The 60,948-nt window shown below is 47.4% G+C and overlaps 1 protein-coding gene, 2 long non-coding RNA genes and 1 pseudogene across 4 annotated transcripts, besides 1 other annotated feature; all 4 read right to left on the reverse strand.

The window, feature by feature from the left end:
* Positions 1-12,847: 12,847 nt before the first annotated feature.
* On the reverse strand, positions 12,848-19,172 carry Nkx2-5 (NK2 homeobox 5). 2 transcript variants are annotated; one of them, XM_006523797.4, is made up of 3 exons: positions 19,043-19,172; positions 15,209-15,792; positions 12,848-13,831 (listed from the first exon to the last, which is right to left on the reverse strand). In XM_006523797.4, exons 2-3 carry the CDS (start codon positions 15,537-15,539, stop codon positions 13,206-13,208), a joined length of 957 nt encoding a protein of 318 aa, XP_006523860.1. In that variant the 5' UTR covers positions 15,540-15,792; positions 19,043-19,172; the 3' UTR covers positions 12,848-13,205. The 2 variants fall into 2 exon arrangements, with proteins under 2 accessions (XP_006523860.1, NP_032726.1); NM_008700.2 differs by lacking the exon at positions 19,043-19,172 and having other exon boundaries at positions 12,849-13,831; positions 15,209-15,749.
* Positions 23,330-26,981: an enhancer, noted in NCBI's record as "VISTA enhancer mm1645". NCBI's record gives its function as "enhancer in: heart[3/7]" and the evidence as "EXISTENCE:transgenic organism evidence [ECO:0001131][PMID:17130149]".
* LOC115488773 lies at positions 25,420-32,533 on the reverse strand. The gene is made up of 3 exons (XR_003952258.1): positions 31,842-32,533; positions 30,008-30,378; positions 25,420-25,557 (listed from the first exon to the last, which is right to left on the reverse strand). It is a non-coding gene; the product is annotated as an uncharacterized LOC115488773 (long non-coding RNA).
* Positions 32,534-34,360: 1,827 nt separating this feature from the next.
* On the reverse strand, positions 34,361-60,430 carry Gm17382 (predicted gene, 17382). The gene is made up of 3 exons (NR_168075.1): positions 60,151-60,430; positions 39,258-39,300; positions 34,361-35,775 (listed from the first exon to the last, which is right to left on the reverse strand). It is a non-coding gene; the product is annotated as a predicted gene, 17382 (long non-coding RNA).
* On the reverse strand, positions 54,398-54,856 carry Gm29819 (predicted gene, 29819; annotated as a pseudogene).
* Positions 60,431-60,948: the final 518 nt, after the last annotated feature.

Genomic DNA, 60,948 nt, shown 5'->3' on the forward strand with positions numbered 1-60,948 from the left:
GAAGGGAGAGGAGGCACAGTGGTAGCTTCTGATAGTTGCTCCCCAGCACCCTGCTTTTCTAACTTTCCTAATCACTCCTCAACTTGTCAAATTCTTTCATTTATATATATATATCATTCCTACTTCTGGGAATTACGAACAACATAAAAGAACTTGGGCTAAGAGTTTTTCTAACACCTGTTATTTTTGTTTTTGTAGTTTTGTGTTTTACTCCTTTTATTTATTTTATTTTATTTTAAGCCCTATTCCTCCCACCTGGAGCAGCCTTTGACTGTGCACAAATTTTCTTAACCCATATTCCTCGTGTCTTAAGGGATTCCTTGTGATCCCGTTAAAAACAATTCGTGTTTACTTAATGCTTGTCCCATAGTCTAGCCACTCTTCCTACCTTTCTCGGATCTGTCTCACAGTTTGGTTGACACTGTGGCGATCTCTGTGCGGATCTTCACTCACTTCCTAATGAAGTGTCGATCCAGTGCGGACCTTCACTCACCCCCTGATGAGGCGGTGGTCCAATGCGAGTCTTCACTCACCTCTTGATGAAGCACCGACTCAGTGAGAGCCTTCACTCACTTCTTGATGAAGCAGCAGCTCAATGCGAAGAGTGGTCTCTCTCAGACCCCAAACCCAGAGCCGCACGCTAGACGCCAGTTCCCTCCCCCCACCCCGACCCTGCAGGGACAATCAGCGGGGACTCAGGCGGGGGGGGGGGGGGGGGGGGGGGAGATAAGAGACACGAAGAACAAGAGCAAGTCAATCATACTGATCAAGCTCTAAAAACTTTGTTCAGGGGCTGGTGAGATAGCTCAGTGGGTAAGAGCACCCTACTGCTCTTCCGAAGGTCCCGAGTTCAAATCCCAGCAACCACATGGTAGCTCACAACCATTCGTAATGAGATCTGACTCCCTCTTCTGGAGTGTCTGAAGACAGCTACAGTGTACTTACATATAAACAAATAAATCTTTAAAAAAAAAAAACAACAAAAAAAAACTTTATTCAGGAGTGGCAATATAAGCATAGGCAAGAGGAGGCTCCAAGGGACGGGGAAGAGCCCGGGGCTCTCTGAAGGTCAGGTGGCAATCTTCAGCTCCTGGAACCAATGGTCACAGTGTCCTCTTTTCCCATAAACATTCTTACTGTTATGGCCACGATTGTTCTCTCAGGTTTGTTTATGTAAGCTAGAAAATATCCACAAGGCCATGGCTGAGGCCATGGCTTCCCGCAGACGAGCCTCTGTCTCACTGTCTGATGCTTGCTATGCTGTCTGTCCTGGAAGCTGCACCATTTCCCTGCATCCTACAGGGATGGGGGAATTTAGCTCTGGCTCTGCCATGTAGCCCCTGACTGATGATGCTGGTCAGACTCCTATGTACATGTCAGCATTCCTGGGGCTTCTTTGGGGAGATGTCTGTTCAATTCACTTGCCATCTTAAAATCGGGGTGCTTATTTCCTGTGGCTATCCAGTTGTGGCAGGCTGTTGAATGTTTTGGATTAAGATTCATAGCAGAGGGCTGGTGAGATGGCTCAGTGGGTAAGAGCACCCAACTGCTCTTCCAAAGGTCTGGAGTTCAAATCCCAGCAACCACGTGGTGGCTCACAACCATCCGTAACGAGATCTGATGCCCTCTTCTGGTGTGTCTGAAGACAGCTACAGAGTACTTACATATAATAAATAAATAAATAAATAAATAAATAAATAAATCTTTAAAAAAAAAAAAGATTCATAGCAGAGAGCCAAACATGATGGCACAGACCTTTAATTCCAGCACTTGGGAGGCAAAGACAGGTGGATCTCTGTGAGTTCAGGGCCAGCCTAGCCTACATACCCACTTGCAGGACAGTGAGACCCTGCCTCAAAAAAGCCAAGATTGGGGTGGGGAGGAATCATAGATGTGTTGTCTGAAGACACGTCTTTCTTCCTCCCCGTGCGGTCTTTGTTTTGTCCATAGTGTTGTTTGATGAGCAAAGCCTTTATCTAGGTTCAGCCAGTCTATTTGCATGTGTGTCATGGTGATGTTGCACCAATTCTTTCTTTACAGGTCTCCATTGTACCTTAATCATATCCATTTTCTTTGCTCCCCAGTGACGTTTCAGGGAACATGTTAATACAGAGTGGGTGCCACAGTCAGCCGGGACCTTGCCTTTGTATATGCTTCATTTCTAGTCCTTTGGAGACTGATGCCCCTGGCTAGCACAACCTGGGGAAGATAGCAGCACAAGATCAGGAGCACAAAGGGAACATGCAGCAGGGCTCAGAGGCTAATTGCTTGCCTCACCTGCCACAGTCCCCGGCTCAACCTGCACTTGACTCCAGACCGCAGGTCCCAGAGGCTGTGGATGAAAGAGCAGAAAATGAATTCCAGGTCTTGATTTCAGCCCACAGCCTGGACAGCTGTGTGGGAAAGGTCCCCCATCTCAGGAGAGAATGAACAGTCCAGCCATCTGGTTGGGGCTCCATCTGCCTTCCCCACGTGTGCTTAAATGATTCTCTGGCTTTGAAAATGATTCCTGCAGGTCCAGCTGCTAATTTTCTGGAGGGTGACTGTCAGGTTTAAAGCCCTCGTTCTCCAGGTGGCTCTGTCCTGTCTGTGAACCCTGCTACTCAGGGGCTCGGTTTCAGTTGCAGCACGATGAGACTCCTTGGAGTTTGCCCTTAATAGGGACAGAGTGGCACAGGGCATGCAGTTGGACCACAGATGGCTCCACATAGTTTGATACCTTGGAACTTCACTGGGAATTTCATTTCCATGGATGCTACTGCTATGCCTGTCTAGCCTTACTTTCCCTATAGAGTGTGTCAAATTCTCAGCCTTAAGACAGAGCCTCGTATTTGTCCTATTTGTCCGGTGTTTGTTAGTGTAATAAAATACCACAGGTTGGGCCGGATGGGATGGCACAAGTCTTTAATCCCAGCACTTGAGAGGCAGAGGCAGACAGATATGTGAGTTCAAGGCCAGTCTGATCTACATAAAAAGTTCCAGGCTAGGGAGGGCTACACAGTAAGACCTTGTCTCAAAACAAATGAACAAACACAGTCAATTTATAAAGAAAACAGGTTTATTTGGCTGATGCGTTTAGAGAACAAAAGGCCAAACCATGTGGTCAGGCTCCTGTGAGGCTCTTCCAGCTGCATCATGTCGTGGCAAATGACAAGAACTTGATCATACAGTGAGACTGGATGCCAGCAGGCAACTGGGGTCCTACATACACTGTGCTGGTCCTTTCCAATGACCCAAAACCTCCCTCTCTGTAGGCTTCATCATTTAAAGGCACCACTGCCTCTTAATATTGCTACATTGGCACCAAGATTGTGGCATTTGGGGACCACACAGACCATCACACACCCAGAGGAAACCTATAGGTCGCATCCCTGCATGTGTTCCATATTTATTGAGCCCAGCACCATGAACACTTAGAGGCCCCATGGGACCATGTGCATTAAGGCGCTGGCTCTGGAGACAGCCCGCTCAGGTGCTTGCTAGGTCTGTTCCTTCCCTTTATCCTGTGGGCTGAGGCTCAAGCCACATCAGTGAAAACTGAAGAGGGTGACAGTGTCTATGTGCTGGGTGACTGTGAGTGCTCACTGCAGCATGGCAGGTGCCGCCTGGTCCTTTGTAACTGCAGATAGCATGAGTCCTGGCTTCATTGTTCCTGCTGTCCTATGCCTGCTGCTGAGCCAGCACGCAGGTGACCGATCTCAGAACTCAGGACCCAGTCAGACACTGCTCTGCTTGTCCATTCTGAGACGTAGCATGTGAACCCTGAAGGCTGAGTAAGAGGAAGGGGTGTTAGGAACAAAAGGACCTCTGAGGGTGGTTAATGTGACCTGAAGAGAGCAATGGAGAGACAGGGTACAAGTGGAGGTAGGGGTGGGGGTGGGGGATGGGCAGATTGAAGCACTCACATCCATGGGATACTGAGTTCTCACCCTTCACCCTCACCCCCAGTTTCTTTGTTTTTGTTTATTTTTTGATAGTGATATATTTCCCTGTCTTGGCTACTGAAACATCATTTTGTACCTGACTGATGCTGGTTTTGAGCAGATCACCCGGGCTACCCTGTAGGGAGTAGACTAGGAGGAGGAGGAAGAGGAAGAAGAAGGAAGAGGAGGAGGAGGAGAAGGAAGAGGAGGAGGAGGAGGAGGACTTGTCTTCCCTTGTGCATGCGTGTGTGTGCATGTGTGCATTTGGTTGTCAGTTGCTATATATGTGCGTGCATGTGCATTTGCTGTCAGTGGCTGCATGTGCTTGCATGTCAGTTTTCTCCATCTTCTGTTTGAAGGCGGGTGTCTCACTTGAACCCAGAGCTTGTCAATTCAGCTAGTCTATCTGCCTGGTTTGCTCTGGAGATCCTGTGTCTGCCTCCCAAGGACTCACTCAGCTATGTCCCCAGCCCAAAGGCTAAGCATCTGCTGTGTCTAGAAGAGGTAAGACTGGAGTTTCTGGAGACAGAAACTGTATCTCAAATATTCTCCTAGACTGCAGTTCATTGACAGTGCTGCCCAGACTCCGCACATCAACAAACAAGCCCTGAGGATTACTCTGAGAATCATGATCCTGTTGGCTGTCTCACAGTGATGGCTACATTCAGGAAGCTAAGGAGGCCAGGAGCTGGGGAGATAGCTCAGTTGGTAAGCATGAGGACCTAGGTTCAATCCCAGGCACATAGGGAAAAATAAAAAGCAACTGTGCATGGTGGCTGAAGTGGAAGTTTCTGGATATGTCATGTGATGCAGACTCATGTGGTGTGTTGCTGAGGCAAGACCCTTGGGAAGACATGTGATGTTTTGAGAGTGTGTATATGGGACTCAACAGACAGTGGTGACATACTTGCATAGCTAGCTTTACAATGCTTCTTTGGTCTTGTGTCTTTGCTGATCTTTGCTTTGTTAAGAAAGGAACTGCAGAGAACTTTTCCTGGTGTCCCGGCTGATTCTGGTCATCCCCATTGACTCATGTTGATATGGTGGAGGCCTAGCTGTTTCTGCTGGATCATGCCACCACTGCTAATTCATGTTTGGTATCCTGACAAATGGAGATTGGAATTGCCTCAAAAAACTACTTCTAAACAGGTCCACACTCCCATGTCCTACTTACCATCTTTTCTCCCCTACCTTTGGACAGTGGGCTGGAAGGGGGGTTGAAGCATTCTTAAAACCCTTATTAAAATTAAGTTTTATAAAACTCTAAGCCTACAGGAGGCCAACACTTGTGATCCAAATAGGAGGTGGAAACAGGCAGGTGGATTCCAGGACTCTCTGGCCAGCCAGTGCAGCCCACTCATCCGAGTTCCAGATCAGTGAGAGGCCCTATCCCAAAGGAGGTTGCTGGTGCTCCTGAGGATGACACCCAGTGTTGTCTCCTGGCCTCCACACACAGATGCAGAAGTGAGTGTTTACTGCATACAGGAATGGGCACATGCTGGAAATGTGACATTTGACATAAAATTGACCCTTAGATGGTATAAAATACTTGTGTGTTCTCTATCTATTCATCCATCCATCCATCCATCAATCTATCCCATCCATCTATCATATCCATTCATCAATCCATCACATCCCCCCACCCATCCATCACATCCATCCATCACATCCATCCATCTCATCCATCCATCACATCCATCCATCCATCCATCCATCCATCCATCCATCACATCCATCCATCACATCCATCACATCCATCCATCACATCCATCACATCCATCCATCACATCCATCCATCACATCCATCCATCACATCTATCCATCCATCCATCCATCACATCCATCACATCCATCACTCCATCACATCCATCACATCCATCCATCACATCCATCCATCCATCCATCACATCCATCCATCCATCACATCCATCCATCCATCACATCCATCCATCACATCCATCCATCACATCCATCACATCCATCCATCCATCCATCACATCCATCACATCCATCCATCCATCTATCCATCACATCCATCCATCCATTATATCCATCCATCCATCCATCCATCCATCACATCCATCCATCCATCCATTATATCCATCTATCCATCACATCCATCCATTACATGCATCCATCACACATATCCTTCCATCCATCACATCCAGACCTTCTTGGTGCTAGGTTACATCACTGAGCAAAGTGATCCTCAGAGAGTGGTGGAGGGACTAGAGCTAAGCTCTGTGGTAAAGCCTCAATCCCCAGCATACAAATATACAGATATCATAAAAGCTAATGGAGAAAAAAATCATAGCAGACAGAGGCCACCAGGACTGTGTATAGATAGCTATCTTAAATGGAATACCCAGAAGGCTGGCACGGTCACATGCACCTTTAATACCAGCACTTGGGAGGCTGAGGCAGGTGGATCTCTGTGAGTTCTATGCCAGCCTAGTCTACCTAGCAAGTTCCAAGGCAGCCAGAGCTACATAATAGACCCAGTCTCAATTAAAGTAAAACAAAACAAAATAAAACAAATGGAATACCCAGAATGGACCTTCTGATAAGGTAACACTGAAGTAAAACTTTGAAGAGAGGAGACATTCACCAGGCAGCTATCTAGGGAAGGGCATTCCTAGTAAAGGAACAGTTAGTGCAAAGCCCTGAGGCAGGAATGTGTGAGGCTCTGCTAACATCAAGGAAGCCAGAGACTAGAGTGCAAGAGTAGTGAGGAGTTGCAGAATCTTAGTATGTGTTCTGGGTGTCAATTCAAACACACACACATTCACACACTCACACACACATATACATGAACATGCACATGTACATACATATGTACACACATGCATACATACATATATCCACATATTATATATATGTATGTGCATATTCATATGCATGTACATATACACGTACATATGCATGGCCACTTTTTCCATTTCCAACTTGCCCTGCTCTGTGTTGCTGTCTTAGGGAGCACTGGTTTAAATCTTTCCCTCTGGCCTTGTGCTCTTTTCCTACCCTAAGGCCTAGGAACATTTTCCAACATTATCCCTAGATGTTGGGGAGACTTATTTTGCACAGGTTTATTTACAAAACAGATGTGATTTGTGAGTGATGTGAGGTAGAGTAATTTCATTGGCTCTGTGTCTTATGGAAACTTACAGCCACATAATTGTCAAGTGCCTGTCTCAGAGGCTTGGTGGGACTGGGGTGGGTTAACTCTGGGATGTGACGATCATTTATAGAAAATCCACGTTTTCCCCACTGATCTTCGGAAACACACTTGTCTCTGCTCTTATGTGGTTCTGATTCTGGGCACTCTTCTTCACTGATAGTCTGTCTCCCTGATGTCACCCTGTGATATTACCTGTTTCTTTGTCTGATAGGGAAAGATCCTCCTGCCTCACTTATTATGAATATCTTGGCTATTCTTAGACCTTCATACTTTCTCTGTATTTTTTCTGTTTTTAAAAACATCATCTTTGCTCTTATTTTATATGTCTGAGTGTTTTGCTCGAATGTATGTCTGTGTACCACATGATGGCAGAGTCTTTGGAGGCATCAGATCCACTGGAACTGGAGATACAAATGGTCATAACTTCACTGGGTGCTGGGAACCAAACCCAGGTCTTCCGCAAAAGCAGCCAGTGCTCTAACCACTGAGCAATCAGCCCAGTTTCCTCTCTCATTTCTAAACCTCTGAAGTTACAGAGAGCATGCTGGTACCCTGAGCACTTCAGGATTACATGGATCCATGAGCCATGCGGGGTCATCTTAAAGCACCAAGCATTCATATGTTATAAACCTCAAGACCTTCCCCAGGAGCGTTTCTAGGTGCTTGTACTAGTCTGTTAGGAAACTGGACGGAGGGGAGGGGTTCAACAAGGGCAAATAAGGTGATATTTGTAATGTTTGATGGATTTGTGGGGAGAAAGGGAAACTTCTATTTTATTTTTTATTTTATGTCTGTGGGTGTCACCACATGCATGCAGTTTTCATCCACAGGAACTGAAGTTACAGATGGCCTTGAACCACCATGTGGGTGCTGGGAACCACGCCTCGGTCCTATGCAAGAGCAACAAGTGCCCTTAACCACAGAACCATCTCCAGCCCCAAACTCCTCTTTCAAATGCAAGGAGGGGTCTACACCAAAGTCACCAGGGAGTCATGCTTCCTATAGGAGGTCATACAAGATGACAAGAGCCCTCTTTACCCCACTGTCAGTGTAGAAGCCTGTAACAGTAGGAACAGCAGAGCCAGCCTGTGCCAAGTGTGGTCCTTACCAAGCTGGAAGTTAGTGGGGCCTGGCTGGAGGCTGGCTGGTCTGTTGGAACGCAGGGAGCTGGTGTCAGCCTCCGCTTAGCTATTTCTTGAGTGTTAGGGACAGGGCAAGATACAAGACTTTTTAAAGCCTTACTTTCCTCCCACTGTACAATGAAGACAAGAAGTGACCTACCAACTGACACAGTCAGCCACTGTGGGCTGGGTCTCCCTCCTTCTTTTCCTGCAGGGTGTCACCAAGGGGAAGTCTGAAATCTGAGCAAAGAAAATGTCTCTAGAAGGAAATGGGTTGCTCAGATCCTTTGACTTCTGGGTCAAAGCAAGGGGCTTGCTTCCTCCTCCCATCCCTGCAGACTCCCAGGTTCCTAAGTGCTGCTAGGCTGTGTGTCTGCCCTGGACCACAGTGAGTACAGAGTCACCAAGGAGCAGGGCCTAGAAACCTCACTCCAGCTTTCTCCCAGGTCAAGAACTGGAGCCCACCTCCAGGGTACCTGGTCATGGATCCAGTCACCCTGACCTAGGGATCCAGTGTGAAGCGGAGCCGGCAGGGGCTTCAGGGGCAATGTGTGTTTTCAGGCAAGTTTGAGTACTACCACTGAGTGCCTAAGGAGTCAGTTCTCCCAGAACCTTCTGGATTCAAACCTGAGTGACCTTAGGTAGGTGATGTCTTTAACTTGTCTGGCTGTCGCTTTCCTCCTGGGAAGATGATAACAGAGATGTAGGGTCAGCAGTTAGTGCTATCACCCCACCCTACTCCCAGCCTGTACCAGAGGCTATAAGGCAAGGAGCCATCCTCACAGCTATCTAAATGGCGCTGGATCTAGCTTACCATCTTGTGTTACTACCTTCACGGCTCACAATGTTCTGGGGGCAGACTCTCCTCTGAAAAGCAGCAAATGGAACCAGAAGGTCACACTGGCAATCCAGCAATCCAAGAGCTGAAGCAGCTAGCATGCTTTCCCATTGAGGAATGACTTAAAAGGTTTGGGGATGGGGGAATAAGGAAATCTTCCACCAACTGGGAGCTAATTTCATCACTGTGTTACTTAACTGACTAAAAGACCTCTTTGGTGTCTGCTCTTTGCAGCACATGGAAAGATGCCAGACTCTGGGGCCTTGGAGCTGGGTTGCTGGAATTTGGGGACAAGCTCTGCCTGTGTGTCCTTGGGTAAACTCCTGCTCCTTTGGGGATGGGGACAAGATGACTTTTTCACCTGTTTTCCCAGCTCTTTCAGAGGGCTCAAAGTCCCAAAGCAGTCAGTTCACTGTTTACCTCTGTCTAAAAGACTGGGGTACCATTCACTGCTGCTCTCCAGCCAAGACCTGCTGGGGGTAGGGAGAGTTGGGAGGAAAGTCTCAAAGACCTGAGGGGCCACATGTGGGTGCTTCTCAGGTCTGGGTCCTAAGATCCCCGCTGTTTGGCTAAATTCTGGTATTTAGATACACAACCTGGTGTTGGCTTCTGGGACAATTTAAGCAAAATGAGAAGGCATGGTCAGCAGGGCAAGGCCCAGGACCTGAGTTGTGTCCCAGGAACCCAGGGTTCCATAGTGTATGGTGACATTTGCATGGCCACCCTCAAACACGTGTGTGTGTGTGTGTGTGTGTGTGTGTGTGTGTGTGTGTGCGCGCGCGCGCGCCCCTTTCCCCCCTCACTCCATCCCCCTTTTAACTCCCCACCCCATACACACACACACACACACACACACACACACACACACACACACACGTTTCCTGGTGTACACACACAAAGCAACAATAATGATGTTACTAAAGAAGGCGGGACTATTCTAATTAAGACAGGAAGTGTTCCAATCTGGCAAACCTTGGGCTGGGTGCAGCAGGGCCTGGCTGGGGAGCGGTGACCTGGCTTCACCTACTGGACCCAGATTCCAGGAGCTCACCTCTTCCACTACCACTATTTTTCTCAGAATAGTTTTAAACTGTGCAAGATCTGTTAGAGAGGTTTTTTTTTTTTTTTAAATAAACATAAAACTAACTCCCTTGTGCTCTCAGAGCGCCCAGACCTGCACCTCCCCACAGCTGAGCTCCGCCTCTTCACCTCTGGACGGGCCCCTCCTTCTTTTGCCTTTGTCATTGTTAGACCTTCTTGTCCTACACAAATCCTTTATGTTACAACTGAAAAACAAAACTAACGGGGACTTGAGTGGGGGAGGGGAGACCGGAGGCGGGCGGGTGCTCAGGGTGTTAGTTTAGGGCTCTCCTGACCCTAGACTACTTTGACTCTGGGACTGAAAACTCCTCCAGGGCTCAGAAAACCGACTTTTGCTGGCCAATGAGAGCCAGCTTGGGATTCACCTGGTTTAGGAGCCTCAAGAGTCATCCAGCTCTTTCTTCAGTAGGTAACAATTCCTCAGACCAGAGCTGAGTGCGGTTGAGAAACTGCATTGAGTGCAGATGCAAATGGATTAAGTTCCAGAAATTCTAGAAAGAATTCTGCTTTAGTTTTAGATGACTCTTTTTATCGGTACCAGGCAGCCACAGCCACAGGCGGCTTGAGTTTCCTGAGTAGAAAGAAATAGGCCTGATCCCAAGTAGCTGGTGGCGCAGGCCTTTAAACCCACCAGAGGAGACCAGAAAGAAATCCCAGCGGTGGATTTCTGAGTTCCAGAACAGCCAGGGCTACACAGAGAAGCCCATCTCCAAAAGCAAGCAAGCAAGCAAGCAAGCAAACAAAAAGTGTCTTTTTTTTTTGGATCCCTGAAAGAGAGGAGTTGCAAAGGAGACATCACAAAAAAAAACCCTTCAAGGCTCTGGATATTAATACACACACACACACACACACACACACACCCAGCCCCCCTCGCCCCCGCACTGAGGGGAGGGAGGAGAGCAGGGGTGATTTATAATATTAAGTGAGAAAAAAACCCTTATTCTGTTGTTATTGGACACAAATATACGATGAAAGAGACAGAGGCAGCCCTGAGCCTCTGCAGGACCCAGAGAGACAAAACCTAACGTTGAGAATGTGGTGGTTTCCAGAGGATTTTCCAGACTCTGAATTAGACCGTCTTGGGCACCTGGGCTGATTGGTAGAGGAGTGCTACCCTACCTGAGCTGTTAGGAGGTGGGACACTGCCTTGCACGCTGTAGCAGCAGCAGCAGCAGCAGCAGCAGCAGCAGCGGCAGCGGCAGCGGCAGCGGCAGTGGTAGTGGCAGCGGCAGCGGCAACGACAGCAGCCAGCGAACCTGACAGAGCACACTGGCCTTTTGACATTGTGACAGGATGTTGTCATCTACAAAGTGCACGAACGTGATAACCTCTGTTATGAGTTGCAAAATGAACAGACAGACAATCATACATTAAGGACATTTACAGCTACCCAGGGATGTAAGCAGGGGCGGCGACAGGCAGGATGCATTAGTTTAGTCCCAGGAAATAGATGGCTAGCAGCTGAGCTGAATACATCCCCTAGTTGTGGTCAGTGCTACCTGCCTCAGGTGCATGAGAGTTGGGGTGAGGCACACTTTTCTCTTTCTTCACACGGCCCAGCCCAAAACCCTGGCATGGGCAACTATTTGCATGCAACTGCATCTTTACCTTCTGCATTTCCCCAAGGACCCTAAATGGCAGCACCTACGGCCTTCTCCTCCACTGTGGGGGTTAGGAGGTGACACTAGCAAGCTGGTTTCCACTGCTGCAAAGTGCTGACCCAGCCTCACTAAGCCGGGCTTCAGGGGCTCACTGCAGAGCTCAGGACCTAAACTCCACAGCAATGTCGTGACTGCTTATAGGGTTGCTGCTGGCCCTACCGACTTTGTGACCTAGCCACTGCTCCAGAGCAGCGAAGAAGACAAAGCCAGTATCCACAAGCGGAGGTTAGTTATCCAGCCCTGAGTACTGGGGTTAGAGACGCTGAAGTAGAAAAACTTGGGACACCCAGTAAGAAATCCCCACAACTACAAGCCCCCATTTTATCAAACCTGTTCTCTCATCTGTAAAACCTGCAGAGCGATTATGTTGGTCAATCGAAGCTGTGTTAACTACAGTCAAATTACTGCCATACCGAGAGATGCCAGTCAGGTTGGAGAATCGCCCCATAACTCACACATGGACTCTCACAGTCCCCCCCACCCCACCCCACCCTACCCTGAGATAAATGTGAGCACCATCTCCCATCCGGTTTAGGTTTGGCCTCTGTGCTTAGCTGAAAACAGGCAAAGGACTCCAGGGGCTTCCAATGAGGGGCAGAGTCTCAGGGAAGCTGGACAAGGGCCCTTGGCTCTTCCGTCGGTAAAAGAGCTGTGGCGTTAAGCAGACGACTTAGGGTGCTGCTCTCCCCTCAACGCCCAGCAACAGTGAATCAAGTTGGCCTGAGGATGGGCGCTCTAGGATCAGCTTTTACTCCTTCTCTGGTGCGAGAAGACGCTGAACTTCCTTCTACACCCATTAGCTCACAAGCAAGTCATAAAACCCCTCACGCCCTCCGCGGGTAACCTTGGAAAAAAAAAAAAGGCCGCCCTCGGGGGGGGGGGGGGGAACGGAGGACTTCAGAAAACACCTAACGAGGGGTGCGGGGTGCCTCAGCTTTTATGAGTGCAGGTTCTATTAATGTGAACTATGCCTGTGACCTGGAGGGGCCTCTGCGCTCGCTCAGAAATCCTAAAAGAAGCCCGCGTGCGTTAGCGCACTCACTTTAATGGGAAGAGGGTTCTCATTTCTTACAACAGGTAAAAACATAAATACGGGTGGGTGGGCGACGGCAAGACAACCAGGGCCCGGGCGCCCGGCCCAGGCTCCCGGTCCTAGTGTGGAATCCGTCGAAAGTGCCCGTGACCCTGGAAGGGCTCTGCCAGGTCCGAGACACCAGGCTACGTCAATAAAGTGGGATGGATCGGAGAAAGGTCCCAGGCCTGCGCGAGGGTGGGTGTGAAATCTGAGGGACAGGGCATAGTGGGAGCTTTCCCATCCCCGGAGTCATCGCCCTTCTCCTAAAGGTGGGAGTCGTTCCGGGGCGCCCCAAACGGGCTCTTTCCCTACCAGGCTCGGATGCCGTGCAGCGTGGAGACGCCCGAATTGCCCTGCGGCATCCCGGGACTCTGCACGGTGTTCAAGTCCCCGACGCCAAAGTTCACGAAGTTGCTGTTGGCGGAGGCGGCGGGGGGCTGCGCGGCGGGGGGCGCAGCGGGGTAGGCGGCGCAGCTGTAGCCGGGACTGCAGGCCGCGCCGCCGTAGCTGGGGTAGGGGTAGGCGTTGTAGCCATAGGCATTGAGACCCACGCCGTAGGCGGGAGCGTAGGCCGCGGGGTCCCCCAGGCAGGGCTTCCCGTCGCGCACCAGCACGGGCACCGCGATCCTGCGCGCGGGCGGCGGCGGCGGCCCCAGAAGCTCCAGAGTCTGGTCCTGCCGCTGTCGCTTGCACTTGTAGCGACGGTTCTGGAACCAGATCTTGACCTGCGTGGACGTGAGCTTCAGCACGCTGGCCAGCTGGTCGCGCTCTGGCGCCGACAGGTACCGCTGTTGCTTGAAGCGCCGCTCCAGCTCGTAGACCTGCGCCTGCGAGAAGAGCACGCGTGGCTTCCGTCGCCGCCGTGCGCGTGGTCTCTCGGCGCCATCCGTCTCGGCTTTGTCCAGCTCCACTGCCTTCTGCAGCGCGCACAGCTCTGAAGGGGAAGAGAGGCAGAGAGGTGGCGGGTTAGAGCGGCGGGCCGGGGACCTCAGGGCCCTTGTAGGGGTGGCAGGGAGTATCACTCTGGTCCTATGCCGGACACCCAGCTCCGCTTAAGCTAATCGCCGAGTGCACGGGCTCGCTCGGTTCGATGTTGGCGCAATTGCGCATCTGGGAAATGCCTAAGTGGCTTGGACAAAACAAAACAAGAGAAATCTCGGGCGCCCTATCCCAGACCTCTTCCCCGGATAGTTAGCGTTCTCTTAACAGTCTGGGATTTAGCTTTAGCTTTTCTGGCTGCAAAGAAAATAAAGTCATGAGGATGCTCGGAGTGAATTACATTAGGAATACTCCGGTTTGTCCCTCGGGTGGTCAGCTGATGTTGGCATGGCTTCTGGACTTCCCAGTACCCGGAGGAGGACAGAGGCCTCTACACCAGCCCTGCGGGATTCCGGTTGGTAGCAATAAGTTCTAATCCTCCTCCAGTCCTTCTCCAATGTTCCTGGACCTTCTCTCTGCTCCCAGGGAAAACCTAGGAACGTCCTCTAACTCGCAGAAACCATTGGGCCTCTCTGGCTTTACTCAGCACAGGATCTGGGCCTGGGACTTCCCTGCTCCTTCTGTGAGCTGGCCAGGAGCCCCTCTCCCTACTCTGAGATATTTGGTATTCGGCCACCTTCGGAAGCCTGCTCTTCACTTCTCAGTGTCTTTATTCGTTCCGTATTTCCCAACAGTTCCCAGAAAGGAATTTCTGCCTGATCCTGCCTGGAGATTGTACTAGAAAAACAAAGCCAACCCCAGCTCCTGGGATCCGCAGCATCGCATCTCAAAATCACAACCCGGTCCCCAGACTCCTCTCTTTTGGCACAAAGGAGGCAAGGCCCAGAAAGGCAGGGTGGGCTACACAAGGCCCAGGATACACGGGGCTAAGCTTTCGGTTTAGCAGTTCTCAGTGTCTCAAAGTACCCCCAAATCTGGAAGAGATTTTAACTCTCCAGTACGAAGATTTGTTCTAACGCGGATTGTTAGATAGCTTAACTTTGTAACAGATCCAAGAACAAGGCCCTAACCTACTGGGGTTTTGTAGGCCGAAAACAACATTTTAATCTTCTCTCTCTCTCTCTCTCTCTCTCTCACTCTCACTCTCTCACTCTCTCCCTCTCTCTCTCTCCCTTCTTTTTTCCTGACCCTCTAAATTCGGCGTTCCCTCTAAACTTCGGACTGACTGCGGGACAGCCTGGAATCTTATACTCCAAACTCCCCGCGCCCAGCCTTCACCCCGGACTGAGCTACTGTCAGGCCTGGGTTTCTTGGCTCAGGGTTTTGGACATGAAAGCGATTCCAGAAGGGAAGAGCTTGAGGTTCTCCTTACCTTTTTTATCCGCCCGAGGGTCTTTGGCTGGGTCAGGGTCACCGTAGGCTCCCGGGTAAAATGTGGGGGCGGCTGGGAAAGCAGGAGAGCACTTGGGGGGCGAAGGCGCGGGGCCCATCTCCGCGCGCAGCTCTGCCAGGCCGGACGCTGCCGCCTCGGGGCCAGAGTAGGCCTCGGGCTTGAAGGCGGCCAGCATGCAGGAGGCAGGGGCCAGGGTGGCCTCGAGGCGCGCAGACAGGTCCCCAGACGCCAGGCTACGCTGCTGCTGCTCCAGGTTCAGGATGTCTTTGACTGAGAAAGGCGTGGGTGTGAGCGCAGGGCTGGGGAACATGGTGGCGACGCAGGTTTCACAGCGCCAGGTGGGTAGCAGAGAGTGGTGCTGCCCACCCCTGGGGACAGCCTCCCCGCATGGTGCCCGCCGCCCGCCCGCGCACCCGCCTCTCTGCCCTGGATGTGGCGCGCGGCAGCAGGTAGCGCGGAGCACCAGGGGCAGAAGAGGCGGGAGCAGGCTGGAGTAGGGGGGATTCAGCCTGCCATTGGGCCAGGGGCCTGGATGACAGGAGCGACGGGCAGTTCTGCGTCACCTAATATAGACATAGGGATGGGAAAAAAAAATCCTGCTCAGCTTTTTTTAAAGGGGCCGCGACACATTTGGGATAGTCTCCCACTCCTGCAAGGAGATTGCTCCTCGTTAGCCTGAAAATCCCAGCCAGACACACTCAAAGAAAATACCTGATTCTGTTATGCTGAGTCTAAACGCAGGGTTGGGGGTGGGTCGAGGATTTGAATAAATATTCTTTGCACTGTGTCCTGTATCACTAAATGGGCTGGTGAGGATGGATTGAAAGCCAGAAGAGGGGGGTTATTTTCAGGGATCAAGACTATGACTACAATATTGTTTACTGAAGTCTGCCTAAGAGTAGCCTGCATAGAAAGAGAATCACAGAGAAGACAGTTGTTCTGGGACGAACACTGAGTTTAACACATGAGTTTAAGAATTGGATTGGGGAGCGGTAGTTAATTTGACCTACAGGACCAAATTCAACCCAGGAACCCAGAGGGGCCCCAAGGGGTTCTGAGCTGAATGGAAAGGTGAAGTGGCTAATTGTGGGGTGGGAGTGGCCACCTGCTTCAGACTAAGCGGTGGGGCCAGGCACCTCTCCAGAGAGAAGGAAGCATTGTTGGGGAATTGACTCTTCCTGGAGGAGAGCTGCCTTCTGGGTTGTCTGCCTGGATTCTCCTGAAGCCCAAGCTGCTTCATTTTTCACCCTCCTAGGCCACCACAAAAGTCCCAGACCCTTTCTAGCCCGATCCTCCAGGGCCTTCCTGGGCTTCTACTCCACGGGGCAGAGGACAGATCAGGCAGGTGGAGGGACATTTTCAGTCCAGTGCTGCTTCTGTCTGAAAACTGTCAGGGTTTAAGGAACCCAGGTTCTGTACTAAGACAACTGTCTGGATCTAAGGAACACTTGGGCCCTCCCAGACCCAACAGAGTGGGACTTTTTCCTGCTGTAATCTCAAAAAGAGAAGGCACATCGATTCCAGGCAAAACCTCCCCCACCGAAGGTATATGGTAAGGCTAACCTCTGGGAGAGCTTGGGCTCACCACACCGATTTGCAAAGGGGATGTGCCCTTGAAAATTCATGTGGTGAGGGTCCATCACCTGTTTTCGGATATAAGGATTCCCAGAGTGAACAGATCTGTGAGTCAGAAGGCACACAGATATGAAGGACGAGTTGGCCACCAGAGGAGAGGCTTTTGGAATAGAAACGGAGTGTGAGTGTAGGGTCAAAGGTTAGCTAAACAAGTCACTCTTAAGTCATGAACCCAAAGTCCAGAGATCAAAACTTTTGTGAGTGCAGAGTGTGAACTGTCCCTCCTGGCAGGGCAGTGTGGGCCATTGGGCGCTGGCAACCATCTGGGCCATAGTGAAGCCAGCAAAGGCCTGATTTGTGTTCCTTCCTGCTTTTCCTCAAACCCAAACTCCCAAGGCCTTGGGTTGTCTTCAACTAAGGGAGAAGGAGACCCAGCTCCAGGCAGACTGTGAAGCCCAATTCCAGGCTCCAGTGGTCAGCACCAGACTTGGGAGCCATAGTGAGATCTCAACCCAGGGACCACAGAGCATCCTAAAGCTGGTGCTCTTTGTCTTCCGCTGTGTCCCTCTCCAAGCAGTCCAAAGCCTTTGCCTTTTTTCGCTTTTGTTGTTTTGTTTTGTTTTGTTTTGTTTTGTTTTGTTTTCCTCCCTTGCCACAATTTCTGGTTACATTACAGTTACTGTTCTGAGCCAACCTAGCTTGGGACCCTCCCGAGATTGAAGATTGGTTTGTGTGGGTTGGACGGATGTCTATCACCCAGGCGGTGACGTCTGGCAAACGAGCCACATCCGATTCAATTAAATGTCTTGCTGAAAACAGCTTCGGGCGAGGGTCCTGGGAGTCCTGTTAAGTGAATCGGCTGGCCCTGCGGATCGCGATGACAGTTTGAAAGATTAGTGTGAGCTGACGCCTGAAATATTACCGTTTAATTGGGGGAGCTATATTGGGGGCCGCATCCGGGATCCCTGTTTTAAGTCTTTTTTAAAAAATAGTTTTGAGAGGGGACGTTTCCTTTGCAAATCAATGTGGTGAGGATTTATCACTTTTTTCGGATATAAGGGCTTCCAGAGTTGACAAATCTGTGGGTCAGGTGTCAAGAAAAAGGAAGAAAACTCTTCTAATTTGAACAAAATCAGTGACTTTCCCACCCCTACAACCTTGGTGAAAAGGCCCTGGCCTTTCTCTTCGGGGAGGAAACAGGACAGAGTGAGACAAATAGGCAGAACAGAATTGGGGTGACCTGTGGGGGTTTCTTTAGAGAGCTGTCCAAAGCACTTTCCAACGTGGCTTCTGTCCTGGCTGTCTTCAAATCAATACCAAAGGACATATATATTGCAGTGTGTGTCTGTGTGTGTCTGTGTGTTTGTGTCTGTGTTACAATGGCTGGGAAGGGGCGCATCTTTCTCCCCAAGGGTTTTTGGCTCAACCTGCCTTGTGCTCTGAAAGGCACAACCTTCAGTTGAAAGGGACAGAGACAAAGGAGACTGGTGGAGACAGAGAAAACTCTGTGGAGTGATTTCTTTGCCTTTTAAAGACTTGGTGCTTTAGGATTAGTCAAATTCCGGGGTAGCTCCAGCGCATCCTGCGTAAATAAATTATTATTGATTGAAAAGCGATCAGCCCGGCCCGAGCGCCCCCCCTTTCCTGCAATCAGCCGCGAAAAGTATATATGATTAATTGAAAGATAAGCTGCAACTATCACCCGGAATGTCATTAATGCGCCGGGGAGACGTCCATTGGAGACAGGCAGCGTTATCCGTAGCTTTATCTTCAACAACGCCTCGCTCTCTTGGCCCGCGCCAGGGAAACAGATGGGGGTTTCTGTCTGGGACGCTCGCCCCATGTTTATATTTTGGGAAGAATCGCAACTCTAGGGAGTCCCCGGCGGGCCCCCTGATAAATGAACATTAGCACTTTTTCGGACTACTGTATCAACAAAGGGGCCGCTGTGCAGCAATAATTGGCGAGAAAGCAAACAGAGGGCCGAGAGCGCGACTCTGCTCTTCGTCTGGCTGATGGATGAGCAGCGCGGCCGCCCCTTGGCCTGGCCCGTGCTTCCTTCCCGCGGGTAGCGCAGGGCCGGCCAGCTCTGCAACGAGGTACACCTACGGCTTCAGGTACTCAGCCATCCGGAGCCGGCGGCGCCCTCGGAGGTGGTGCGTCTTGGGTCCTCTTGCCAGACCACCTGGCTAAGAGAAGAAGGTCGCAGGGGAGAGTGACTCGCTCAAGGCTACTTACCCAGTCTAGAAGCGGTGATCGCCATTTCCTGTTTGTCTGTGGAAGAAAGCAAGATGCCTGCTGCCAAAGAGAACCTGGGAGTCTCCCTACACTGTCATTCAGAAGGAGAATTCTTCACAAGGGAGGAGGCGGTGGGGGACGGAGATAGACAGAGACACAGAGAGATACACAGAGAGAGACAGACGAATTCGATATGTAATCACCCCGCCCCCCCCCCTTTTTTTTTTTTTGCTAAGACCTTATTGAGAAAGATTTCATTCACCATACTCCACAATCAATTTGAGGTCACCCACGCCCAAGAAACTTTCAACCTTCAACCTCCATGCACCCTTCTCAGCCCCAGTCACCACGAATCTACTTCCTGCCTCTATGGATTCGCATCTCCTGAGTGGGTCATACAAACAAGCTCATACAATAAGTGGCCCTTTGTGTCTGGTAGCTCTCAATTATCATAGTCTTTATCACTTCAGGTTGTGACATTATCTGTATAGCGAAATACTATCCAGTTGTGCGAATATGCTATCTTTGTTGACTAGTTCATTAGTTGATTGCTATTTGGGTGTTTGCGCTTTTTGCTATTCTGAATAATCTACCTTCGCAGACTGAGAAAACTTTCCTCTGTTCCCCTATTAGCATCAGAGTTTCCTGTGATAGTCTGTTCTTGCACTATCCTGATTACACACACACACACACACACACACACACACACACATAAAACAAGTTTCCAGATTTTCGTTTTGGGCTGACCTCACCTTATCCGCCAACAATCCTGCTTTCTAGATCATCAGGCAGAGCACTAGAATACTAACTCCAAATATTTGAGGTCCTGGTCACAAGCCTAGCTAGGACTTTTGGCTCTGCTCCACGGTATAAGGACTGAGCCAGGCACAGAGCAGCCCCTAAGGTGCTGTTTTCAAGGCAAAGCTATCCTGGTCACAGAAAGAATTGAAACCCACAGAGGAGAGAAGAGGAACAACTGGGAAAGGAGTGTGTGTCTGTCTTTCTGTCTGGAGAAGTCGGGACTTCCACTTGTTTCTTGAGGACTCCAGACTTAACTCCCTTTGGGGCATTTGGCCTGGTTTTCTCCACCCCTTCATCTGCGCTGACCAGGTGGGTAAATGCTTGCCAAACCAGCCGTACCTGAGTGTGATTCTCAGGAATCTTACCTCCACAAGTACACCAGGGCACGCATCCACCCAGATTCACATACAACATACGTACTATGATCTTTAAGTGTTAGTCATGGTAAGGATAATAATTTGGAATGTTTGCTTATTTTTGAGGGAGAGTGAATAGGCGAAAAGGTTGAGAAACCATAGGCGATTGCTTTAACATGTTGCCAAAGACACCATAAATAGAACTGAAGAAAAAATAACCGAGAGAGAACAATAGTAGGAATACATAATGAAATTATGAATTTTAATAATATACCTAGAACATGTTCTAGTAAATCAATAAGGAAATTACTCAACAGAACAATTGTAATATTGGCTAATATTGGCCAAGACTAGTAGAACCTTTCTGGGAAAAAAAAAGGGGGGGGGTGGAGAAGAAAGTAAATAAGAAAGAAATAAAAGTTAAGAAGTGTCAACTAGACCAGAGAGGTAGATGGTATATATCAGATATAACAAAAGTAAAAATAAAAAAAATCGACACCCCTAGCTTTCCAATAAATAATAAAGTTGAGCAAAACTAGGGGGAAAAATCTTCACATCCATTTATGCTGTGGCTGTAATCAAATGGAGGAGGGCTTTGCCTCGCATTCCCGAGGCCTGAGCTTGATGCCGGGTCTGCTGGTTTCTGTGTGGTTCAATGGAGGAATAAATCGAAAATCCTCTCTGGAACAGTGTGCTTCTGTCAACATGTAAAATGCACAAACCACACAATGGGATGTTTTCGCGTCCAGTATCTTTTTGCAGATACACGTGCATATGCAAATAAAATACTTCCTCTGTGCTTTAACTTTTTTTAAGAATGAAAATATTTTTTAAAAATCCAATCCAGTGTATTTATTTTGGAGACAAGTTAAAAATCATGTTGTACCAAGTGAAATTGCAAATGTAGGAAGAGAAAGAGTTCCATTTATATTTATATTTATATTTATATTTATATTTATATTTATCAGTATGACTACATTTTATGATACATTAAGTATTAAACATGATACAGGCTCTTTCCTCTCTGGTACACTGTGTATGTAAGCAAGCTCTCTATCACTGAGCTTGGTTTTACTTGTTTAACATTGTGTGTGTGTGTGTGTGTGTGTGTGTGTGTGTGTGTGTGTGTGAGAGAGAGCACAACTTGCTGGAGTTAACTCTCTTGTATGAATTCAGATCCCCAAGCTTACTAGCAACTACCCTTTACCAATTGCCAGCATCTGTCTGTCTGTCTGTCTGTCTGTCTGTCTGTCTGCCTGTCTATCTATCTATCTATCTATCTATCTATCTATCTATCTATCTACCTACCTATCTACCTATCTACCTACCTATCTATCTATCTATCTATCTATCTATCTATCTATCTATGGTCTCAAGGTTAGTCTTGAGCTCCCAAGACTGCACTGTCCATTTTTATTTTTGTTGCTATTTGGTGTTCTGTAGCCAAACCTGGCCTCAAGCTCCAATCCTTCAGCCTCAGCTTCCTAAATATTGGGATAAGAGGTGTAAGCCCCTATAACTGCTTGTACTTTATTGGGAAGCTAGTTTGTTTTTTTTTTTTTTTAAATTGAGGATTAACAAAATGTTAAAGGAAGCTTTGAAGGATGAATTTGGGGGAGAAGATCTATAATTAAACATAGTATATTATAGTAATCTTGAACCAACAGAATTTTGTTTGCTTTCTTTTGTTTTTGCTTTTGAAGTTATGGAAGTATCTGAACCAGAATTCTGGGGGCAAAGGTTAAAATTGTAGCTTTGTATGCCTTTCCTCTCATTTTGGAATTTTAAAAATCAAAGTTTGTGACAGAGAGCCCAAGTGGCAGGCAAGTAAACTCACCACACCACGGTGGGTCAGAAAAGATCCCAGCCTCTCTCCAGCAACATTGCCCTCTGGCTTTTCTCTGAAGTGGTTCTTGGTCTCAGAGCACCCACCTGAAGGCATACTGGAACAGGCTCACGGGAGACAGCTCCCACACCTCTCAAAGCACCAAGGGGGAGTGGGAGAAGGAGGCTGGCCAAAAGGTGTTGTTAAAGACCCCCCCCCCCCCGTACTGGCTCAGATGGGGGAGGAGATCAGCAGCCTAGCCTAGCTTCCTTCCCTGCACGAGTGGGGAGCTCTAAGCGCCTTTCTAATGAACCCCCACTAGATCTAGAGTCTTACTAACCAGATTGAGGTGACTCTTTCCTATCTTGGGGTACAGGAATTTGTACAAATATTTCCTACATGGTTCACTTATATACACTGGAAACTTTCGTGATCCTAGAATCTTTCACTTCTCACGGGGCTACCTTGGACCTCTTGACCTCATAGGGACACCACTTTCAGATTCCACTTTCTCACAAGGAAAGGTTTCCAGGTAGAAGTGTGCCAACCCAGCCTTCCCCAGAATGACCAGGTCAGTCCCTCTTTGCCTAGAGCGGGAAGTGAGCTGCAGCTTGCAGGAGCCAGAGGGACGCATTCCCAAGCCTTCCAGAGCTCAGTCCAATTGCCCTAGGCTACTGGAGGAAATATGCACGCCACACCTAACCACCAGAAAACGTCTGGGTCCTCCTTTCTCCTCAGAGTTAAATATATTAAAAACAAAACAAAACAAACACACAAACAAACAAACAAACAAAAAACAGAGTTGAATGTTAACAGTATTCCCCTTTGCAAAGAACTTTGTGAACTTGATCAAGCCAGACTGCTTCCTGTCCCTGCTGAGAAGCTGTGATTGGTTTCCTTAGCAATAGATAAAGCAGTTGGAACAATGACTACTTTTATTTAAAAAATAGATTCCACATCACAAAACCAAACAACAAATGTGGAAAGGGGAGATTTATACAGCAAGTCCCTTAGCCTCCAGTTGCCGTAACCAAGACATATATACATACATGTGTGTGTATGATGTATACCCACATGTATGTAATACAATACTATATATATATATATATATATATATATATATACTATATATATATATATATATAATCTACTTGTTTCTATATATATTCTATATATAATATAAATTATATTATATATATTCTACTTGTATATATATTATGTAATACATATATATACAAGTAGAATATATATATAGAATAATATATAGATAGATATATAGAATTATATATATATGTATATTCTACTTGTTTCTGGGGACTGGACTCGGGGAGCCTCATATGCTGGTCAAGTGCTGAGTCACTTTATTGAGACATAGTAAGTCTGAACTACAATTAACAGGGTCATAAGCATACTGTCCCATGAGTCTGGACATGTGGAAAAGCTCGTTGAAAGTTCGGTGAAATATAGGAACCGCTGACATTTTAAATGAGCGCGTCCCCGTTAGTCAGTCCAGGGTCTGTCACAGACTTGAAGAAGTACATCTTCCGCAGGTTTTATTTGTATGTTTATGGAAAACTCAAATAGCAGAATGTGCGGGTTTTTTTTTTCAAATTCTGTGTGCTTCTTTATATTTTTGCACCTAAAATTTATTGTTAGTTTCTTGCTGCTCACACTTTCCTCGTGCTTTTGGTGGTGGGGATATTTCCAAAACGCAAAATTTCTCTTTGGTCACTTGGGGCTGTGATTGATTTGATGGATCCGATGGGAGCTGCTTTCCGACCTCTGCAGCCCTTTTCCTTATCTCCGTTTTCTTTCCCCTCAGCTCCGGGCTCCGCAGTGCCAGTAACAAGGTCCTCCACCTGCCCTGACTGCTGCAAACCGCTACAGCGCTACAGCATAAACGGCGGCGCTCAAAGGTGGGGGCTCTGCCGGTTCCGAAGGATCGCGTCTCAGAAGGTGATAATTTGAAAAATCAGGTGACATTGAAGTGGGTCGAGGCTTCAAGGTGCCTTCAGAGCTCTGCTAGCGGTGGCTTGGAGCTCTGGGAAGCGGCTCTGCAGACGCTTTGGGCTTGAGAGCTCAGATTGAGCGACGCGCAGCTGCGGGCCATTCGCTCCTAGCTTCGCGGACGAGCCGGGTCTCCGAGTGTGCCGCGGGACGTGGTCAGAGTCCAAGAGTCACTGCCCGAACCTGGTGGCTGAAACCCAACCGGAAGCCTCGGAGCCTCCGCCTCCCTCCAGGACCGCTGGGGTCTCCGGTGGGCATGAATCAGGTTGTAAGTGGTCGCTGCACAGTCCCAGGATCATCGCTGCCCCTTCTCCCGCTCCTCCCCGCCGCACCATCTTTTTCTTTCAGACCGTGCTTTACAGCCCTTAATGTGCATAAAATAAACTGTGTCCCACGGAACATGCCGCCTTCTCTCACGCGGGCCGAGAGGATTGTGAACCGGTAGGCGGCAAAGTGTCACACGGGGAAAGCCCAGACTACGGACTGCTGGGAATCTGGGTGTACCCGGAGCCTCCCTGGGTGGCCCGGGACTTCGAGGGGCCACCTCTGCTCCCACGGGATTCGGCCAGGGCACGAATTGGTGAAAAGCGGGATGGAGACGCTAGAGGAACACAATGTCACACGCCAAGCTTTCAAGGTGCACATGACGGCTGCAGACACTCAAGCCCTTAAAAGGAGCATTTAAACTTGGGGGGGGGGGAGTACGGATGGAACTCAGAGGCACACCAATTAGTGTGAACACAACACTCGCGGGGACTTTGCGGGAGCGTTCACAATTCCGGAGTGCACGGGGACCGGGAGGTGGCTCCGCCCCGCCTCGCTCCAGTCAAACTTCAGTCTCTGCCGGTAGAAAGGCGTCTCTGCGCTCCCAGGGATCTACTCGCGCGTCGCCTGTACAAACCCTCTGCTGTGTGGCCTTGTATCTTTAGGTAGGGGGACATCTTTTGTCTCTCGGCAAGAAGTTTTCCTCCGGGGAAGATAAAGTAATCGATAGGGCCTTTTTAAATAGCTCCGAGTTTCCTGTCGGGCCAGGAGTATCAGCGCGCACACCAAATCTGCTCTGGTATGTCATCTTATCTCCCTTCCCCGCTGTTGTCCCCAAACGCTGCCTGTCAAGAGAGACGCCACCCGCATTAGGACCCAGACTGGGGCCCTTCCGCTCGGGGTCACGCGCTGCCCCCTCGGCTCCGCTGTCCTTCGCGTTCCTGGAGGGTGGGAAGGAGATGCTGCAGCCCGCATGAAGATTCTGGGACATGGAGCGGGTCACTGGGGCACACTGTCACTCAGAACGGGTGTGTGTGGACCGCTTTTCAACCACAAACACAAGGAACAGCCAAACAGCGCATTGACTGCTTGTCTGTGTGAAGAAAAACCAGGCTCATTCTTCGAAGGGGCCATTGGATCTCAGAGCGCTCCAGGCTGGCCCCAGCTTTCCCTAACTCCAGGATGACTTTGGAAGGGGAGAGGAGAGGGTCTGGCCTCAGAATCCTGCCGTTTTCCTTTGCTTCAACTGCTCCACTTCCAACCTGCAGGGAACCGGAGTGGGGTTGCTTAGCCAACACAGAAAGGCCAAGGTAGTGGTGACAAGTGACCACCGCTTGGGCAGTTCTTTCTTTCTTTCTCTCTTTCTTTCTTTCTTTCTTTCTTTCTTTCTTTCTTTCTTTCTTTCTTTCTTTCTTTCTTTCTTTCTTTCTTTCTTTCTTTCTTTCTTTCTTTGTTTTTTCCGAGACAGGGTTTCTCTGTGTATCCCTGGCTGTCCTGGAACTCACTCTGTAGATCAGGGTAGCCTCGAACTCAGAAATCTGCCTGCCTCTGCCTCCCAAGTGCTAGGATTAAAGGCATGCACCATCACTGCCTGGCCACTTTTTTTCTTAAGGTAGTGAGTGATTCCTGGGGAAATCTTTGGGCCAGGACTTTGCAGCCTGTGCCCCCCTGGTTCTAAGACAACCTGATCAGAGAGGTAGGCCCAGATACTCTTTGAGTGTCTACGCATCATTATGTGCCTGCCCTTCATTTTTTTTCTATATTCAGCCAGCTGTGTCTTCCTTTTTAAACAAAGGAAAAGAAACCCTCTCAGATGCCCTCCATCCCCAGGTCCCCAGTCCCCACTGGGTGCATATCCAGCCTCCTTTCTGTCACACTGACACACACTGCAGGGGCAGTGGGGAGTTGGGGGGAATCACTTCTTGGCTGCAATACAGGCTTGCTCCCTTCCAATTGCCCAGGATCATTCTGGATTACTCAAACTGCTGAGAGAGGACCACCCACCAAAACACAGCCCCAGGATAATCTAGGCCTTGAGAAAATCTCCCTTGTCATTTATCAGGGTTTATTTACCTAAGATAGCAGTTTCTGTACGGAAACAAAGTAGGGGCAAGCATCACCCTCCCCTCCTGCTAAGGAAAAGGCATCTCTGACTCTTTAGATCAGCCTTCTCCCAATGGGCCTGTCCGTATTATCCCAGCCCTAACTGAAGCTGATTCTTGGCAATAGCAAAAGGTTGATATAGGAACCAGTAGTGTTCTCATAGGATGGATTCTGAACTTTCTGTGCTGTGGGGAAACCCACAGACCGCAAACCGAACAACTCAGTGGTTTGGGAGTCATGGCTCTGGTCTCTTGTGTTATTCTGACAACTAGTCCTTCCCTTCAGGGCAGACCTGGAGATGGCCACTTCCCCCACTTAGGCAGAGTGTTCAGTTAGAGCTCTGTTTGAAGAAACATTTGAAGGGTGTCTTTCCCTCTAACAAAAAATGGGAGACTAGAGAGTGACAGGAATGGCTCTCTTCCTGTCCTATGGATGTCACCGCCAGGGACACTTAGACCTTTTCTTGAGGGGAAGCTATAGTGCCTGGTTGGTAAAGGCAATGGAAAAAGAGGTGGAGCAGCTGGTCCTGCTCTATCTCTGTGACCCACCCTTCCACTCTGCAGGAGACACAGGGGCAGTAGTTCCTAGTTCTCAGGACTTTTGATTCCAATACAAAAGTGCATAGAATAAAAGTGAAATTCATTTTCCCAAACTGAACGAAAGAACACCCAGCCTGGGCTTCCTCAGATAACTAAAATTCTCTCTCTCTCTCTCTCTCTCTCTCTCTCTCTCTCTCTCTCTCTCTCTCTCTCTCTCTCTCTCTCTCTCTCTCCCCGTCTCCCTCTCCCTCTCTCTCTCTCTCTCTCTCTCTCTGTCTCTCCCTCTCTCTCTCCCTCTCTCTCTCTCTCTCTCTCTCTCTCTCTCTCTCTCTCTCTCCCTCCCTCTCTCTCTCTGCCTTAGGGATGTGCTGGAATTATAGATGTGTGCCACCACACAGCACTCTTGACCCGAAAACTAGATTACTCTCACCTACTTTTGAGCATGAAGGAGCGTGACTTTGTGGCTGACAATATTTATGCAATGTGGGTTCATGAGGTCCTGCCAGGTTGGAGCTGTCAAGTCTTTTTGCTCTCATTGTATTAATATACTCCAGGTTGAGCATTCTTGACTAAAATTCCAAATGCCTACAGTCTGAAACAACCCCTGTACCTGCACACTGGGGCTCTGTCTGCCTATCAAATGGAAAGGGCAAGAACACTGTGCAAAAAATGACTTCCAGGTTGTACATATATTAAGCAGATGGATTCTGCATTGACAATGGAGTTCTGTCCCTGAGATGTCTCTCACTATAAACAAATATGTAGGCAAGTATCCCCAACTCAAAATCCAAAGGGATAGAACCCTGGTAGGTGATGCTTCAGATAAGGGGTGCCTCATGCTGTTTTCCATTCCTGGTCTGCCAGGGTCTCTTTCATGTCACATTTCCTGTTTTTGTTTGTTTTTTGTTGTTGTTGTTTTTGTTTTTGTTTTGTTTTTTTGCATGTCACAGAATAGTGAGTGTTCATTCTGAGGACTCTAGTACCTGCCTTTCACACACACTTTTCTATTGTGTAAACACCCCTGAGTAGCATTGCTGTGACATAGGATATTCACAGACTCAGTTTTAGTTGGCTCTCAACAGTTTTCCACACTGCTGACCTGCACTCTATCCATTCTGGATGGGTATGAGGCTTGCAGCTTCTCAAGAGCCAGCCAATGCTATGGATTTTAAAGTTTAAGCCATTCTGGCAGGGATGCGTTATCTGGACACCTAGAGAATCGAGCTATCTCCAATGGCTTATTGGCTTTTTTAATATATTTGCCAAGGTGCCTGTCTATCTCTTTTGTCTTTTATTCTCATTAATATGCTTTTATTCAATTCTTAAAATTGCTCATTTTAACTTTATTTTTTTCTGGTACAATAATTGTAACTATTGCATATATTGTGTAATGTTTTGATAAATATATAGTTTGCCAAATGCTTAAACCGAGTTAAACATACAAATTTTCTCAAATACCATTCTTCCTGGCTTTCTGTACTCTGGGTTGCTAAGATGCACAATGTCTCCCACTCTGACCCAGCACCTTTCTACACAGTTGCTTGCTCCCTGCTGAGCGCTGGCTTCTCTCTACTGCCCACTCACCCCACTAGTTGCCTTTTGTTGTTTGTATTTGAGACAAGGTTCGCTATGCCCTGACTGGCATGGAACTCGTTATATAGACCACACTTGCCTCAAAGTTATAGGTATGTGCCACCCCCGGCTTGCCTCTTGTTGTTGTTGTTTGTTTGTTTGCTTTGTCTTTTAACTCTCCTAGGAACAAACCTTGTGTGAGTGTGTGAGTGTGTGTGTGTGTGTGTGTGTGTGTGTGTGTGTGTGTGTGTGTGTATGTGTGTGTGTGTGTGTGTGTGTATAACCCTCTGGGCCAGTGACCATGGTTCTTCTGGCCTTGAGGTTGTGTTAGTACTAGCACATGTATCTGGGGTGTCTGCAGCTGAGCAATCTTCTCGTCTGAACAACAATGACCTTCAACCAAGGAAAGTCTTGAAGACAGAACTCTGGACTAGTTCTGTTTGCTTTTCTCCAAGTTGCTAAAACATCTCTGTCTGTCTTAATGATCCATCGAATGGAACCATCTGCTCCATTTATTACCCTGTGTCCTCTTTGGATGGGTCAGATCCTACCACGCAGTCTAAGCGATTTTTAATCCCATGGCTGTTGTTTTGGGTCTTGTACTTGGTGGTAAGAACTAGATCTAAGGCCTCTCCAACAGTCCACCTAGCCACGTCTCTCAATCCTAAACTCCATGTTCTTACATTTTTAAAATTAAAATGCATTTATTTTGTGTGTCTATGCCATGACAGCTGGCACAAGGGACTCAGGGGACAAGTTTCAGGAATCATTTCCTTCCCTGTTTGTGGCCCGGGAATCAAATGCAGGTTGCCAGCTGGTGGCAAGTGCCTTTACCCCATGAACCCTGAACTGTTTCAGCTGTCTTCATGCTTCTAAAAAATCAAACTAAGGTGACTGCAGGTCAGAAACAAAACCACAAAAAACCTGAAACCTTCCTCTTGGAATATGAGTGAAATATAAGCATCATTTAATACAGTCCCTCTGCAATTTGGTAGTTCTAAAACACTTTTTTTTTCATATTAGATGGAGACAGCATATGCTTTTTCTAAATTATTTTGATTGATTGCTTGATTTTATTGAGACAGGGTTTCTCTGTGTAGCCTTGGCTGTCCTGGAAATCACACTGTAGACCAGGCTGGCCTCAGACTCACAGAGAAGCCGGAGTTCTGGGATTAAAGGGATCCACCACCAAGGCAGGCTTATTTTGATCATTTAAAAGTGTCTGTAACCCACTGATATTTTTCTTTGCATGTTCTAACTATTGGGCTTTTCACTTCTTTTCTTACTGATGTTTGAAGTCTCTTTTTCAATTAGCTAGTGACTCCTTGTCAGGTTATTTTATGTGATATTTTATTGTTAATTAATTAATATTGTTATTACTATTTTACCATTTTCCTGATTGTCTTCTTAAAAGTTTTATTTAGGTTGTAGGATGCTTGGTAATTTTTAAAAGGGATATTCATACACAGTAGGGCTTTGGTTTCTAGTTAGAACTCACCATGGGCCATGGTAGGGCAGGGCAGCCCGGTGTTAAGTCCACAGGACAAAGGCCATAAGCTGTTTTACCTTGAGCACCAGGAACCGTGATAGGCTAGCCCATCGAGGCATTTCCATCCTGGACATCAAGCCTGAGGAAGTGTTAGTGAGCGCTCCAAGGTCAGAAAGAAACTTCTGGCAAAGCAAGCAGAGCAGAGGGAGGAAAGCTTGTGAAGTCAGGCTTGGGGAAGGGAAGAGCCCAAGAAGAGTTTCAGGGGAAAGACCTCGGGGAATGACACACAGGAAACTCTTGTGGGCAGACTCAGGCTCTGGATTATGGCTGCATCCTACTTTGGGACAATGTTTGCCCTTCTCGAACCTTGATGTTCTCATCTGAAAAATAAGACAATAGTCAAGGTTTCTTAAAAGACTTTGAGCATTAACATAAGAGAGCATCCTCAATAGCAGGGTGTTCCAATGTATTCTCTCCGATAGGAGAAAAGCATGAGGTCTTGCTACAGGGTGACAACAACAGATTTTTCCCAATCCCAGTGACTTCTGCACAGATTGGAAGGTGGTCCCAGACTCTCAGACTCCTGGGAGTGGGGCCTGGTCCTAGCCTGAGTTCTTTTACCTGGGCCTTAGCCTGCTGGTTAAGGGTCACTCACCCAAGGCCCTATGCTCAGTCACTGCCTGGGGTTGCTAGTCCCAGAGCACCAGGAGAGAGGGGGAAGGGGAGGGAATGAGATGGAGAAACAGAGAGTAGAAAGAGAAAGAGAGAGGTAATTGAGTGGGAAAAGAGGGTGGAGAGGAGAGGTGAGGAGAGGAGAGGAGACTGGAGGAGGAACTTCTAGGGAACCTAACTTTTGTAAATTTGAAAGAAGGTTCCAAGCATGCAAGATCCTTGCTTCCCACCTCCCCAATCCCCAGCCCTGTTTCCTTGACCCTTGCTTTAGGTCTGCACGGGACTAAAGCGCCTGGAGGAGCCCTGGAGGAGCCTGTCCCATGAGCCGCATGCACAGCCACCAGGTCTCTTCCTGGTAACTCGGGCACAGAAAACTGTTTTTCTGGGGTACAGTTTCAGAGAGAAAGGGGGGGCCTGTGTGGGTCCCGCCTGGTTGTGTTTGGAAGGGAGAAGAGAAGGATACATTTTGAGATCTGCTGCGCAGCAGTGAGAACGTGGCACAATAGATAACAATAATCACTAGAGTATTGTGGGCTATATAGTAATGCATAATTTTTACACAAGTCAAGTGTTATAATTAAGGAGAAATGTATTAAAATTTTCATAGTAAGAGTCAATCTAAAATGTCTCAATATAAGAAATCAGAGTTAGGCAAGCTGGTCGACATGTTAATTAGCTTAATTTAATCATTTTATAATCATTTTATAATGTACACACATCAAGAAGCATCACATGGTGCCATTATATCCAATGCATATATGTAATTATGATATATCGATTAAAATAATACACAAAAATGAGGAAGGTATGGGCACCCCTTGTCAATGGCTGGAAAAATTACCTGTGATGCTCTGGAGGACCAAACAGGTCAGGATAAATGTGAATTTATCCTCCTAACTCTCTTTGCTTGATCCTCCTCCTACTCCATTGGAGGGATCAGTGAGCATGGAATAAGATATGCACCATGCAAAAGAAAAACCAAACAACCAAACAACAACGTCTCATTGCTGGGAACGCACTTTTGAGTTAACTGTTTCCTTACTTCATGGTGGTGCTGGGGATGGAGGTCCTGCCTTGCCCAAGCTAGGAGAGTGCTTTGTCACACAGCATGCAGCCCCTCCTACTCCTTAAAACTGGTTCAGTTGGCAGATTTGGGCGGGTTCTGACTCACCCAGTGTCCTCAGTGTTGGCGAGTGGGCTGAAGCTGAGCCCAGGTCCTTGGTGGTCCAGCTGTGTTTAAGAACCCCCTGGAATCCTAGGTCACTGCAGATTCTTGGTCTCCCATTCAGGAAGTGAGTGAAGCCCGGAATCTGTTAGTAAAATCGCAGCAGGCAGGCTGCTTCCCTGCTAGCAGGCTCTGATAAAGCTGCAGCCTGTATATTCTCCAGCTCTTCTCTTTTCTCTTTCTGAGACTCCTCCTGGGGGTCATCCAGACCTCCTCATTTCTAGAAAGGCAACAAGGCTGCCCTCAGAAAGCTTTCCCCTGCAGTCCCCAGGACTGGTGGGGCTCAGACTCTATAAGACCCCATCAGGGCTGGGATTCAATCCTCACCCACAAAGGACATCAACTGAAGGGAAAAAGGTAATGCATGGGCATTGAAGGGATAGCCTGTGCTCAGAAGCCGCGTAAATATGCCCTGGCCATGGTGGTGCAGGGAAGGTCCAGTCAGGAGGATCCCTGGTGTCTCTGGGTAGACAGTCTAGCCTAATAGGTGGTCTCCAGGCCAAGGAGAAATGTTCTCTCAGTGAAGGTGACAGGATTCCCAAGGATGACAGCAGAGGTAGTCCTTGGCCTGCACACACACAAACACACACACAAACACGGATACACACACAAACACACACACGAACATGCATACACACACAAACACACACACGAACACAGATACACACACAAACACACACACGAACACGGATACACACACAAACACACACACGAACAAGAATACACACACAAACATGCATACACACACAAACACACACATGAACATGCATACACACATACACACAAGCACACAGAACATGCATTACACACACACACAAACGTTCACACATACGTGTGAACATGAATATATACATATATGAATAAAATAAAAATAACCCCTTAGAGAGGAAAATAATAAACACTTACTTTCTTATCTCAAATTCATGCTCCTTAACTTTCAACATTCAAGATTCCTTTCCTTTCCTTTCCTTTCCTTTCCTTTCCTTTCCTTTCCTTTCCTTTCCTTTCCTTTCCTTTCCTTTCCTTTCCTTTCCTTTCCTTTCTTTTGTTTTTTTGTTTTTTGTTTGTGTTTTTTTGAGTCAGGGTTTCTCTGTGTAGCCCTGACTGTGGAATTCCATATGTAGACCAAGCTGGCCTTGACCTCAGAGTTCTATCTGCCTATGCCTCCCAAGTGCTGGGATTAAAGGCAAGTACCGCCATCACACAGCCAAGATTCCTATTATGTTAAAATTATATATGTCATGAATATATTCACTCCTGCCTCTCTGTGTGACCCTAACTGGTCCAGAACTAAGTAGACCAGACTGGTCTCAAACTCACTCACAGAAATCCACCTGCCTCTGCCCCCAATGAAAGCATGTGTCACCATGCCCAGCTATGAATATGCTCTTAAAATTTACTTACTCATTTATTTTATGTGCATTGGTGTTTTGCCTCCATGTATGCCTAAGTGAGGATATAGGATTCTCTAGAACCGGACTTACAGACCGTTCTGAGCTGCTGTGTGGGTGCTGGGAGTTAACCCCTGTGGAGGAGCAGCCAGTGCTTGTAACCACTGAGCCATCTCTACAGCTCCATTTTCACTGATTGTTTCTTATTTTTCCTCTGATTTTAAATTTATTTTATCTTTAAAAAGATTTGTTTATGTTTATTTTATATGTATTGGTGTGTTGACTGAGTGCATATCTGCATGAGGGTGTTGAATCCCCTGGAACTGGGGTTACTGACAGTTGTGAGCAGCCATGTGGCTGGTGGAAGTTGAACTCAGGACCTCTGGAAGAGCAGCCAGTACTCTTTAATCCCTGAGCCATCTCTCCAGCCCCTTATTTTTAGTTGAAATAGAATGACATCACTTTCTCCTCTCCGTTTCCTCCCTCTGCTCCCAGATACCTTCTCGTGAATCATTCCTATGTCTTCCTCGAGCCTGATAGCCTTTTTTTCTTTAATCAGTATTGATAAGCCTGTTTTTCTTTGATTATTATTGCTACTCACATATGCTTGTGTGTATGTAATACGTGTATGCACAAATATATAAATAAAAGCACAACCTGCTGAGTCTTGGTGTGTATCAAGGCTACCATTTTACGCTGGACAACCAATAAGGGGCTCGTCTCTTGAAGGGGAAAATGCTTCTCCCAGCAGGCATTAGGTGCCTATAGTTCTTTGTCTAAGGATAAGACCCTGTGGAATTTCCCCTTCCCTGTTAACGTGCTCACTGGTATTGACATTGTTCAGGTCTTCTTCATGCAGCCATCTCTAGGGCAGACTGCTCCACAGCAGGCTTCCTCATATTCTGGCTTTTACCCTCTCTGCCCCCTCTCCCATAATGCTCCCCTAAGCACAGACTCGGGAGCTGTGATATAATGTATCCACTGGGGCATGGCTCCCACAATCTGCTGATTTCTGCAGTGTCCAGTTGTGGTTGTCTGCTGGTTTCCATTTGCTATGAAGAAAGGCTTCTTTGATGAGGGGTGACTGCTACATTTATTGAGCATACATCAATTTTTTAAAAATGGATGCATGGTATTCCCTATCCATAAACCAGAACTTATTAAACTATTTTGTTTTTTTTTAAGATATATTTATTATATGTAACTACACTGTAACTGTTTTCAGATACTCCAGAAGAGGGCATCAGATCTCCTTATAGAGGGTTGTGAGCTACCATGTGGTGACTGGGATTTGAACTTGGGACCTTTGGAAAAGCAGTCAGTGCTCTTAACTGCTGAGCTATCTCACCAGCCCTAAACTATTTTCTGTTGGTAGATATTTAGTGTGTGTCTCTGATCTATCTATTTATCTGTCTGTCTATCTATCTATCATCTATCTATCTATCTATCTATCTATCTATCTATCTATCTATCTATCATCTTTCTCTCCATATAGAGGATTGAACCCAGTGCCTTCTGCCTCTACCACCCCACAACTTTTCCATACCTTCAGAATGATTATCATTTACTGTCTGTCCACATGAGATGTCTGTGAGTGACAATTCTGGGATGTCTGAGAGTACTCTGAGATGCAACAGTGTTCATTCATGAGGGGAGGGCTGGAAGTCAGGTCAAGACTTTGTTTCAGATACATGCTGGGTTCTGGGCTCCAGTCAACCCCTTGTTGTCTCTCAGAGTTGAGAGTATTAGGACAGACATTTGAGATACGGGAGAGAGCAGTCAGTGAGGGGACGACTGCCTGGCTATAGGTTCCATCTCCCCAAAGCTCTTGCTGCTGGCAGAAGCCTTGGGAAGGCCGGTTCCATCCTTGACCACTCATCTCTACCTTGGGGACAGTCTAAGCTTCTGTGACCTGGGGTGAAAGATCCCAGATCCTGTTACTGGCTCCTCTTGGAAGCCTCCACTCTCGGCCTCCCTGCTTCCTGTGACTAATTTCTGAAATCCCTGTGACTGAGAAGGTATAGGATGAAGTTTCCCACTCCTGGAGGGCTCTGGGTCCCAGACTGGGGCTAGGGGGTTTGACGGTGGGTGACAGCTAGGACTTCTGTGTGGTCACATACAATAAATACTTCAAGAGCAGAAGCGGGAACCTTCAGATTGGGTGGCAGCAGCTGTGGGGTACAGGGATAACCTCACTGATGGCTGGTTAGATAGGGCTCTCTCTCTCTCTCCCTCTCTCCCTCTCCCTCTCCCTCTCCCTCTCCTTCTCTCTCTCTCTCTCTCTCTCTCTCTCTCTCTCTCTCTCTCTCTCTCTCTCTCTCTCTCTCTCTCTCATGTTAGACCATTTCAGAAGGCAGTGTGCTCGCTGATGAAAAGGCCATGGTCATTCTCTTAGGAAATCTGCTGGGTCTGGCTCTGACAGTCCTCAGCTGCTCCATAAATCTTCCATCAGTTCCATCCAGCCAAAAAGATGTCATCACCGTTTTCTCCTAGCAACAAGGAATAAAAGGTCAGTAACTCCCCCAGCCCCGCCCAAGACTAAGGAGACAAATGGAAAGTTTTCATCGGGAGGTGCTGGGCTGTTTATGCAGGAAACGATTTGTGCTAGGAAGCCAGCTTAAGTGTGAGAATGGTGATTGCTTTAGGCGCCAGTAGTGCCCTGGACTCTCCCACACTTAACAGACAGAACCTAAGAAGCTTAAAGTTAGAAGAACTATTAGCTGTCATCCAGTACACTCAGATTCAATTCTCAAGACAACAGAATCTGTACTGTAAATAATATGTTTATGCAGCCTCTTGATACATTCAAACAGAAGTACCAAGAGTGGAAAAGGCTCTGGATCCCTCTGACTTCTGCTATCCTGTGTTTAAACTCTCTGTCTGGTGTCTCGGCCAGGGTGTCCCCAACACTGGCTGCTGCTCACAAACTCTTGCCTGGGGAAGCATCAGTATACATTACCATAGTGTTGCTGATTGGTGCCTGACCTGGAGATGGTGAATATTTAAAGTTGCTGAGCCACTTTGGTTGGTCTGTGTGGCTTTGTTGGAGGTAGAATTCGAGGTCGAATTCATCTTGCTTGCACGGATTGTACACACTGAGGGGCTGGCACCCCTTCTGCCTTGGAGCTTGGGAGCCAGTTGTCATTCTTCAGTCTGGTGCCTCAGTGAAGCTCAGGGGCAGCCTGGGGCTTTCAGGCTCTTTGTTGGGGCAGCAGCGGGGAGAGGGTGGCTCCACTGTGTGTGAGCTACCAGATCCTTTGGAACTGGAGTTACAGATGGTTGTGAGCTGCGATATGGGTGCTGGGAATTGAACCAGGGTCCTCTGTAAGAACAACCAGTGCTCTTAACCTCTGAGCCATCTCCATCCCCTTGTCTATTGTTTTAGTTAAGGTTTCTATTGCTGTGAGAAAACATCATAACCTAAAGCAACTTGGAAAAGGAAAGGTTTATTACAACTTACAGTTCCACATCATAGTCTTTTGAGGGCAGGAGCTCAAACAGGGCAGAACCCTGGAGGCAGGAGCTGATGCAGAGGCCATGGAGGGATGCTGCTTACTTGATTGCTCTCTGTGGCTTGCTCAGCCTCTTTCTTATGGAACCCAGGATCACCAGCCCAGGTGTGGCCCCGCCCACAATGGGCTGGGCCCTCCCACATCAGTCACTACATAACAAAATGCCCTACAGGCTTGTCTACAGGTCTGGCATTTTCTTAATTGAAAGTCCCTCTTCCCAAATGACTCTAGCGAATATAAAGTTGACATAAGCTAACCTGGACATGTACAACAAAGGAGGCCTTTGATGAGTGACAGTTGTCAGTGACCCTGTCATAGATTGTATGCCTTATTCCTTCCTCAGTCATCTTTTTTCTATGGTTTTAGACTTTTCTTCAGCATAGTTATTTGACTTCATTCGTGGTTATTTTGGTTCACTTTTGACCCATAGTGGTAGCCAGTTCCAAAATGGTGCCTACTAGCTTCAGTTCCTTGCTTTTCTGAAAGGATCAAAACCACTGGAGAAGAACTGTGCTCTCAATGCCATCCCACAATGCATAGGGCTGACCTGGCAGCCAATGGACGTTGTAGAACGTCTATAAAAAATGACATCAGAGCCCAAGGAATGAAGACACTGTGGCTTCCACTTTGCCCTCTTTTGATGGCTCACTGGGAACAACTGGCTGTCACCTTCTAGGGTACCCAAGCAATCCTGTGGGAAGGACCCCATGTCATAAACTAGACTGATCTTTTTTCATGTGGACCATATTGGAAGTGAACCTTCCAGTTTTGGTTTAGCAAGCCTTCATATGACTGACACATGTTGACAACCTGATCCTAAGCCATATGGTGGTGCAGCTTAGCCGGGTTTCTCTCTCTCTCTCTCTCTCTCTCTCTCTCTCTCTCTCTCTCTCTCTTTCACACACACACACACACACACACACACACACACACACACACACACACACACACACACACCCCTCTTGGGGACATTTGTGGTGCTAGCCGATACATAACTTTCATGTTTACCCCACATTGGCTAACTACTACTTTGCTTGTGGAAGAGCAGAAGCTGGCTTTGCAAGTGAGAACTTCCTGTTTGCCCAACATTTTGCACACAGAATAAATGACAGAAAACATGATCATCTGGCCATTACTGCTAGATGTTTTGAAAATTCCTGGCATTAAGTGATTTACCTCTAATCTGACCTGTTACATCACACAGCCCATCTTCTGACCATATGAACTATGACTATGGTATATCAAGATTAATAAAACAATATGCCACTTATTACATATTCATATCACTGTCAAGGACTCACTGAAGAAGATCCTAGTATCAGCTCTATAGTGTTCAGGTCAGGATGAGTCTGCATATCCCCACCAAATTTCATGTTGAAATTTGAAATTTAATACTCTGAGGTACTACGAGGTGGGACCTTGAAGAAGCAATTAGGTCCTAAGAGCTCTGCCCCCATAAGTGGATTAATCCACTTGTGGATTAATGGATTACTGGGCTAATGGGTTATCTTGAGAGCAGGTCTGTCATGTAAGCCAATTTGGCTCTATTTCTTACCTAGTCACCTCTTACCGTGTGGGTCCATGTTACCTCTGCAGAGTGCCTGCCAGCAAGAAGGGTCTCACCAGATGTGGCTTTTAGACTCTGGGCACCCACCATTAGAGATGAATAGAACTTAATTCTGTATAAACTAGTCACAAGAATTCTGTTGCAGCGCTAGAAAACATCTAAGATGCGTCTTTGAGATGGATTAGACTTAGAGTCTGAGTAACTCAACGTAAATGTGGTTGAAGTTGAGGTCCTAGCATCCCAGACACTCTGCTCTTTAGAGACCCACACTGCCTTTGTACTGTTTCCTCCCAGTGTTCTCTGCCCCCTTCAGCAGCAGGGGAAGGGAACTCCCCTTTCTATTTCAGGACCCTGCTCAACTGTCACCTCCATTGTGCCACCTTCTCTTGACATTCTCAGCCACTTAACAAATATTTATCTAGGGACCAGCCATTGACAAGTTCAGTTTCGAAGTCTGAGGGCTCACCAGGAAAAATAAAACAAACAAAGAGACCAAAAGGAAAACAAGGTTCTTGCGTTTAGGAAGGCGTTCCTGTGGAAGAAAATAAACAAATAGACACCGAGATCATTTGCAAGCCTACTGCCATGGTAGTTGAGTGTTTCCAAGGGGGCAAAGGAAGGAGAGGAGTGAGGGAAAGACCCCAGTGTCTAAGTATATGGCTCAGGCACACAGACTTCCTGGAGGGGAGGGCTTGAAGAAAACCCATGGGTGTGAAGTGGGCTGGGCACGAGGCAAGAAAGCAATGGCTGTCTTACAGGGGGTTAAATGTTAGGCTGTTTGTATAAACATCTAAGTTTCTCTGTCTTTCATCTGTGTTGGGGAGCAAATCCAGGACTTTGTATATGCGAGGCAAGGGCTTTGCACCAAGTCAGACTCAAGTCAGACACTCACCTCTGGACAATTGTCTCCTGAGTCTGCACCTAGGTGGATGGACCTAGAAAGAAGACAGGAAGTTGAAAACCAGTATACAGATGTTTAAAGCCAGAGGGAATGAGTGAAATTAGGCAGAAAGACTGTAGGGGGAGGAGTGAGCCCAGGAACGTAAGCAGGGGGGTTGTGGAGGAGGATGAGGTGGCTCAGGAATGGTCCTATCTTGGCTCAAGTTATTTTTTCCCCTCCTAACTCTGCCATGCTCTATTTTTTGCCCTTGTTGAAAGGGTATGTTCCTCAGCAAGGCTGGGAGTGTCTTGGGTGCAGATCCCACGTCTAATGTTGGTGGTTGCTATGTGCAGTGTGATGCCTGGTCACAGTGGGTGGTCTTAGATAGTAGCTGGTGTCACAGGATCATACAGTTGAATGAAGAGCTGGCGTCAGCCGGAGGTCAGGAATTGTCATCGTGGAGTCCACGCTTCCAGCCCAGTGTGTGTCCCCCATCGGTGGCTATTGGCTCTTGGGTGTTGTATTCCAGACTAGGACCTATGAGAGCCTACAATGGGGAATCCAATTAAGACAGTGGGGTGATGGCTGGAGAGATGGCTCAGTGGTTAAGAGCACTGAACGCTCTTCCAGAGGTCCTGAGTTCAATTCCCAGCAGCCACATGGTGGCTCACAACCATCTGTAATGGGATACGATGCCCTCTTCTGGTGTGTCTGAAGACAGCTACAATGTACTCATATACATAAAAAAAGGCAGTGGGGTGATGTCAAACAGAACCTTTTGACAGAAAATTGAATCTGTGTAATGTGGCAGTTGGTTGAGCCTTAGAATTTGAGCTTTTCAAGACATTAAGGAGCAACTGGGTGAACAGAGCATCAGTGATGGTTATCTGAGGGAAAGTCAGAGCCTCAGCAAGGAGAAAGAAAAACGAGGGACCAGGGATTCCGTTTTATTCAGAAGCAATAAATACCACATCGTATATCTGCTCTAAGTTTTACACATTTTAATTTTTATTTATCTTTTATTATTTTTAAAAAATTTTATTTTTTACATGCACTGGTGTTTTGCCTGTATAATATCCGTCTGAGTGAGAGCACCGCATCCTTTGGAAGCTGAGTTACAGACAGTTGTGAGCTGCCATGTGGGTGCTGGGAATTGAACCTAGGTCCTTTGGGAAAGCAGCCATTGCTCTTAACCACTGAGACATCTTTTTTTTAAATTCTTTAAAATTATTAAATTATCGTTGCTGCTGCTGTATGTCTTCGTGCACATGTACTGTGGCACACGTGTGGAGTCAGCTCTCTTTCCTCCTTTGTGTAGTTTCCGTTACCCACTGAGCCCCACCTCTGGCCCCTGCCTGCATTTTAAACAGAGACTTGTTCTCAACCATGGAGGAGGTGAGGGTTGTGGTGAGCCTTCAGACAGAAGTAGGTCTTCTCTTGCTAGGGAAGGAAAAGGGACTCTGGGAAGAGGGGAAAGGGTGGGGAGATAGCAAGGCATGGGCAGCTTCACAGCCATGTTATCCTCAGGATTTGCATGGGGGGAGACAGAGCAGTAGAAAGACAGAGAGCCACACAACCCTTCTGCCTCTGCTTTTGTTGCTGCTGCTGGACTGTCAACCCTGGTCTAATCCTAGTCTTTTATTTAATTATCTGCCTATCTATCTATCTATCTATCTATCAATCTATCTATCTAATCTATCTTTGTGAAAGGGCCTCTCTATGTAGCACTTGATGTCCTGGAACTCACAGAGATCCTCCTGCCTCTGGCTCCCAAATGGTGGGATTAAAGGCCTGCAGCACCATGTCTGGCTCTGATCCTTGTCTTTTAAACGATATTTTATTACCTACAAATATCTTGTCAGCTTTGCTTTCAGTAGGCTGTTAAAACCACTGCCATTGCTCAGAGTCCTTTTTCTTTTTTTCCTGCTTGGGATGTGTATGGCTTCTCAGATCTGCGCACAATGATGTCTCTGTAGGAAACCTCTCATCACGCCCTGTTTCTATTGCTTGTTGATTGTCTGTCTGCCTCTTTCCTCCCCCCCTCCCCCGACACAGGGTTTCTCTGTGTAGCCCTGGCTGTCCTGGAACTCACTTTGTAGACCAGGCTGGCCTTGAACTCAGAAATCCTCCTGCCTCTGCCTTCAGAGTACTAGGATTAAACACATGTGCCACCACGCTGGGCTGCCTCTTTCCTTAAATGCTCATTTGTATCCGTTGAGACATTTTATTTTCTATTGTGGTTTGAGCATTGTATTTGCAAATGCATAGAATTAATTTGAGGCTCACATAATATGTAAAAGCAAGCAAACAAACAAACAAATCAAAATACACATAAAAAAAAAACAAAAAAATCCAACAACAACAACAAAACAAAACAAAAAAACCCTCTTGATGATTTTTCCTTATTTATACCCTCCAAGGAATTCCCTCAACTCCTATTCGCCCTGTGGCCTCCACTCTTGTCCCACTGCCTCCGCTCTGGTGGGCGAGGCTGCTCTGAGCCACCTAGCTTGCACATAGCAGGTTCCAAGCCTACTGCCGAGTACATGCAGGACCTTGGGTTTTGTCTCCTTATTTGTCAAATGAGAATAAAAATTCTGGCTTCCTTGCCTCCTAGATGATAACAGAGACGGGTGGGATAGTCTGTGTGGAACACGGGACCAACATAAACATAAGGTGCCGCAGCCATTTCCTCTTGATCCTCATCCCAGGACTTTCAGACTCATCCAAACGCTCTTGGAAGGAGGGGGTTGATGTGGGCTCACGGCCTAGGGGTGCAGTGCCCAGAATAGCTGCATCGAGAACACTGAGCTTGTCCCCCCTTCTTCTTTTTTATTGGTTGAGACAAGCCCTTTGCCATGTAGCCTTGGTTAATACATAGCTCACTGTATAGACCAGGCTGACCTTGAGAATCCACATAGATGGCCGTGCTTCTGCCTACGGAGTGCCGGGATTACAGGCTCATGCCACTGCCTCTGGCTTGGAGGTCTCTTGTTCCACTTTCTGTGCAAGCTTGTTGAGAAGTCCAGAGCTCATTGTGTTGAGAAGATCCACCTCACCCCCAAATGCTGGAGATCAAAACTACACCCTTGATATAGATCCTCAGACTTAATTGCTTGGTGTTACTATTTTATTTATTTATGTACTTAGTGATGGTGGCATAGAACCCAGGGCTCTCTGTACTCTGGGCACAAGTAACAACAATGGGCTTTATCCTAGCCCAGCAGTAGTCAGCTCTCTCTCTCTCTCTCTCTCTCTCTCTCTCTCTCTCTCTCTCTCTCTCCCTCCCTCCCTCCCTCCCTCCCTCCCTCCCTCCCTCCCTCTCTCTCTCTCTCTCTCTTACATACACACACACACACTTTTATTTATTTATATTTATGTGTATAGGTGTTTTGCCTGCATGTATGTCTGTGCACCACATTCATGCCTGGTTCCCACAGAGGACAGAAGAACGTGATGGATCCCCTAGGGCCGGAGTTGTGGGTGCTGAGAATTGAAGCCAGCTCCTCTGGAAGAGTAACCAGCATTCTCGACATCTCTCCAGCCCGTTAGTTGCCTCTGAACTCTTCTTACTTCTTTATCCACCTGCTCTTGTTTCAGGAAGGTTCGAGTCATTTCTTTTCACTCAGCGTCTGTGTCTGTAACAGACTCTTGGGAGCATCAGGAAGAAACCTGGGTTAGCCTCCGAGCAAGCTTCCCGAGCCTGGCCTCTCTGCAGCTGGGGCCCCTTCACAGAGGCTTATTTTGGCCTCTGTGAACTGTGCAGAACCAAGGCTGACCCCACTGATCTGTGGATGTGTGGCCAAGACAGGTCCCAGTGCCCTGCCTGGGCTGGGTGTGTGAGGAGAGCCAGTGTTGCAATGTGATGGCATTGTGACAGGGTGAGGGAACGATTGCTGCCTGGGACTTCTAGAGGTGATTAGATTACAACAAAGCTGCCTATAGGGCACAAGAGGAGGGAGCCTCAGCTCTGTGTCCCCCGTCTGCAGTGGAACCCACAGTCACCTGCTGGCCTGAGGCGCTGATTTAGCAACACTGGGTGTGGCCAAAGGGTGCCAAGCCAAGCAGCTCAGTCCACAGTACTCTTGAACGTTTTACATTTCTTTCCTTGTTGTTTTGTTTTTTTTTTGTTTGTTTATTTTGAGACAGTTTTTCTCTGTGTAGCTCTGGCTCTGGAACTCACTCTGTAGACCAGGCTGGCCTCAAACTCAGAGGCCCACCTGTCTGCCTCCCAAATGCTGGGATTAAAGGTGTGTGCCATCACTGCCTAGCTTTCTTTCTTTTTTTAAAGATTGATTGATTGATTGATTGATTGATTGATGTGAGTTTACTGTAGCTGTACAGATGGTTATGAGCCTTCATATGGTTGTTGGGAATTGAATTTTAGGACCTCTGCTTACTCCGGTTAATCCTGCTCACTCTGGTTGGCCTAGCTCGCTTCCCTCAGTTCCTCCTTGCTCCGGCCCAAAGATTTATTTATTATTATACATAAATACACTGTAGCTGTCTTCAGATGCACCAGAAGAGGGCATCAGATCTCATTATGGGTGGTGTGAGCCATCATGTGGTTGCTTGGATTTGAACTCAGGACCTTCAGAAGAGCAGTCTGTGCTCTTACCCGCTGAGCCATCTCGCCATCCTGAAGCTTTTCTTTCTTTCTTTCTTTCTTTCTTTCTTTCTTTCTTTCTTTCTTTCTTTCTTTCTTTCTTTCTTTCTTCCTTCCTCCTTCCTTCCTTCCTTCCTTCCTTCCTTCCTTCCTTCCTTCCTTTCTTTCTTTCTTTCTTTCTTTCTTTCTTTCTTTCTTTCTTTCTTTCTTTCGTTTCTCTAGCCTGGTTGGTTGGTTATTTATTTTTTATTTATTATTTATTATTTATTTATTTATTTATTTATTTATTTATTTATTTATTTGGTGGGGGTGAACTCTGGTGTTTTGCAATACCAGTCCATCTGGTGAGGATTGTCCATCACCTGGCTCTCGGGCTCCTGCTCCTGTGCCCTTCTCATGGGCTCTGTGGAAGCTCAGGCATTCTGAGGCAGGGGCAGTGAGGTTTGGAGCAAGGATCTCAGGTTTCACTTGACTTTTTGCTAGGAGACCTTGAGTCTCTTATTTAGTGTCTGGTTGCTTTTCTCCTTAGACTTGCTATGATCTACATCTCTCAGTTATGAGGACCATGTGGATTGGGTTGCCTGACGCTTCTAGACTAATGTTGGCGCACTTTGAGCACACCCGTGGGTTATTAGCCTTCTCTTCTTATCCTGTTGCTACTGGTCTGTTCTTTTCCTGCTAAATAGTTTGGGGGAAACTCGGTCATCACAAGTAGTTGTGCCTTCACCTCAGGCTTCTGGGGCCCTTGCTGAGGACCTGGAGTGAGGCACTTCCAGCTGAGGTTGAGGAGGGAAGCAGGGTCAGGGGGAGCTCCGGTTAACCAGGGGAGACAGGAGCTGCATCTGAGCCTGCTTCCCTCCACTGCCCCTCTGATATTTCCTGCCCAGGCTCCTTTGGAATAAAAAAATTACCTTACTTTTAATTGCATGTGTATGAGTGTGCTTTTGTGTGTGCTTGTGTGTGTGCGTGTGTGTGTGTGTGTGTGTGTGTGTGTGTGTGTGTGTGTGTGTGTGCACGTGAGTGTAGGTGCCCTTGGAGATCAGAAGTATAAGTTCTCCTGGAGCTGGCGTTACAGGCACCTGACATGGAAACCAAACTTGGATCCTCTCAACCTGAGACATGGCTCTAGTAATCTTTCGTTTGTTTGCTTGCTTTTTGTTTTACGAGGCAGGATCTCTCTACATAACCTGGATGTCCTAGAATTATGTGGACCTGGCTGGCCTCAATCTCACAGAAACAGGCTTGCCTCTGCCTCCTGAGTGCTGGGATTAAAGGTGTCCACTACCACACTTGGCTCTCTAACAATCTCAAAAATAGAGTTTCATTTCTTCTTCCAATACAGAATATACATACATACATACATACATACATACATACATACATACACACACACACATATACATGCATACAATATAACTTTAAAAAAAGATTTATTTATTTAACTTATATGCGTACACTGTAGCTGTCTTCAGACACAATGGAAGAAGGCATTAGCTCCCATTACAGATGGTTGTGAGCCACCACGCGGTTGCTGGGAATTAAACTCAGGACCTCTGGAAGAGCAGTCAATGCTCCTAACTGCTGAGCCACCTCTCCAGCCCTAATGTAAGTCTTAATATTTAATTAAATTTTTATTTTCTGGGGGCTGGTGAAATGGCTCAGTGGGTAAGAGCACCCGACTGCTCTTCCGAAGGTCCAGAGTTCAAATCCCAGCAACCACATAGTGGCTCACAACCACCCGAAATGAGATCTGATGCCCTCGTCTGGTGTGTCTGAGGACAGCTACGGTGTACTTACATATAATAAATAAATAAATATTTTTAAAATTATATTTTCTATTCATATTTTATATAAACATCATATTTCTATTTACAAATATTTTATAAATATATAAACATGTATTTTATATAATGTAGTTTTATATGTAATTAATATATAAAATATTTATTTAAAACATGCTTTATTTTGTTATTATTGATTTTTAAAAAAGATTTTCACTATGTAGTCCAGGCTGTCCAGAAACCTGCAATCCTCCTGCCTCATCTTCTGAGTGCTGAGTTTCCCTGCCTGTATCGTGTGTGTGTGTGTGTGTGTGTGTATGGTGTTTTGCTTAGATGTGCCTGTGCACCCACTGGGCCAGAAGAAGGCATCAGATCTCCCTGATATTAGATTTCCAGATGGTTCCAAGCCTCTCTGTGAGTGCTAGGAATTGAACCTAGATCCTCTGGAGGAGCCGCAAGTGCTCTTTACCGGGTAATCTCTCCAGTCCTGAAAATTCGGTTGAAAATATCCAAACCCTAGTGTAGCTTTTCTTAGCTCTAGGCTGTTTATTTTTATCTAACATATTTTTTCTTTATAATATGTCAATTGCATGGAGTCAGGCTTTTCTTTTTGATTTGATATTTTTAAAAAATATTTTACCCAGAAGGCAGAGGTAGGTGCGTTTCTGAGTTCAAGACTGTTGAAGTTTCCAAAGCGAGTTCGAGGCCAGCCTGGTCTACAGAGTGAGTTCCAGGACAGCCAGGGCCACACAGAGAAACCCTGTCTCAAAAAAAAACAACCACCACCACCACCAAACAACAAAGCAAAACCAACAAAACAAAACAAAAAGCCAAACAAAATGAAAAACTGAAAAAGAAAAACAACCAAAAAATGTATGTATGTATGTATGTATGTATATACTCATTGTGTATGTGAATGTATGGGTGTGAGTGTGTTGCCATGGCTTGTGTATAGAGGTCAGAGGACAACTGGTGGAGACTGGTTCTTAGTCTTTCCTTGTTGGGACAGGTCTCTGCTCTCTGTGCACTTCAGGCTAGCTGGGCATAAACTTCTGGGCAATTCTCGTGACTCCACCTGCCATATGACTGTCAGGATCCTGGGATTACAGCTCCTCACTGCCACATTTGGCTTTTTATGTTGGTTCCGGGAATTGAACTTGGGTTAACAGCCTGGGGTCTGTAGTGTCAGCCACCGAGCCATCTCCCTGGCCCTTTACTGGAAATTTTATTCTAGCCTTGACCCACACAGTTATAGCTGAGCAGTTATAGTCAAGGCAGAAGTGACTGGCCAGGTTCCTCTGAAGAACTCATGTAATGGGGACTTCATGTCAGTGACTATAGACTTAGCAACTAGTAGAAAGCATAAGTCATGTTTATCTGAGCGAGATGCCCATTGCTCTCTGTAATCTTTCTTTAAGTCTGTTTAACTTCATCGAGGTCATATAAGCAGTTTTGTCCTGAGTTTTAAAATAGAATGTAATAATTTGGATATAATGTCATAAACATTTGTTCCATGTCATTAAATGCTTCTTTCAAATTTGACCTTGAGGGTTGAGCTTGCTCTGGTGACCTATGGTGACACACAATGTCATGGACCCTCTTTGGACACAGCCTCTATCTTCAGAGGGCTGATGGGATTCTGAGACTGGCCAGCTGTCTGCTCATTTGCAGCTTGCAACTTGGGGCCCTGAGCTTTGTGCAGCTCGTGTTTGCTTTGCACTGGGTACTTATAGTCTCATTAGAGAAAGAGGGCATGGTGGCTCTCCTTTATGCATGGTTAGGAAACGTGTGTGATAAAATTATATGAAATGTCATGAGCACCCCAAATCCAGTGTTGTGTATAGTTAGTATGCTCCCCTCAGAATCAGAAAGTGGCTTGTCAGAAACACATCAGGGGTCTTGTTCCATGACACTCCTAGACTTCATGAGGGTGACAAATGTTTCCTGATCACGTTCCTTCTGGTTTGTACTGGGCTGTTCCTCTCACTTTCCCCAGACCTCCAGAGGCTTCTAACAGATTCTGTAAGAGATCAAGTATCTTGGGTGTTCCCAGGAGAAATAATTCCGTGACCCGGATCCCACCCTGCTTCTGCACTCCTTGTGGGTGTGCCTCATGACATTTTCATGCTGCAGCTCTGGCCAAGCTGCTCCATGGCCAGCCATGATGTCTGCCCTCCTTGTCTGAAAGCGTGTGGCTCAGGAGGGACTTGAGTGCTCAGAATGCTTTTGGGAGCACAGCTGGGCCGTCAGGATGAAGCTCAGAGTGTGTGAGGAAAGACACGAGCCTCAGCTGGACATGGCTTGTCCGTCACCGGCAGCTAAAGAGCTAAAGGGTGCACGAGCAGAGCAGAAGCTCCTGAGCATCTGTGCCAGCCTGTGAGCCCTCATTATTGGTTTGAACAAGATGGCTGAGCACAGCCAAGCCTGTTGGCTTCTTCCAGAGGGCCACAAGCCATCTTTGGAATGCCATGGGTTAGCACTTTGAGTAGGCGGGACACTAAAACTGAGCCCATACGCTTGGTATTGGCAGCCACAGATGGACCATCCCTGTCCTCAGTGCCATAATGAGACCTGGTTGGCCCAAAGCTGGAAGCCAATGATGTGCCAAGTGACTATTAATATCCAGAAGCAAGAGGCACAGGTAAACTCCATGGGCAGGACTTTTTGCTGCTCAAGCACGAGGACCTGTGATCGGATCTTCGATATCCACCTAATCAGGCACATATGCCTATGACCCCAGCACTGGGGTTTAGAGACGGGAGGATTGTTGTGGCTTGCTATTGTTGTGGCTTGCTAGCCAGCCAGCCTAGACAAAAACCATGAGACCCTCTCTCAGGGGACTAAGGAGACACTTCCTCTGGTCTCTATACACAGAGTTAAAAAAAAAACAAGCCAACCAGCCTCCAAACTTGGATCAATGTGTACTGTATCCTCACTTGTCAACACTAAGAGCAGGAAGATCCAGTTCTCGATGGAAGCTCAGATTTTTCATAGAGCTTCTAGAAAAATCATCTTTCTCCCAGAAGAGTGGTGATTAGAGGTGTTTTTCATCAGGTCCCTTTCTTCCAGTTGCTCTTTCTCCTCCTGCTTTATTCTGGCTTAGATTCTCAGCCCAGGCCACCCAGGGGCAGTGGGCCACGGATGGGGGCAGCCCCGCAGCTGCTTCCTCCAAATTCTCTGGGATTCCATGCCGGGCGGGCGCTGGGTGATTACACCACTGTTAACTAGGATTAGCTATTTTCGCTCCCTGTATTTATATCATGGAAGCTGCTGTGTGATGCTGCCAGATGCCAGCGTGGGCAAAATGCCCTTCCTCCTGCACGCACCTGCTGCTCTGCTAATGCCCAGCAAGGTGGCAGTTGGTCAGGAACAGACCTGCCAAACTCATATCCCCCTTCCCAAATGTCCGGAGTGGTGACCTGAGCCACGGGCCTAGTCCCAGCTTGGTAGTGACAGACAAAGGCTGCAACGGACTTGGGGGAGGTAAGGGTGGAGGGCTGGCAGCAGTCCCTGTTAGAAGATGCCTGTCACCTCCCTAATCCCCTGAAGTCTTCAAGTCTAGGAGCCCTCTTGCCGGTCTCACCCCTGCTCTACCCTGACACACTCTTTGTGTGTCTTCCAGTTTGCCTGTGAAGCCTGGAAAGGCCAAGTGCCTCGGAGTCCTGAATGGAAATCTTCCGAGACCATCCTGCCTCTGCTTGCCTAACCTTTGTTAGGTGGAGATCTCTCCCTTCTACCCTGCTTGTCAGCTCAGCTTGCAGGACATGGAAAAGCTTTCTGGAAGGGAGAGCTTGCTGTGTGAGGACTGCATGGCACGGCCCAGGGAAGGATAAGCCAGAGAGTGAGTGGCCTAGAGAGCAGGGCACTGTTTCAGTGAATCTGAAGCCGGCCCCACCACACCAAGCCAGGTGTCTTCTTTGTGCCCGAGAAGGCTGCTTGCTGATTCTTTTTCTTCCTGGCAAAAATGGATAATGCTGAGCCTTACTACATCAGCAACCCACTGCAGATGAGTCTCAGGAATGCCGCAGATCCACTCGGCCCCAGACCCAGAAAACCTGCTGAGGGCTTGGGGTGGGTTTCTGCAGTGGCCTGCCAAACCTCTGTGCTCAGTGGACTCTGTCTCTCCCAGAGTCCTTCTCTGTTGTCATCTCTCTAATTTATTTCCATATGTGTGTAATGGTCACACATATGGGAATAAATTAGCCTTCCTAGGTATATTTAAAAATGAAAAATTTTAGGGGTCAGTGAGGCTAATAACCAGAGCTCTAGTTCCAAGGTGGCAGGGAAGGCCCAACTTCGAAAAGTTGTACACACACGCGCACACACACACACACACACACACACACACACACATTAAGACATTGTAATTTAAAAAGTTAGGGCTTAAGACAGGAACAGCGCCCTCATGCAAAGTGTTTGAGGCCAGAAGCACTGCAGACATTTTTGGTGTGGTGATGGTGGATTTTGGAATACTCACATGGACTTTCCTGGATGGACATTCTTACGATAGAAAATGCCCTCAAATCTGAAACTATTAAAATTTAAGTTTTGGATTTTGAGGCATTTTTAGAATGAATAATTTTGTATTAGGAACACTTAGCTTCTTGTATTTAGAGACATATAAAAGTAATAAAGATAAACATTAAATAAACACACTTATTGAAACACGATTTTTTTTAACCCCAAATGTTTATTTTCCTTGTCCCATTGAAGATAATCTAAGAAATCATGGATTTGAGGTTTAGATTAATATAATGGACTTAATATAATTCTTCAAATGCAGCAGAAAACATCTCATGGTTCATCATGGTGGAAGGCAGGGAGGTGCCACACACCGTCCCATTCCTTCCTACCATGAACAGTTTAAAAGAGCCTGTTAATCCCTGCACCCAGGAGGCAGAGGCAGGAGGATCTCTGTGAGTTCCAGGACAGCCAGGGCTGCCCAAGGAAACCCTGTCTCATGAAACAGAAACAAAAACAAACAAAAATGTGAAAGACTGACAGATTCTGGTCTGAGTGAAAGAAAGCCAAGCTTGGGGTGTAGCTCAGTGATTGTGTGTGTGCCCAGTGTGTGCAAGGCTCTAGCTTCTGCCTCAATACAGGAAAAGAAAAGGCAATTTAGGAAAATGTGGGGAGTCAGGTTTAGTGGGAGGTGGGGCGGGGGTGAAGAGGCTTTGCTACTGTGGTCGTCGGCGTGGATCGACCCCAAAGCCTTGAGCATTCTAGCAAACATTTTCTACCACTGCATATCCTGAGTCCCAAAGAAGCTTCTTGGTGGATAGAAAGGAGGGCAGCGTTATACATTTGGGAAAATTCAATTCTTAGAGAGAGGGTTGGGGAGGGAGAGAGGGAGAGAGAGAGAGGGAGAGAGGGAGAGGGGGAGAGGGAGAGGGAGAGAGGGAGAGGGGGAGAGGGGGAGAGGAAGAGGGAGAGAGGGAGAGGGGGAGGGGGAGAGAGAGGGGGAGAGGGAGAGGGGGAGAGGGGGAGAGGGAGAGGGGGAGAGGGAGAGAGAGAACTAGAATCTCCTCTCTTAGTCAGTTTTCTCTTGCACAACATCATAGTCTGGGTAAATATTTAAAGAAAAGAGGTTTTCTTGGGCTTGGTTTCCGGAGATCCAAACTTGAGGAGCTGCAGGCAGTTATGGTGGACTCTGGGTTCATCATGGTGGAAGGCAGGGAGGTGCCACACATGGTCCCATTCCTCTCCTCTGGTACTCGGTTATGCTTCCTTCCCACCATGAGCTTTTACGACCCCAATCCACCCACAAAGGAAACCTCTGAACACCACAGTGCAATTACATTTCTGCCTTGGTATCTCACAGGGCTGGGGCAGGGGACATTTGACTCTGGCTTGCTTTACGAGAGGAGCTATGTCTAAACCACAGCACCTCTGTCCATGAAGACAAAGACCGTGCCTTTGACAAGTCACCTTAAGTCACAAACATGACTTCCTGGCCCTTTCTGTATGAAGGGGGAATTGGGGAGGAGTAGGCTGAGCAGAGAGGCCACCTGGTCACCTTTGTAGCCTCCCCTGGCATGCTGGGAGCCTTTGCACTGCCATGTGTGCACCAGAGGGTAGCGAGGCCTGAGCTGCAGTTGTGGGTTCCCACACAGACGGAGGAGAGCTATTGGACCGAAGGGCTCATGTTGCCTGGTAGTGCAGCATGCAGGGGCCACAGCTGAGTCAGAGCATCTATGACAGTTCTTCTCTCGAAGCTTTTTGACACAGCATGAACACTTTTATAACTTGGAGTTTTTAAAACTACATTATTTCTTTGTATGTCTAGACACACGTGCTGTAGTATGCACGTGAAGAATGACACCCCACACACACACCACGTATGTCCTAGGGATTGAACCCAGGCTGCCAACCTTGGCAGCAAGTGGGCCAGCCCTCTGAGCCATCTTGCTGGCTGGTGGAGCATGTCACACAGCTGAGAACATTCCTGGGCTGCATATACCATGCCCGCCCTCCTGGGATGGTTAGCACTGTTGATGAGATTGAGAACCGCCATGGAAACATGTCTCTGGGGATGAAGGGGTTAACCGAGCAGCAGAACCCCATCCTGGATGTGTCCAGATCCACTGGGGTCTTGAACCAAATAAAGAGGAGAGACCAATGGAGCTCCAGTGTGATCCGTATGGCCAGCCGCCTCCCATCCCTGACGCCATGACAGACTGCACTTCAGGCTGTGGGCAGGGCTACACTCTCCCTCCAGGAGACTGGAGTTTGGTCAGAGCAAGGAGAAGAGCAACCAAGTCCCCCCATCCCAAACTCTTTTTAGAAAATTAATCAAGATTGCCAAGTTCCCCGTCTTGATGCATTAAGAGTTCTTCTTTATTGCTAAAAATAACGTTGTTTTTAATATCTTAGTCCATACAGAAAAATGTTTTCTAAATATAGATTCTCAGAAGTAGGAACACTGGGGTGACGTGTCAGAGATGGAATGCTGGAGACTGCCTTTTGTGTAACTGGCAACATCTGCGTACACGCACACACACACACACACACATGTATGTATGTATGTATGTATGTATGTATATTAACTCAGGCAGAGTATTCTTTACCTGAAAAAGACTCTTTTTGTTATTAAAGGGTATTTGTTTTATTTTTACATTTTTCTTTTATGTGTATGGGTATTTTACCTTCATGTGTATCTGTGCACAGTGTGTGTGTGTGTGTGTGTGTGTGTGTATGCATGCACACATGCATGCATTGCCCGTGGAGGCCAAAAGAGGGCACTTGATCTCCAGCGCTAGAGGAGCTAGAGCTGTAATTATTTGTGAGCTGCCGACATGTGGGTCCTGGGAACTGAACCCAAGTCCTCTGGAAGAGCAGCCGGGGCTCCTAACTGCTGAGCCATTTTGCCAGTAGTATTTTATTTTCGAGCAGGCTGTCCTCAAAGTCACAAAGATACGACTGCTCCTGGAGTGCTGGGATTAAAGGTGTGTGCCACCATCCCAGCTTTTTCTTGGTCTTTCTGTTTGTGGGGTGTTTTGTTTTGTTTTGGACTGCTGTGACAGCCCTTTTCCTTTCCCTATCCTTGCCATTCTGAAATTCAGAGTCATGTTTCTTTCATTTAAACTTTGAGGATTATAAAGTCTGGAAACACACTGTGCACAGCTTCATGGCATTTTCTTGTGTTGTCTACTCTCATTTCCCTTAGACCTTCTTATCCATCCTCAAATGAGAACTTCTGGGACTCCCAGTGCTTGGCTTTTCCATTCAGTTTCCCAAACTGACAATCTCACTTCTTTGCAACCGTTCTTCACTCGTGGTCATTTCTGTGACTTTTTATTCTTTAATCCTTTGAAACACCCTGTGTCCATTTTTATATTGAAAGATTTGTTTACTCTAGGGACAATTAAACAAGAACGTTTGCTGGGGTGACGGTTAAGAGCGCTGGGTGCCATTCCCAACACCCACGGAGCAGCTCACAACCATCTATAACTCTAGCCCCATGGGATCCAATGCCCTCTTCTGGCCTCTGTGGGCACTGCATGCACACGGTGCACAGACATGCACAGAGCAGAACAGCCGCACACATAGAATGAAAATAAATAAATAATATTAGAAGGTTTTTCTTTTCTGAGTAAATTCTTGTTCATGGCTGCTTTGCTTGTGTTATGATGTGTGACCCTGGTTCAGTGGGAGCAATACTGTTCCTTCCTGCTCACACATCAGTGGCTGTAACTCAGCATTTTCCAGTGAGCCCTGCATTGTGTCTATCTGCTTGGGTCTCATTATCCAGGAGACCTGTTCTGGTCTCTTTCATGGTGTCTAAAGGGGCCAGCAGCCACTGACTTTAGGTTCTAACTGGGAGCACAGGAAGTAGATTGGAAGCTCTATTTATTTTTAAATAGTAGATAATTCTCATTCCATTAGGGCCACCCTCTCTAAGGCACACACAGTTAGGTGACTTTCAGTGGACTTTCAAAGTTGTATGACCACTGCTGCTGCCTAATGTGGCACATTTTCACTGTCCCAGAGACAAACCCGTACCATTAGGCACCCCTCCTTACTCCACCCCCGGCCGCTGGCATCCACTTATCTACTCTTGGATTTGACTATCTTGGAATTCATATAAATAGCGTCATATGATACGTGCCTTTGTGTTTGGCCTTTCTCTTGGCACATTTTCAGAGCCCATCTCTGTTGTGGCACATGGTCAGTGCTTGGCTTTTTAATTACTTCATAATATTCCATTTTAAGTATAGATCAAATTTGGTTCATCCATTTAAGTTAGTTTTTGGGGGGGTGGGCGGGGAAATACTTTTAACCTTCACTGTGTGGGGAATTACAAGAATAATAAATTAAGTCATATATTGAACCAAAATTTCCTTTGTACAAAGTATTAAAATACAATTGCATTTCTAAAATGAAATCATAGCTGTACAGTTGCAGTCATTAAGGAAGCTAAAAGCTACACAGTAAAGAGAAACATCAGTGGAGCAAATGAGCGAATGAAGGCACCCCTGAATTCCCCAGTTCTGTTGAGCATCAAACCCACCAATCTTTTAGTTCCTTTCTTGTACGTTATTCTGTATCCACTTTCTCTGCATCTGATTAAATCGCTGATTAGGTTCTCTTTAATTTTTGGTATGACATCACCACAAATATATATCATTGGCTGATGCTTTGGGAGTTGAATGTCTTTCTGGGTGCTCACTGTTAGTGCCTCTGCAGTTCAAAGAAGCATCCCCTTTCCGTGCACACAAACATTTCTCTAAGTTAGTTATTTTTTATCACTGTTGTAACAAAATACTCAACAAAAAAAAACACTCCAGGAAGGAAGAGTATTGAAAGATATTTGATCACACTTTGAACCCCAAGATTGCATTATTTATCCAAAAACCCTGTCTAGTTGTGGTGTCATTCAGTCCTTAGCACACACCTCTAATCCCAAACAATGAAGGTAAGGTTAGTTTAACCATGTTTAAAAGTGATATCTAATTGAGTGTCAGACAAAGTGATGAATCAGTGAAAGATTTGACAGCATAGGATACCCCCAACCCTCAGAGAAGAGAGGGGAAAGGGAAGCTACTTGAGAAAGCAGTGCAGAGAGAGAGAGAAAGGAAGGAGGCAGTTTTAAGGAGAGAGTTTTACAGAGTCAGATTGAAGAGAGAAGAAGCTAGACACAGCTAAAGACAGAACAAGCCAGAGAATGGGTAGGAGCTAGAAGATTAGAATAGATTGCCAGAGTTAGTTTGTTGGGAAGGCCTGGTAGCAGGCATGGGAGGCACCTGCACACACTGAGTCCACAGCTGGGGAGTGGCAGGAGATGAAGGCTGACCCTCTGTTTGCTATTTTCTTTTCATCCAATCCAGGGGCTCAGCCAAGGAATGGAACCACCCCCATTCAGGGTGTGTCTTCCATGCTTAACTAAACCGTTTCTCATGGAATTGTTACTATGGTGACTCTAAATCCAGTCTGGTGGCACATGCCTTTAATCCCAGCACTCAGGAGGCAGAGGCAGGCAGATTTCTGAGTTCGAGGCCAGCCTGGTCTACAAAGTGAGTTCCAGGACAGCCAGGACTACACAGAGAAACCCTGTCTTGAAAAAGAAAAATCAAATCCATGGTCAATATTAGCCATGATAACCCTACCCCTCCACACTTAAACATCACTTCATGTCATGATCTTCTGCCACTTTCGGTTCTGAGAGTCTTGTTTTCATCTCAAAATGCATATGCATTTAGTTTGTCTCTAAAAGTTCTTGGAATCTTTGACAGTCTCACACTGTTGAGAAGTCCAAAACTGAAGGCATCTTCTGAGCCACAAGGCAATCTCTTAGCTGGCCGTGAAGCCTATAGAAAGCAGTTATACACGCCTAAAGATCGTGGTGAGGCGTGCACATGGCACATGTGCATCCCAAAGGCGTTTGCTCAGCAAATATTCCCCTGCTACCTTGTCTGGGTGCTGCGTTATGCACTGGGGGATCCTGTGGTATAAAGGCACCCACTCTAGGGATCTTACCCATTAGTTAAACTTCACTCGTTACTACTGAAGCTAGTCCTGGGCACTGTTCTCCACTGGCTTGTGGGAGAGAGGGAGGGAAAGAGGGAAGGAGGGAGGGAGGGAGGGACTGTTCTGGAACAGCCCTCTGGTTCCTTATTAGTTACTCTGGGACAATGTTCCTGACAGAAAGAACTTCAGGGGCAAAGGCTCATGTGGGCTTTTGGTGGAGAGACATCTTGGTTTATCACAGGAAGGAGGAATGACACTGGGCACCCATAGCAGGGACTTTTCGGTGACTCCTTTTCTCATGATGGCAGGCAGGAGGCAGAGAGCCTGGGTGGGAACCAGAAGTAGGTCTGCCCCTCAGGGGTTAGTTCCTATTGATCCACCTCACCAATCAGGTCTTATCTGCAAAGGCTCATGGTCTTCAATGGAGGAAACCTGGTGTTATAAATTGTGATTTAAACTTTTTCCAGCAGATATTCATACCCATGGCATAAAATGGAAGGTTTTCAAACAATCCACACACTCTCCACTGCATTCTACGCCATCTCTGTGTTGCTTGGAAAGTCTGGGTAAATACTTGTTGCTTTGTGTTGTTCAGCCTTGTACATACTTAGTGCAGACCCAATTTCCCCAATGTCCTTGGTCCCCGCTTGTGAATATGCAGATATTGGTTTGATGTGCAGACCTGGGACCTCTGGCACAAAAGGTTGCCTGAGATTGAGACCTGGGGAATAGGGAGCTGACAGGGTGGGGGTGGGGGCACTTAGCTCAGACTTGGAAGAGGGCTGAGTTCTCCAGAGACCTCCCCACATGGTCCCAGACCACTAAGTTCAGAGAGAAAGGTGACCTCACATTTTTAATAATCTCTGGCATGGAGCTGGTTCCCTAGGGCCCGTGAGAGATGGATTGTAAATCTTTGGGCCATTGTCCCAATGCCTGGCTTTGTCTGAGTCATGGACACTATTCTGTGATAACCACTGGTATGGGAAGCCATGGTACTGGGCTAAGGCTTCAAGACAGGCTCACATGGGAGTGTAGTGACTCAGACTTGTTTTCTGGGTAATTCTTAGTTCCAGAATGTACTGGGAAAAAGTCTGTTTGGCCCAGGAACCCTGAGGACAGAAACCAGGACCAGACATAGGAAAGGCTAGGCTAATGAATCTAGGGGAGAGATATATGAAATGTCACCAGTTCATCACATTACAAAAGGTTACAAACTCAACTTGTTTGTTTGAGAAGGATTATGCTATAAGGCCCAAGGTGATCTTGAACTTGGCGTCCTCCTGCCTCTAGTCTCGTGTGCTATGGGACTCCAGGCTATACCACCACAATTGGTTTTCAACATACACTTTTATATCTTTTCTTCCTGTCCCATGTTCTGTCACCGTAAGATGATAGAGGTCCAACCAAGTCAGGGAAGTGGCCTGACCCAGCTGGGTGCCTGTGTCCTCTCTGGACTCTTGGGATATGCTGAGTGGTATAGAGACACAGGGGCCAGGAAAGGGAGGATGGAACGCCTTGGGGATGTTAGCAGGAAAGGAGGCCAAGGGCGGAAATAGAGCCTGAGGAGGATGTGTGTCACAGCAGCTGGACTTAGCCAAACATTTTGGGAAGCCATTTCTAATAATGAATGTCTTCATGAAAGAACAAGCCACCTGGTGCAGCCCGGGTGCCATTTGCAGTTTAAGCTGTGGCTGGGAGTTTTAGGGATGTTGGATTAAGTTGTGTTTGCTTGGGTGTCAGTGTCAGCCTTAGTACTGAGAAACCACGTGACTTCTAAAAACCGCTCTCTGTAGCCTTGGGGTTCATGCTTGAAAGGTGAAAGGCGCCACCTTCTAGGCATTAGGCAAGTCCACCGGGTGACACTGTGTGTCCTGTGACACTGTGTGTCCTGTGACACTGTGTGTCCTGTGACACTGTGTGTCCTGGGCTATGCTCAGTACCTAATTAACCAGACTGCCTAACACAGAGCAAATATTTACCATAGGACACAAGGATCAGGGGACTGAAGGCTGTACAAGTGAAGACCTGAGACTTCGGAGCTCAGGAGCGCTCTTTCTCTCTCTCAATCTCTCTCTCTCCACTTTCCCCTCTTCTTTTCCCTCCCTTTGAAATGCAAAATTTCTATAGTCTTTTTCCCAGTTACCATCCCCTGGGAGCCTCTGGAGACCATTTGATGAATGCTGACCCACAGGATTGTCTTCTTCACACACAGGGGACACCCTTGCCAGCACAGCGGGCGTTGTAGTGGCATTATGGGCAACCCTACATTTCCTCCAGACAGCGAAAGGATGCTGTGAGCTTAAAGCAGAATCTAGAGAGGAAATGCCCCTGCTATTTCCCTTAGCAGTTTGTTTTGTTTTTCAAGACAGGGCCTCGATGTATAGCCCTGGCTGTCCTAGAACTAGCTCTGTAGACCATGGAACTCACAGAGATCTGCCCACCTCTGTCTCCTAAGGGGTTAAGGGTATGCGGCAGCACTGACTGGCCAGCAATTCAGCTTTTATTGCTACCTAGCCTACTTATCCCAGTAAGCCTTCCTCTTGGGGAGTGTGTATTCTCTAGATAGACACACTTTCCGAGTTTTTCCAGCCGCTTTCCTCAGTGTGCTACAGCTCTTTATCATTATAGCGTTACATACTCCAGTAAGCACGTTTGACTTGCCTACCTGTGTCACTTATTTTTTTTTTTTTAATTTTAGAGACAGGGTCTCCTGTAGCCCAGGGTGGCCTCCATCTTACTGTGATGCTAAGGATGAGATCTTGTTCTGAGCTTTCTGACTGCCCCTCCTGAATGCCACTAGACCCCGTTCACTTGGTGCTGGAAACAAACCCAGGGCCCCTTGCATACTGTGAGCACCCTGCCCAGTGAGCTATCTCTCCAGTCCCTTGTGGCCTTTCAACTTCCCTCGCAGGCCGACGGCTCCCTCAGGCAGTCTCTGCCTTAATGTTTGGCAATTTACTAGTTTATTTCCAAGAGCCTGCCTGTTCCCAGCCAACAGCATTCTTGGGCTCAGAGAATTCCCCATCTTTGTTTTGCAATGAGGGAGACGGCGCGAGCTTTTCCTTTCTCTGGAGTTGCTCTGTGAGTGTCAGGAGCAGGCTGGCTCAGTTTATCTAGGATTTGACAGTCAAGGCTGGGAAAGCCAAAAAGATAGGTTGTCGTCCAAAGCACAATGTCGCCGACCTTTGAGAGCGCGTAGGAACTGCAGGGCTGGGAGGCGGGGCCTGTGCCACGGGGAGGGCGTGGCGATGAGGAGAAGACCGCTGTCCCTATCGGTTTGGAGATGGGTCTGGGAAAGCTAGGCAGCAGTCCCCAAGCTGCTGCTGGTCTCGCTTTAGTTTCGTTTTTAAAAATTCTACTCATATATCTAGTTTATTTCGTTCTGTGGACAGGGAAGCCGGGTGGGGGTGTGTAATACCCACCACGTGGCTGTCTTTTGCTGGATGGCTTAAAGGCATCAGTGCTAACTTTCATAGCAAAGATATTGCAACTGCTGTCTAATAAACGGAAAACCTAAGGCCCAGAGATACCCAGTCACTGGCCCAAGGTCACCCTAGTATCAGATGCAGATGGTTTGAATGGAGCTTTGGTGCTTTCTAACCTTGTCCTGTTTGCTATGTCAGGGCCATCTCCAACAAGACTGTCAGAAAAATGAGGAGCAGAGCCCAAGATGATTGGAACATCCTTTGTGACCCGAGAACCCTGCTACTGTTCCCAGAGCTCTGCCCCTTGACCCTACTGAGGCTCCAACAGACTGGCACCAGGTAGGTACCAAGGCGGCCAGGGCCCCATGCATCCTGGTACCTCAAGGGCAATATTAAGCAATCACAAGGTGCCAGCTGTCCTGTGGCTCAGTTGTGTCTCCCACCCCAGTACCGAACTATCCTCTTGGTAGCAACGTGTGCTTAAAAAACTCAGAAAGTAAGCAAAGGAAAGGCAAGCAAATAAAATTTCCATATTCTTACATCCCAGATATCATCACTTTGCCGCCGCCGCCGTCATCATTATCAGTAACAAATGATAGAATGCATTTAAATGGCAAAACAGTTACCTCAATATCACAGCAAGCAGAAAAAAGAAATAACTTCCTGGGAGTCCTTCCAGAATTTTCTTCAGTCATGGACCTGGGGACATATATTTAAAATACGCCTGTTGGACCGCACTGGGAGCACCTCATGTCTTCGGTTTTTCTCCCGCGACGTTTGCGGGACCCTGTCCCAGCACAGTTGCCTGGGAAGAGCATGCCACATCGGTTTTCCCGATTTTCTTCCGCATTCGCCGACACGTGAGTTCCACGCTGAGCACGTGGGTCCTAAGCAGCACTGCTAGAGAACCAGTTGCTGGCCCTGCGGTCTAGCTGCGGCGCTGGGGCTGCGGACTGCTGCCCTCTCGTGGCCAGTCAGGGGAACGCCTCGAGAGTCCCAGCCCTCCAGGATCTCACCCATTCCCTCCCGCGGCAGCTCAACAGCCTGCTCTTGGTGCCCGAAAAGGACAGAATCTTCGTTCTTCATCTCTCATGCTCACCCAGGGGCCAAATCTTGCCTCAGTGAGGCAGCTGTGAAAATTAGTTGGAGCAAGGATGCTTGTCAGGTACTCCTAAGTTGGGGAACTCAGATAATGCCAGGTACCTGCTGGGTGTCCCGCACAGTGCTAAGAGACAGGGGATTCCTTATGCTTGAATTGAACCAGCAAGGGCAGGCGCACTTAGCTTTGCCGCGTGATTAGCTAAGCTGAATGCTAGCATCTATTACCTTCCCTTCATCTACCCACCTAACTAACTCACCCATCCACTTATCTATATATCTATTCAACTACCCATGGGTCCTTCTTCAGTCATTTACAATTCTTC

Source organism: Mus musculus, chromosome 17 (assembly GCF_000001635.26).
Source record: "Mus musculus strain C57BL/6J chromosome 17, GRCm38.p6 C57BL/6J".
NCBI classification, from domain to species: Eukaryota; Metazoa; Chordata; class Mammalia; order Rodentia; family Muridae; genus Mus; species Mus musculus.

Coding starts and splice junctions, on each gene's coding strand:
- Nkx2-5 (XM_006523797.4), bottom strand. CDS start 15,539: ATGTTCCCCAGCCCTGCGCTCACACCCACGCCTTTCTCAGTCAAAGAC. Junction 13,832..15,208: donor CCCTCGGGCGGATAAAAAAG/GTAAGGAGAACC, acceptor CTTCCCCTTCAG/AGCTGTGCGCGCTGCAGAAG.